Source organism: Helianthus annuus, chromosome 9 (assembly GCF_002127325.2).
Source record: "Helianthus annuus cultivar XRQ/B chromosome 9, HanXRQr2.0-SUNRISE, whole genome shotgun sequence".
Classification (NCBI taxonomy): domain Eukaryota; kingdom Viridiplantae; phylum Streptophyta; class Magnoliopsida; order Asterales; family Asteraceae; genus Helianthus; species Helianthus annuus.
The window spans coordinates 15,319,237-15,391,325 of record NC_035441.2 but is presented as its reverse complement, the minus strand read 5'-3'; the positions used below and the strand labels follow the sequence as shown (position 1 = coordinate 15,391,325).

Below are 72,089 nucleotides of genomic sequence, written 5' to 3'. Positions count from 1 at the left end.
GGGTTCCACATCATAGAAGATGGGGTAAGCAGTATGCTCGGTCATCTTCTGGCACTCCATAATCTTTACGAGCTCGTCTAAGCACCATGATGAAGATGCATAGTTCCTGGAGAAAACAATGATGTAAAATCTCGAGTCTTCAATGGACTCGATGAGCTGATCTCCGATTCTTTCCCCTTTCTTGATTTTTTCATCATCCTTATAAGTTATAATGCCTTTATTGACAAGAGCATGATAGAGATGATCAACAAAGTTCTTGCGGGTGTCTTCACCCCTAAAACTCAAAAAGACGTCATACTTGAAGCTCCTTTGTATGGATGAAGCTGAAGTAGATGCCATTATGCAAGTGTTTGATGGATCAAACAAAGTGAAATATTTAATGATTGAGGGAAATTTATATGAACTTGTTAGAGATTAATAATCAATACTAAGAAGACAACAATTTGGTATCAATATATTTTATGATGGGTTGGGACAAAGTATTCTTGTTTGCATTATAGAAAAGATAAAGACTATAAAGATAAAAAAAAAGCATACATGACCCTCCATAAAACTGATTGATTACGCGTGATGACCATTTACATGTTTATTGTTTTTCTTTTTGACTTAATGGGTGCCAACAGTTAAAAGGTGTGTATTTATATGTATAAAAAAGTAAAAAGTGGAAATATTATATTCAACAACTAGACAACTAGACCGTATGTAGTGGGAGGGGAAGACATTGAGCATTTTACGTCATTTAGTGGTCCAATCAGCAAGTGAGCATTGTGGGGCATTATATTAAAAATGGTGTAACAGGGCTTGAAATCTTGCAATGATTAGATATTCTAATAGAATTAAATAAAAAATAAAAAACCGTCAAAAAATGCTATTGGCTAAAGACACAAGTGAAGGCGTTTAAAAAAGGACGCCCCACCTTTTTTTTTTTCAAAAAAAAAAACCGTCCCAGGGGCGGTTCCAAGGCGTGTTTGAGTGTTTTTTTAGCATGTTTAACACTATTACAAGTTTCCGGATTATCTTTAATCATGATTTTCAGTGGAGTCAAAAAAGAGAACAGTGCTAAAACCTGGAGGAGGTCTAAGATCTATGGTTTTGAGGTTAGCACATTTAACAGGCAAGTGGAGTTCTACAGATTCATTACATCCATCAAGATTTTACTTCACATAAGTAGTTTCAAAACATTGTATGATTAATACATCATCATACTCAGTAAATCCCACCAATAGCAAAGTTAAGGTAGGGTCTGAGGGTAGATATAGACAGCCTTACCTCTACCTCGTAGAAATAGAGAAGCTGCTTCACGTGAGACCCCTGGCTTGATTGTAGTTTTGTATCAAGCCTTGGACCTAAGAAACATAACACTCAAACAATCGAGACAAATACTGATTGGTGCATGTACCCCCGTGTCTTTCAGCGATCAACGTCACCACATGATGCATGATTAACCGTCCGCCGCTTTTAACGTTATTTTCACGAAATTAGTAAAATAACGTTAAAGTTAGTACCATTTCACTTTTGCCCCCCGAGCGCTCACACATATATACATTATATGTGCACACCGCAACTGGGCATTATGATTAATACTTGGATATCTACTAGTTACATCTTTTATCATTTTAAGTAAAAAAAAAAACATTTTGATTGGAGTAAAATGCACGGATAGTCCCTGTGGTTTGGTAAAATTTCACCCCTAGTCCCCAACTTTTGGAAATTACACCCGTGCTCCCTGTGGTTTGACAGTTTGTTACTCGGATAGTCCCTGGAGTGGATGGGGGTTAGTTTTCTCCGTTAAGTCCATGTGAAATTACAAAATTACCCTTAATGATATAATACAAAAAAATAGAAATTATACTTCATCTTCAACCTCTATCCACCACCATCACCCTCCACCCACCACTGACAACCTCCTCAAACCTGCACCATCACCGCCATCACTGCCATCTCTCTCTCTCTAACCCACCACCACCACCCCCTCCACCTTTAACCCACCAGCACCACCATCCCCTCCAAGTGAGTAATTACCTCTCTCTCTCTCTCTCTCTCTACCACTCTACCGCCACCCCCTACCACCAACCTCCACCATTTTCAACACCGCCACCACAACCTACCGTCACTTGCCGCCGCAACCACAACCTCGTCAACAAAATTCCTTAAAAGTGTGAAAAGGAACCACTTTTTCCTTTAAGATGAAATGATTCTTGCTTCTTTTTAATAATCCACACAAAAAAAAAAAAAAAACCTACAGATTTTCAACCGAATCAGTGGGTTGGGTTGAATTGCATATAATTTTTTTTTTCTAATAGCTCACGAATTAACTTGGTTGGGTTGACATATAGGCCTTTCTTTTTGCAACAATATGCAATTAAAAATGAGAAAATAGCTTCATTTAACAACAATATTAATTTCTTGGTTTTTAAACAAACCCACCTCAAATTCAGCAGGAATCGCAACAACAAGCACATTTAGCTACAAGAAGGAGTCTAGATCTCAGCCCCATGAAAAGCCCTAATCTTGCAAGCTTTTCTAAACATGAAGGTTTATTAACTGGACAAACAAATATCCAACGCCCTCTCCGCTGCCACACCACCGTCCAAATCCACCAATGCCTCCATCACTTTCCCCACCGCCTCTTCCTCCATCGCTACCCCCCGGTTACACTCCCCTAAACAAAGCTCTACGTTGGTGGAAGAGTTTGTGGATTCAGATATGTGGGGTCGTTCGTGGTGGTGTGGGGTAGGTAGTGGCTGATGGTGTTGTGGGGGTGGATGGTGGCAGGTGGTGGTGCTGGTGACGGCAGGTGGTGATGGGGGTTTGCAAGAGAGAGAGAGAGAGAGAGAGAGAGAGAGAGAAAGAGAGAGAGAAAGAGAGAGAAAGAGAGAGTCATGGTGGAAAAAAATCTGGTCTTTGTTTATATATATGTGTGTGTATGTGCATTATTTTTTATATTTTAATAAAAGCAAGGGTAATTTTGTAATTTCACATGGACTTAACGGAGAAAACTAACCCCCATCCACTCCAGGGACTATCCGAGTAACAAACTGTTAAACCACAAGGAGCACGGGTGTAATTTCCAAAAGTTAAGGACTAAGGGTGAAATTTTACCAAACTACAGGGACTATCCGTGGATTTTACTCTTTTGATTGTTTGCAACTTTTTGTTTTTCTATTTTTAATTTGTATACAAATGCTATATTTGCAAAACAACATACAACATCCCAATTACAAACTTCCCAATTCACATAAATAGAAGAAAGAGGAAACAAATCATCATCCAAAGATAAACAAAAACTGGAATTCTAAAACAGTTTCATCCATGAAAGGGTCTTTTTCACTTTCTACCAACCGCACAAACAGGACTATAAATTCTATAATTTAGAAAGTAAAAACCAGAAAACTACTAAAAAATACTGTAAAATTTCGCTATGTGAACACTTCTCAAAATGTCACCGAAGACGACCATAGGTTTTATTAAACATGCAATCTACAGCATAGACATATATATATATCATAAACTGTAAAGAAAAAACTTAGCGAACAGGCTGCTGGTTATAGTGGCTCTTCTCCTTCTTTTTAGCTGCAGCAAGTCGTGCATTTCTTGCCGCGGCCTCACTAGCAGCAGCCTTGGCGGCGACGTCCATTTCCTTGCTGGATTTCTTCTTTTTCATGGAAGCCACCTTTTTCATTTTCTCTTTGACATCGATTGCAGATAAATTTTCAGCCTTCTCGGATTCAGTAGATTCAGAATTCACGGGGTCGGGTTCATTTGTGAGGTCTTGTTGTTCTTTGGTTTCCTTTGAAGATTTATCTTTCTTCTTTTTCTTTTTTGCACTTTTGCTCTCGCCGCCTTGCACGTTTTTTTCTTTTTTCTCGTGCTCCCCGTTTTGGTTCTCAACTTTCTCTAGAACACTACCTGCAGAAGAAGATATATAGAAACCAAAAGGAAATTAAAAAAATTCATTTTTTTATTCTGATTCAGGGGACCAATGAAGTGATTTATGTGCTGATGATTGCATAATGCATTTGTACCAATTTCTGCCAAAATCCGACTGACAATGGCATTGTACTTCAAATGTTCAAAACTTAAAAGTTACATTTGTTGAAGTGCCACCATGTCAAAATAGGTTAAGAACTTTAAATGGCCGTTATGACCAAAAAAAAACTAGTAAAAGCATATACACACTTATGTGATTTCCACATTCATTATCCTACTTTATATGCCACTCATGTATGTATCTAATTCCATCTACGCCGATTCAGGCCAAAAACACGTTAAATGACAAATGCCCTAACTTATTTTTTTCTTGAAAACACGTATATACGTTTGATGTAGCATCAACATGTGACAGATTATAAGGGTCTTTTAAGTTTGAATACAATTTTTTTTGGTCATAATTGGTATAAACGAAAACATCCACATTCCACACGCATTAACATGTTTTTAAATGAAAATATCGGAAGACGGAAAAGGTGGGCAAAAAACCGGTTAACAAAACATAACCGGTTAATAACCGGCCCTAACTTTTTTTTTCTTGAAAACACGTATATACGTTTGATGTAGCGTCAACATGTGATAGATTATAACGGTCTTTTAAGAATGAATAAAAATTTTTTGGTCATAATTGGTATAAACGAAAACATCCACATTCCACAGGCATTAACATGTTTTTAAAGGAAAATATCAGAAGATGGAAAAGGTGGGCAAAAAACCGGTTAACAAAACATAACCGGTTAATAACCGGCGGTTAGGAGTTAAAAAACCAACGGTTTGTAACCGGTCACAGATCTCTAGGATAGTAACCGGTAATTATTATCCGATGTACCGGTTAATTAGGAAAAAGCCAAAAAATAAAAATTACCGGTTATTAACCAAACCGGTTAAAGTAAATAACCGAACCAATTAAGAAAATAAACAGATTTGTGCACCTCCTGATGACGGAACGCCACTAAAACTTTTAGATGAAAATAGTTCGTCTTTTCAAACGATTTAAAAGCCTTTTCTCCATCATGCATAGTTGTTAATGGCTATACCTATATGCTACATAGCTAATAGCGATAAATAGCGGGTGGCTATTTTATAAATAGCGATACACTAGAAAAAGAATTTTCATAAATTTTATATGTATATTATATCAAAATACCCTGGTATATATGCTATTTTACATGTGTAAAATAACAAAAACCTAAAATCCACCTATTTTATAGCTATATTTAATTGTTATTTATATTTAAAAAATAAATAAATAAATAAAGTGTCGCTATTTATCGCTACAACCCAAATAGCGACACTGGACCTATACGCTACATAGCGCGCTATAGCGGATCGCTACGATCGCTATTGACAACTATGCCATCATGCATATTCATAGTTGGAATGTGTAATAAAGGAAAGCAATAATTTACTTAACTGGGCTCCACACGCATTATACGAGCTTTTTTGTAAAAAATGACACTAGCTTACCACGGGTGTCTTCTTGGGTATTATTGCCGTTTAGACCCAATTCAGCAAGAACAGCTTCAAGTTCTGCAAGCTCCTTTTTCTTCAGTTCCTTCTTCGAAAGTTGTCTGTCGGCTTCTTTGGGCGGCAAAACTTCAGAGGGCTTTTCAACAGCTGGCTCCTTTTCTGCTGGTGGTTCTGGTTCATGGTCATTTTCATCATCATTGTCATCATCGACTTCATCAAGGTCATCTTCTTCACTTTCACTTTCCTAAAAAACATTTAATTTAAAAAAAGATTAATAAATGACATTTACAAGAAACACAGCTACACAATAAGAAGTAAACTATCAACACACGCATGGTTGTAAACTCCCGCCTAGGCTCCGATTAGTCGGCGATTAATCACTAATCGAAGATTCACCGGGTAATGGCCACGGTGGTCGTATTCCGGCCAAATTTTGGCCAGATTCCGGCCAAATTTCGACCATACCTTATAAAATCCCACCAATGGGGTTAAAACATGTCTACTAAAAAAAATTACATATAAAAATGTGTGTGTGTATAAAACAAAAATTACATCTAAAACTCTCAATTCGATTAATCCCTATTAATCCTGATTAATCACTAGTCGGTACCTCACCGACCGACTAGCGCCTACCGATTCTTACAACACTGAACACCCGTATCCATTTTTTTTCCACCAACCCCTTAAACTCTCTTGTCCATACATAACTAAGATACTATCTATATTACAAACACTAAAATAGAACAAAATGATCCAATATTTTTATGAACACTTTTTTTAATTCATAAAGCACCAACACATTAATTGTCACAAAAACTAGTAATAAAATATTGATCGAAAGTCTACTTAAAAGCTGGTTTTTCATATTAAATTATAATATGTTCACCCACATGCAATCTTACAGAAAAAAAAATAGTATCAAAGATGCAGTACATAAATCACATATTTCGAAAAAAATGACAATAACACCAGATGTAATAAACTTCTATACTGGTAAGGATCATAACAAAATAAATGCCATCACAACTAACATCCATTAAAACTAAAATCATGCAACATGATAAGCCTACCTAATCCATAAAGAACCACTAAATGCACAAAAGAAATTGAAAATTGTTTATTCTACTGGTTTTATGCAAGATGCTAAATCAGAAAATAAACGCATAAACATTTTTAACTTTGAAATCAATGAGATGCCATGAAGTGTCGAAAGAAATAATGGACAATTCTTATGAAAAAACTTTTTAGCTTTTAAAAATGATGTACTTACCAAGTACCACACATAATGATATGAGTTTATACATCGAATATCAACTTTTAAAGAAATAATGGTACCCCATTGCCACAAAATCACGGAATTACTCCAGATTTGAAGGGTGAAGCGGTTAGCCCCTCATACTATCGCGCGATGATCGGATCTCTTATGTACCTCACAACATCAAGGCCAGATATAATGTACCCAACGTGCCTGCTTGCTAGATATCAAGTTAACCCGAAGGCCTCACATCTTGCAGCTGTAAAAAGGATCTTTCGTTATTTGAAGGGTTGCCCTGACACCGGTCTATGGTACCCTAGGGATAATAACTTTGACTTGATAGCTTTCAGTGATTCTGATTTTGGCGGATGCAAAATCGACGGCAAATCCACAACGGCTGGATGTCAGTTTTTGGGAAATCGCTTAGTCACATGGCAGTGCAAGAAACAAACGTGTGTCGCTACATCAACATGTGAAGCTGAATACATTGCTGCCTCAAGTTGTTGCTCCCAAGTTCTTTGGATCCAGCAACAATTACGCGACTACGGTTTTGAATTCCTAACTACTCCAATTTACGTTGATAATTCTGCTGCTTTACAGATCACTAGAAATCCTGTGCAGCATTCAAAGACCAAACACATCGAAATCAAATATCACTTCATACGTGATTGCTTTGATAAAAGGCTAATCGATGTTGTTAAAGTCCACACCGATGACCAACGTGCCGACCTTTTTACCAAAACATTTGACAAATCAAGATTTGACTTCTTATTATTGGTAAACGACATTAAGGTCAAGCCAGATGTAACAACTGTCACTAAAACCCGTAATTAGGATAATAATTATCCAATAAGAAAACCCTAATTGAGACACCCGAGTGATTTGGCATAAACCCTGAAATTTCCGGAACAATCGGAATCAGGATCAGGGCCCCTAAAACTCGAGGGGGGCAAACCCTAGTTGATAATTATCTAAATATAATCGTTGCTAAATGCTGATTGCCTGGAATTTTGAATCACCAAGGCTAGACCCGAACTCAGCTAGGCTAGGGAAGTAGGCTGCACCCTTTACGGACCGTAAGGGTAGGTCCTTACGGACCGTAAGCTTACCAGGTTCCCTTACGGACCGTAAGGGCTAAGTCATACGGTCCGTAAGCGTGTCGAAATTTTGGCTATAAATAGCCGACCTTGGCACTTAAACTTGGATGTTAAAACGTCGTAAGAATTCTGTGTGTAGGACGAGTTAGAAGCAATACAGTTCACAACACACACACGATCACGAGGTGCTGCCGCAATCAGGGTAATAACTCGATCGCTATTACGATTCAACGTCCGATCGATTATAACTATCCAACGATAGTCCGGGTGCTGCTCAAATTGAGCTTGTAATTTGATTATTCGTCGTGATTTCGACTTGAATATTAGAGTGCTGTTTGAATTCGGACTATGCTCTGTTATTCGTTGTGAATCCGATTGAATTATCGAGTATTGCACTGATTAATCGTTGTGAGGGTTTAATCTCGTGAATTGACGTAACTGCTGTATTAGTTACTAACCTGCTTGTGTGTGCATTGTGTTAAATTAGGTTAATCAAGGCTAATCAGTAAAGCTTATATCTTGCTCGTTAAAACTGCAATGTGAGTCATTCTCTTTTTATCAACTGTTTTACAAAACTCCAAATTATTTTCAAAGTTATAATTACAGGGATTAAGTCTTTGTAATCACCATATTACAGCCGGTATGTGGGGTTTTGTATACATTACTTGTTTCCCGTCACACTTGGACAAACGGGCGGCCAAGGGGTGATCTGACCACAGTCACAGACACCATTGGACAAATGGGCTAGCCAATGGTTGGTCGAGTGACAAATACTGTGGGTAGTTGGTTTGATATCAGAAACATTGTAATCGCTATTAATACTGTAATTTGTAACTAACGGGTCGTTTTAGAAAACTGAATGATTCACTCAGTATTTCCCCGCTGACAAAACCTTTTTCAAACATGTTTCAGGTGATCTGTGTGATCCAGGAAAAGTGCAGTAAAGCACTACAAGCTCAGAGAAGTGGCTCATTGTGAATAAATAAATAAAACATGTTTTAGAAAATAATGATTTCTGTGTGAAATCAACTTATTGTAAATTATGGGATTTTATCCCTAAACCTTTGTGTAATATATTAAACGAGCAAATTTTCCGGTGAAAAGATCCTGTAATAAAAGACTTCCGCTGCCGCATAAATCAAATACCGCAGGATTTCTGTCCCGCGGCTCCTGGAACGGGTCAAACCGGGCCGGGGGCCGTGACACCAGAGTAAAACCAACATCGGAAAATCATTTTTGTAAATACCTTTGTGTTTTAAATTTGTCTTAGTTTATTGATTTTAGGGGGAGTAAATCCAAAATTTGAAAAATCCAAAAACATCGAAAAATTTCAAAAACACAAAAACAATAGAAAAGAAAAAATGAGTTTCCTGGCAAGCAAAAGAGAAAATGATAGTACATCAGTGGTCTGTCAAAACCTCTTTAAACCTTAAATGAAAAATGATAAGCAGCTCTATATAAGATGTATCGGTAGGCTCACAATCATTTTAAAGTGTGCAGGGTGATATAAATCTTAAATCGACTGAAGACCCGGTGGGAACCATTCATTGGCATATGGTCTTAGTACCGAAATTTCGTTTGAGAGATTGCCGAGGTTCTGAGATATTCGGTCTTTATGCTGCTTATCATCTGAGTATCATGGTTGTTTCTTTTACCGAAAAATAACGGGGACGCAAGTCTAGATCTTCCATGATACCATACATACGTGTACATACTACATACGACCTCAATAAGTGATCAACAATCACATGTCCAAACAAATAAGTGATAAAATATCACATTTATCCGGGAGTCAAGTTCGTCTCTCTGCTGTACGAAAGTACTGACCTGTTCACGGACTTGCTCATGTGCCCTCATGCATCTGAAAATCAAGTTCCTCATCAATAAGTGATTCTATCACATAGGGCTTGTTTTCAATCAAAATAAGTGAGTTTCTCACATCATATACGGTCAAACAGATGATAATCGGTATACTCACCGGTAAGATGAACCCTCGTGCATACCTTGATACGGGAATGTGTCGTGATATGGATGAACACCGGTCGGTAAGTATAAATCATACCTTAACGTATCCCCTTGCCATGATTACATCTGATAAGTTGAGCTTAAGTGGACAACAATACCGATAATTGTTATAGGATGCTTATCTTAATGTTAATTAATTGAACAACAGGAGTGTTTTGGCATGACCATACACTGATATGATTCTCTTACCCTCGAAACTCACAAAAAGAATGTCTGTATATATTTATTTACTGCTTTCAGTCTTTACATTTCAAATATTCAAAAATACCAAAAAGATTTTAGGTGTGTTTTAATATAAACTTTCTAAAAGCCAAAAAGATTTTATTTCTATTTTATTTTCGATCGTACGATGTTGGAGCTCGAGTCTTGGTTACCTGAAACCTGAACGAAAACCGAATTGACTAAATCTTCATAAACGGTCGAAATTTGCAAGTTTTGAAAGTGGGAGATTAAGATTGACAAATTTGTTAAACTTTCAAGCTGTCGGACGGTAGTTGTTTGAACATGGTCATACGTGTGTCATTTATTTATGCTAACTATATTCCAAGCAGTTGTTCTCATTACGCGTTTAGATTTCTTGCATGTGCAGATTCTAAAGGCAAGGAGAACATGGTCGATGACAAGCTTCGGAATGAAGACACGACGTGAAGGCACTCAAGTGATGAAGATGATCGAGTTGCCGCTGACCATCATCAACACCACAAGGATCTCAAGCATTAATAGTCTAGTCAGTCACGAGCATAACTCAAGGGGGAGCTTATGTTAAGGGGGAGTTTGTCAACACACTCTCTACATGAAACAGGGAGTTGGTTGATACACTCTCTGCTTTCAAGACGTGAAGACTTTGAAGATCCTCTGACATGGAAGACATGGAAGATGAACCTCACGAGTAGCGTCCAATGGGGAGTTTGTTGATACATATTATGTGGACGCGACTTGGCTCGGTTCGGTTCGACCCGGTTAGCTTCGGCTCAAGCCCGACGCCACGACATTCCTCCGTCGTGCGCCCCAGAGTTCAACACGCAAAGCACGGTGAGCCGAGAACCGTTCCCGTCAACACATCAGCATGACATCACCATGATGATGTCATGGTGATGTCACACTTGCATGACGACAACAAATCTTCTATCTGCATGTTTAATGTAAACATGTTGGGCCTTCTTCATTTGGGCCGATCCCAAGACCAATCGCACAAGGCCCAGCCCAATCGCACAACATATATATACCGAAATCACTTGGTGATTTCGGTGGACACAAGGAAAACAAGAAAACAGACAAGTGTTTTCGGTGGTAGACAAGAACCGCACAAGGAAGATATACCCGAGAGATTCAAGAGAGAGTTTGCAAAGATTGTTTTGTAAACATTGAGCTTGTAACCGACTTTTCAAGTATTAATACATTGCTGTTAATCGTTGAGTCTCGGTCTTGTATCTCGTGTTCTTGTCGTGTTCGATCTCGGTTTGCATCTCCGGTTGGATTCCGCACAACCGGATGTATTCGTACACAAGGAGTAGGCGACTAGATCCTCCCCTAGCCGGACCTACAAAAAAGATTGCCATTCCATAAAAGGGAGGAAAAAGACAAAAAAAAACTGGATATAAACTGAAAAATCGGACCAGATTTTGATTTTGTATGAAAATACTGCTAAAATGGTCCTTATGGTTTGGTTACTTTAGCTACTTTAGTCCAAAACTTAAACCTTTTGAATCTAGGTCCATTTGGTTTCAATTTTGTTGTCATTCTCGTCTAAAAGCAAATCAGGTCATATTTTTCAGATAATATCTAGCTTTTTTTATATTTTTCCCTCTTTTAATGAAGGGTAAACTGGTCAGATTTTTTAATTTATTATAATAAAACGTTAAAAGACCATTTTGCCCTTCCATAAAAGGGAGGAAAAAGACAAAGAAAGCTGGATTTTAACTGAAAAATATGATCTGATTTTATTGGATAAAAATGTCAACAAAATTGAAACCACATGGTATGAGTTTTGCACTAAAGTGTCAAAAGTGACCCTCAGAGACCATTTTGGCGGTTACTCTGATATATATTTATTGTAAAAATATAGTTACGTAAATGAATTTAGAGGATTTTCAAATAAACTGGTTTTTAAAACAAAAATACAAATTTTAAAGAGACGAGAACTTTTAATCTGCATTTTTAGAGGAGGGTATAAATAGTTAAAAAGGGGAAGAATATTAACATTCATGGAAGAAATTATTTTGCTCGTTAGTTTACCCGCCACCATTTACCACCTCTGCTAAATTGGTATATACAATAAATCTATCATAAAGAAGGGCTTGACACACTCAATTATATGTTGTTTTGATCTCATAAAGTAATATTTGGATGTAGGGCAGTACAAAAAGCTCCCGGCTTGGAGCTCACTTGGATTTAGCTCGGAAAAAACTTGCTCGATATGGCTCGGTGCCGGCCCGGCTCGGTTAGAAAGTGAGCCTAGCTCGGCTCGGCTTGTAACGAGCCGAATTGGCTCGGTTGGTCGCTCGGCTCGGCTTATTTTACTTGTAATATATTCTAATATTATAAACATTATAATATATTACACAAAAACTGATTACTATTTACATGTATTTAGGAGTGTAATTTGATATCTATGACATATTTGAAGGTTAACTATCATGCTAATAATATTGTATTCCATTAAAATTTAAGCCTTATTTGTATTGTTAATTCAATAATATTTTAGACTACTGAATTTTAAGAGTTATGTATTAATTTTTCTTTATAAAATCGAGCCAAACCAAGCCGGGCCGAGCCAGCTCGGTTTAAAACCAAGCCAAGTCCGTGCTTAGATTTTCAGCCCGGTTTAAAATCCAAGCCGAGCCAGCTCGGCTTATAATCGAGCCGAACCCGACCTTGCACTGACTCGGCTCGGCTCATGAACAACCCTATTCGGATGTAACAGCTTCAACCAATAATTAACATGCTATGGGACTTACAAGTGTGTAGTGCTGATTTTATGCTCCAACCGAACCACGATCAAAAGGTGCAGGTTATGAGATGCGGGTTGTTCAACCGATTGGTTCAGTCAGTCAGTTAAGTATAGGTAATCATTTTTTGTTCGGTAATCGATAACAACATGTTAAACAAAAAGAGAATGTCCCTGTTGCATTCTATAAATCAGAAACATAAATATTCAAAGACACTTTCAATACTTCTTCTTGAATCCCAACTTACCTACAGAATGTCCCTGTTATTCATAACTGTACATACCAGCCTACGAATCTTGAGATTATATTAGTAAAACCACACGACTCAAGCTGCCCCCTAGACCCTGTAATACACAGACCTTTCAATCGAAAAATGTTGTACGGAAGCTGTCTTATACCCGCACCTTCTATGTTTAACGTATTCAAGCGTTTCATATCTCCAAATTCCTTTGGCAATTTTTCAACTTGTATACAAAATCGAAGATATAAATCTCTTAAACTTTCCATCTTACAGATACTGTCTGGGATATATTGTAAGGATCTACAATCACTTAAGTCGAGTGATTTCAAACGTTTCAACATACAAATGCTATCCGGAAGATGCTTAATCTCTTTCATCCACAAACGTAGCTTCTCTAGACTTTGTAACTGGTAAAGATCATTGGGCACCTCCGGAATACTGCCTATAAGGGTGAGCTCTCTTAAATGTTGTAAACCACAAATGCTTGTTGAAAACGACTCAAGGTTTGTGCAAGCACATAGACCAAAATTTATAAGCTTCTCAATATTTCCACTCGATGAGGGTAGAGGTTCCCAATATATACAATTAAACTGAAACTTAGGCAAATTACTTTCTGGATGCAGTGGGCATATATCTAGGGACTCCGCAATTAGGTACAGTCGAAATTTAAAACTTATTTTGTGTTGTTAAACTTGATTTTGGCTTATAATGTATTAAGTTGAAGCAATTTGGATTTTTTTTTTTTGCACTATTGAATAATATTTTAAACTACTGAATTTTAAGAGATATGTGTCAATTTTACTTTTTAAAATCAAACCAAACCAAGCCGAGCCAGAGCTTAGATTTGCAGCTTGGTTTCAAATCAAAGCCGAGCCCAAGCTTGCACTGACTAGACTAGGCTCGGCTCATGAACAACCCTATTCGGATGTAACCTTCAACCAATAATTAACATGCCATGGGACTTACAAGCAGGGTGCGGTATGTAGTGTCCGGTATATAGTTTTCGTATAGAATTTTTTAGGTATATACGTTTTCGACCCCCCGGTTTTATAACTTTTTTAAGTATATACGTTTTCGACACCCCCGTCGGAAAATTTCAAGCTTCGCCACTGCTTACAAGTGTGCAGTGCTGATTTTATCCTCCAACTAAACCACAAATAAAAAGTGTACACTATGGCATTGTCCAACCGATCGGTTCAGTCATTCAGTTAACTACACGTAATCATTTTTTGTTCGGTTTACAACATACAAGAAAAAAGAGAATGTCCCTGTTACATTCTACTAGTAAAACTGGACTTTGAATACTTCTTATTCACAACTGCACATAGTAGTAAAACACAGACCTTTCAATGTAGATTATATTAGTAAAACCACAGGACTCAAGCTGCCCCCTAAGACCAGTAATACACAGACCTTTCAATTGAAAAATGTTGTACGGAAGATGTCTTATACCCGAACCTACTATGTTTAACGTATTCAAGCGTTTCATATCTCCAAATTCCTCGGGCAATTTTTCAACTTGTATACAAAATCGGAGATCTAAATCTCTTAATCTTTCCATCTTCCAGATACTGTTTGGGATATCTTGTAAAGATCTACAACCACTTAAGTCGAGTGATTTCAAACGTTTCAACCTACAAATGCTATCCGGAAGATGCTTAATCTCTTTCATCGACAAATGTAGCTTCTCTAGACTTTGTAACTGGTACAGATCATTGGGCACCTCCGGAATACTGCCTTTAAGAGTGAGCTCTGTTAAATCTTGTAAACCACAAATGCTTGTTGAAAACGACTCAAGGTTTGTGCAAGCACATAGACCAAAAGATATAAGCTTCTCAATATTTCCACTCGATGAGGGTAGAGGTTCCCAATATGTACATTTAAACTGAAACTTAGGCAAATTACTTTCTGGATGCAGTGGGCATCCATCTAGGGACTCCGCAATTAGGTTCAGTCTAAATACATCATAATGTACAAAAAAATGTTTAAACCTTGAGCCACCTTTGAAGTTAAAGTAGACAAGATCTTTTAGACAACCCACGTGAGCGTGAATTTCTTGAAGGTAATAACATCCTTCAAGATCTAACTTCTTGAGATGTGGAGTCATCTCAAGATTGAGGTTACTCACCTTAGAACCACCAAGGCTGAGGAATTGGAGCTCTGGACATTCAACGGGCATGTGGAGTTCTACAAAGTCATAACATCCTTTGAGATATAACCTTTCAAGATTTGGAGTAATCCCGAGGTTAAGGTTACGCACCTTAGAACCACTAAGATTGAGGGATTTGATGTTTAGACATTCAACATGCGAGTGGAGTTCTACAAATTCATTACATTGTTCAAGATTTAACTCCTCAAGATGTGGAGTCATCCCAAGGTTAAGAATACTCACCTTAGAACCTTTGAGGTTGAGAAATTTGAGCTTTGGACATTCAACGGGCATGTGGAGCTTTACAAATTCATTACATCCGCTAAGATTTAACTCCTCAAGATGTGGAGTCATCCCAAGGTTAAGTTTACTCACATTGGAACCACTGAGATCTATGGATTTGAGATTCAAAAATTCAACGGGCAAGTTGAGTTCTACAAATTCTTTACATCCATTGATATATAATACCTCAAGGTGTGGAGTCATCCTAAGGTTAAGGTTACTCACCTTAGAACTACCAAGACTTATGAATTTGAGCTTTGGACATTCAACGGGGATGTGTAGTTTGAAAAATTCAAAACACCCTGCCAGATTTAACTTTTCGAGATTTGGAGTCATACTAAGGTCAAAGGTTTCTAACTTTGAAAGTCTGAGGTCAATGAATCTTATCTTATTTAGAACCTATCATCAGAAAAGAAAAAAATATTAGTGTAATGACAAAATAAAATATAATATTATAATGTATGATTCAAAACAACAGATCAACCATTATTCTACCTTTTTTTCTCCTCCTTCCCAAAGTTCTGATATATTGCCCTCAACCATTTCAAGGTTAACGAGCTTATTTGCTTGAAACATTTGAGGTAAAGACCGAAAAGGGTATTCAGGCCAATCTAGAGATTGTAAAGCATCCGGTAAGTATTGGCTAACTTCATCAACAGCCCATTCTACATCTCCATTATTCCAATATAGAGATTGCACGGAAAGAAATCTAAGTTCATTCATTTTCCTAAGACCTCTCATAATAGTTGTTGGATGGAGACTTGTGTATTTTAGTTTAATACTTCTTGTTACGTCGGTACCCTGTAAAAAAAGCATATATGAAAGTTTGGTCAAAACAAATAAAAATGTTGTAGTTTTCCACCATTCATATAAACTTGAACTTACCAATTCATTAACCAATATATCTTCTATTTCCTCTTTAATCCATAGTCGGTTATGCTTGCTAGGCTCAAGAGGGTGCAAACCACGGACAATATTCCAGCCCATTTCTTCTATATGGTCATGGAAACGCAAACCGTCATAATCAGAAATAGTTATCAAAGATTTCTGCTCAAGAACTCTTAAACCAATATGAGCATTAAACCCACAACTTTCAAGTATTCTTATTGAGTCATCTTTCATTTCACCTTTCAGTATGCATACAACATCTAAGAATATTTCTTTCTCATCATTCTCCAGGCCATTATAGCTTAGTTCCAATCTTTTCAAAGTTTTCTCCAAGGGAATGGCTTTTAGTCTTTCGATGGTGTCCACCCATTCATGCTCAGTTCTACCACAAAGATGTGAACCCAAAACTTTGATTGTTAAGGGAAGACCGGCAGCATAATGTACAACTTTTCTTAATAGCTCTTCATACCCTTGATCTGGAATCTCCCTCCCAAATGCATACCTACTAAAGAGGCAAATTGCTTCCTCATCCGATAACAGAGTGACATCATGAATAACATTCACTCGTTGTGCTACTAACACTTGCTCATCTCTTGTGGTGATGATGATTTTACTTCCCGGCTTAAACCAGGTAGGCTCACCTGCTAATGCTTCAAGCTGGTCTATATCATCCACATCATCTAGAATGTCACACCCCCAAAATCCACCTGCGGATAACACCCGCTTTGAGGGCGTGACTGACCAGGATCCAGCCACCAATTATACTGAGCATTGAATTAATAGTAGAAATATTTAATATCCAAAGTAGTTAGCAACATCGTAGTTTAGGTTCGATAATTAGTTTAACAAAACAGCGGAAGCATAAACCAAAGTAGTTTTAAAGATAGTTCTTAGTTCAAAATAATTAACCCAACACACGGGTTTGACGAACATTACACATCCCCAAGCAGCAGCTCCTGAGTCACTGGTTACCTGCAAAGCATGCAGTAAGGGGTCAACAATAATGCTGAGTGAGTTCACTAGTCGTCCAGTTTTAGTTTACCAAAAACTTAAGTTGTTTAGATAAAGCATTTATAATCACGTTGTGGGGAGCTACCCCATCTGTAAGCTCACTAAACTGTAGATACCGAAACTGTTGACGGAATATAAATATTCGTGCCCCGAGTCAATGTCTATCGTCATTGACCATGTTGCAAGGTCTACTAGTTCACGCCCGATTCCCCCGGTCACGGTGTGAGGTTGTCAAACCTAATAGCGCTATCAACTAATAACCCGTTCGCCCCCGGCGATTAATCGGTACTGTAAGCAGGGACTTAAAGTGATAGAGTTTCGTTTAGCATGGCTAGTTGTGATTTATAAATAATATCCAAACGTATCTCCCCCGGAGATAGTAATTACCCATTCTGTTTCCCCCGGAGTAATGGGTCAAAAGTGTTTTTCCCAAAGTTGGTAGTTTGTTCGTGTCCCTCCGCGGGACGCATGCTTTTAGTGTGTGAACTCACCTTGGGTTGCTCGGCAGATTGGGTTACTTGTCAAACACGTTGGTCACCACGTCCTAACATGGTTACCGGTATAGGTCAGGTTTGGTGTACAAGCAAACACGTAAAATCTACACATAACTATCACGTTGCATGCATAAAAATATAGACAGTGGGTTATTGGGCCGGCCCTAGCATTTAAACAGTCAAACAGTAACACGCAGATCAGTCAACAGGTAGCCCATATCAAGCATACTATGGCCCAATAACCAAAGTGGACAGCCCAGTCGCAACCAGATGGTCTCGAGTCGCAACCAGGAGGTCTCGGCTTGTCACGCTGTGGTTGCGAGTCGCAACCATGTGGTCTCGAGTTATCACGCTGTGGTTGCGAGTCGCAACCGTCGTAGTCTCGAGTCGCAATCGTGTGGTTTCGAGTTGTCATGCTATGGTTGCGAGTCGCAACGGTGCGGTTGCGAGTCGTAATGCTGTCCCTTTCATGTACACGTGATGATGCAGATACATCAGTCCAAATAGTACTATGTAATCAGACCCAAATCAAGAAATGGCCAATAAGGTTTCACTAACAAGTTTTCCTAAACTGTCATTAATAAAAATTGGATCAAACATTGCCCTTTTTGAATCTTCAAGTCATATTCAACTAGTTCATCACAAGTTCATCATTCTAGGGTTTTTATATCCAACATAACCATACATTTTTATGAACCAAAACTTACATATTTCATCAAGATCATCATGCAAGAACAAGAAAACATGCATTTTGTAGCCGAAATCTTATATTTAACAATATCATTTTGCAAGAAACAAAGAAGCATGGTTTGGTTGGCCATAAATTCTCTTAAACTACCATTTTCTAGCCATTTTCAACATGTTACAAGTATTTTACACATAATGGTTTACACATATAGTGAAACTCACAAATCAACCTAAAAATCATGCATAACAATTCTAACTAAACATTCCCTAGTTCATAAACATTTCATAAATCTTTTACACATATAGTTAACACTAACCGGTTGTGAAGAAGGAGCCGAAAACAAAGAGAAAGGAACCGAGAAGATGGAGTGTCCGAGTGATGATCTTGACCGAGTTTCTTGTCCGAGATCCTTGAGCTTGAACCGAGAGTCGGGGAGAGAAAGGATTGTTGTTTTGGGGTTTTCTAGTTGAGAGAGAATAGAAGTGTTTGTGTGTGTAAAATGAAGGAAGTGGGGGGAAAGGTTGGGATTATATACAAGGTTCCAAAATAAGCTTAGGGGGTTTCGGCCCAAACCGGTTACGGCCCAAGAGGCCCACTCGAAACCGAGTGGCCCACTCGCAACCGAGTGGTTGCGAGTCACGGTCTCGACTCACTAGTTTATACACGTATACTTATATATATATATACATACACAACACACATATCATGTAAAAAGTCACGTTTTCATTTAATATCATATATATACACAAAAATATTATAAGGTGTTTGTTCGGAAAAACCTAGAGTGTCACATTATCCCCAAGTTTTAAGAACTTTCGTCCCGAAAGTTAAGGCAGCCACTGCCAAGCTAGCGTGTTTCAACGGGGTGTCACATCATCCCCCCGTTAGTTTGGAATTTCGTCCCGAAATTCAGTTGTAGCTTCAGTGCTGGGGTTTTCGTTTGGGAACAACTGGGGATACTTAGACTTTATCTGGTCCTCCCGCTCCCAGGTAAACTCTGGGCCACGTCGTGAGTTCCAACGAACTCGCACGAGAGGTATCTGGCTACGTTTGAGGGTTTTGATCTCTCGATCCGTGATCTCAATCGGTTCCTCAGTAAAGTGTAGCTGTTCATCAATAGTGAGTTCCTTGAAAGGAATTATGAGTGTTTCATCTGACAGGCACTTCTTCAGATTAGACACGTGAAAGACATTGTGCACTGCACTCAGCTCTGCAGGCAGGTTCAATCTATAAGCCACCTTACCGATTTTCTCGGTAATTTCGAATGGTCCAACATATCATGGATTCAGCTTGCCTCGCTTACCGAAACGAACCACACCCTTCCAGGGTGAGACTTTAAGTAGAACCCGGTCCCCGACCTGGAATTCTAACGGTTTCCTACGCTTGTCAGCGTAGCTTTTCTGACGGTCACGAGCTGCCGCCATGCGTTGCCTGATCTGTGAAATCTTTTCTGTTGTATCTACCACTAGTTCTGGGCCTGTGAGTTGACTATCACCTATTTCCGCCCAACAAAGAGGTGATCGGCATTTACGACCGTACAATGCCTCAAAAGGTGCCGCCTGAATACTAGTGTGGTAGCTGTTGTTGTAGGAGAATTCTACCAGCGGTAAATGCTTCTCCCAGTTCTTGCCAAAATCGATCACACATGCTCTAAGCATGTCTTCCAGGGTTCGGATGGTGTGTTCAGACTGCCCATCCGTTTGTGGGTGGTAAGCGGTGCTCATGTCCAAACGTGAGTCAAAGGATTTGTGCATAGCTTGCCACAACTCGAAAGTAAAACGAGCGTCTGGGTCGGAAATAATGGAAGTTGGCACCCCGTGCCTCGAGACTACTTCCTTTAAATAGATTTCTGCCAAGGTAGAAAACTTGTCTGTTTCCTTAATGGCCAGAAAGTGTGCAGACTTAGTCAATCGATCTACTATCACCCAAATAGTGTCATTCCCGCGTTGGGATCTTGGTAGCCCCGTAACAAAATCCATGGAAATTTGCTCCCATTTCCATTTCGGGATTTCGGGTTGCTGGAGTAGGCCTGCTGGTTTCTGATACTCGATCTTGACTCTTGCGCAGGTCAAACATTTGCTAACGTATGCTGCTATGTGGGCTTTCATGCCAGGCCACCAGTACGTGGTCCTTAAGTCGTGGTACATCTTATCTGAACCAGGATGTACTGAATAACGGGACTTATGGGCCTCGTCCATCACAAGCTCTCGCAGATCTCCGTAAAGTGGAACCCAAATGCGCCCTGCCACATAGTAGGCGCCGTCTTCTTTTTGCTCGAGTCGTTGTCTCGATCCTCACAGGGACTCAGCCTTGATGTTTTCCGATTTCAGAGCTTCGGTCTGAGCATTTCGAATCTGGGTAGGGAGATTAGACTGGATGGTAAGTTGCAATGCTCGCACGCGCTTGGGCGTAGTGTCTTTTCGGCTGAGGGCGTCTGCCACGACATTGGCCTTGCCCGGATGGTACTTGATGGCGCATTCATAATCATTCAGAAGTTCGACCCATCGACGTTGTCGCATGTTTAATTCCTTTTGCTTGAAGATATGCTCGAGACTCCTGTGATCGGTGTAAATGGTGCACTTGGTACCGTACAGGTAATGTCTCCATATCTTAAGCGCAAAGATCACTGCTCCTAGTTCCAAGTCGTGCGTAGTGTAGTTCCTTTCGTGAGTCTTAAGTTGTCGAGAGGCGTAAGCAATAACTTTGTCGCGTTGCATTAACACACAACCGAGCCCATGGATGGATGCATCGCAGTAAACCACAAAGTCGTCAGTGCCTTCAGGCAACGAGAGAATAGGAGCACTACAGAGATTATCCTTTAGTGTCTGAAACACGGTTTCCTGAGCTTCACCCCATTTATAAACCATACCCTTCTGAGTAAGAGCCGTGAGAGGCTGAGCGATCTTGGAGAATCCCATGATAAATCTTCGATAGTATCCCGCCAGTCCCAAGAATTGGCGGACTTCGGTCGGAGTCTTAGGGGTAGGCCAATTCTTCATTGAGTCGATCTTTGCAGGGTCGACGTGAATTCCATCCTTGTTAACCACGTGCCCAAGGAAATGGACTTCTCGAAGCCAGAAGTCGCATTTCGAGAACTTGGCATACAGTTGCTCATTGCGAAGGAGTTCGAGGATAAGGCGTAGGTGCTGTTCATGCTCTTCTTGACTTTTCGAGTAGATCAGGATGTCGTCTATAAACACGATCACAAACTTGTCGAGGTAGGGTTTGCATACTCGGTTCATGAGATCCATGAATACTGCGGGCGCGTTGGTCATTCCAAAGGGCATAACAAGGAATTCATAATGACCATAACGAGTTCTGAATGCAGTTTTGGAGATGTCTTCATTACGGACCCTTAGCTGATGGTAGCCTGATCGCAGGTCAATTTTAGAATAGTAGCTCGATCCTTGCAACTGATCGAATAGGTCGTCGATTCGCGGGAGAGGGTAACGATTCTTGATGGTAACCTTGTTCAGCTCACGATAGTCAATGCACATTCGGAATGTGCCATCCTTCTTCTTGACAAAGAGTACCGGGGCTCCCCAGGGTGATGAACTAGGGCGTATAAACCCTTTATCCAATAGTTCCTGTAGCTGAGTAGAGAGTTCCTTCAATTCTGCGGGGGCTAGCCGATAAGGTGCACGAGCTATAGGCGCTGCTCCGGGAGCTAGCTCGATTTGGAATTCGACCTGACGGTGGGAGGGAGTCCAGGTAGTTCCTCAGGAAATACCTCGGGATAGACACGTACTACCGGAAAATCTTCAATCCTCTTTTCCTTTTCGTGGGTGTCGGTGACGAGTGCTAAGATAGCGGTGTGCCCTTTTCGTAAACACTTCTGGGCTTTCAAGAATGAGATAACGCTGGAGATTTCTCCACCTTTGACACCTTGTACAATGAGGGGTTTGCCAGAACGGCGGGGAATACGAACTGCTTTCTCTTGACAGAGGATCTCAGCGCGATGCTTGGATAACCAATCCATACCAATAACGACGTCGAAGCTTCCAAGAGTAACAGGGAAAAGATCGATACTAAATGTGTGACCAGACAACTCTAGTTTGCAGCCCTTGATAACATGTGAGGCCTCGATGTTTCTACCATTAGCTAACTCGACGATATGATGTGAACTTAGTAACGAAAGCGGACGCTTAAGCTTCTTACTAATACGTAGGGACACATAACTAGCATCGGCTCCAGAATCAAATAATATAGAAACATAACGATCATCGAGTAGGAACTTACCCGCCACGACATTGGGGTCATTCCTTGCTTCTCCAGCTCCAATCACAAAAGCCCTTCCTCTAGCACCATTCCCAGCATTGTTGTTCTGATCGTTGTTTCCAGCTCCCTGATTGTTGTTGCGGTTCTGGTTCAGTTCAGGGCAATTCTTCTTAAAGTGCCCCTCAGCTCCACACTGGAAAGAACCCTTGGCATTCCCGTGATGTTGTTGCTGCTGGTTCTGCCCCACGGGACGTGGACTCCTACAATCCTTGGCCTCATGCCCCATTTTGTTACATCGCTGACACTGACCTTTCCCACACGGCCCGCTGTGATGTCGATTGCACTTGTTGCACTTGGGGTGGTTACCGCGATAGCCACCCTGTTGTTGAGTGCCCTTGTTGTTTTCAGTTTTCCTTTGCTGTGCGGGGGCCTGAGTGGGGTTAGCATCCTTGCTTTGATTTCCTTCCCACTTACGCTTGTTGTCACTAGAAGTTCCGACAGTAGCACTGATCCTTTTGGGCAACCTGCCCTCTTCTACGGCCTAATCAGTAAGTTTGTGAGCAAGTCGAACGATCGGCTGAATGGTAGTGTGGTTGGCTGAAGTTACATGGCTTCGAATTTCTGGAGCCAAACCCTTGATGTACAGTTCGATTCTTCGATACATAGGTCGAGACATGTTTGGGCAAAGAGCAGCATAGTCATTGGACAGTTTGGTGTAGGTCTCAATCTCTGACCCAACCATCTTAAGCGCATAGTACTCGTTCTCAAGTTTGTGGATGTCATCCCGGTGACAGTACTCCTCCTTAATCATGTCCTTGAAATCCTCCCATGACGTAGCATTAGCAGTTTCCAATCCAAACATCTGAATTTGCGCCTTCCACCAAGAAAGCGCGTTTCCTTCAAGCGTAGCAGTAGCAAATTTCACCCAATTCGCAGGGGGACACTCACAGACAGCAAAGACAGCTTCAACTTTCTCAATCCAATGCAGAAGACCTATGGCACCCTCAGTGCCGTTGAAAGGGAGAGGCTTGCAATTCATGAAAGTTTTGAAAGTACACACGGGTGGTTGCGCAGGTGCATGCTGACCTGTTCGTGAGAAGCGAAGCGTATAGACTTAGAGGCGAAAAGACGATGTGACGGTAGGATCTAAACATCCTAAAACAACGAGCTTACCTATAGGGTGAGCTGCGAAAGCTGCAGCCACTGTGTTGAGCAGGTTAGTGAACTGAGCCTGAGTCATGTTGATGTTTCCTCTTCCACGTCCACTCATTGTCTTCATAACCAGAAAACACAGTATGAGTGTGATGTCGTAATGTAGCGAGAATGAGATAGAAGAGAGAGGTGTATCTATCTAATTAGGCACACTAGTACGTATAGTAAAACAGGAAACATAAGGTAAGCAAACAAGTAAACACTGGTCCGAGCTATGAGGTCAAAAGTGTTGAGCCTTGCACTTGGAGTGTAGTGTCGTCGCGAGTCACAGGTTATAGTCTGGTTTTTCTCAAAAAGATTTTTCCCCTTTTTAAAACCAAGTTCACTATAACCAATGGCTCTGATACCAATCTTTCACACCCCCAAAATCCACCTGCGGATAACACCCGCTTTGAGGGCGTGACTGACCAGGATCCAGCCACCAATTATACTGAGCATTGAATTAATAGTAGAAATATTTAATATCCAAAGTAGTTAGCAACATCGTAGTTTAGGTTCGATAATTAGTTTAACAAAACAGCGGAAGCATAAACCAAAGTAGTTTTAAAGATAGTTCTTAGTTCAAAATAATTAACCCAACACACGGGTTTGACGAACATTACACATCCCCAAGCAGCAGCTCCTGAGTCACTGGTTACCTGCAAAGCATGCAGTAAGGGGTCAACAATAATGCTGAGTGAGTTCACTAGTCGTCCAGTTTTAGTTTACCAAAAACTTAAGTTGTTTAGATAAAGCATTTATAATCACGTTGTGGGGAGCTACCCCATCTGTAAGCTCACTAAACTGTAGATACCGAAACTGTTGACGGAATATAAATATTCGTGCCCCGAGTCAATGTCTATCGTCATTGACCATGTTGCAAGGTCTACTAGTTCACGCCCGATTCCCCCGGTCACGGTGTGAGGTTGTCAAACCTAATAGCGCTATCAACTAATAACCCGTTCGCCCCCGGCGATTAATCGGTACTGTAAGCAGGGACTTAAAGTGATAGAGTTTCGTTTAGCATGGCTAGTTGTGATTTATAAATAATATCCAAACGTATCTCCCCCGGAGATAGTAATTACCCATTCTGTTTCCCCCGGAGTAATGGGTCAAAAGTGTTTTTCCCAAAGTTGGTAGTTTGTTCGTGTCCCTCCGCGGGACGCATGCTTTTAGTGTGTGAACTCACCTTGGGTTGCTCGGCAGATTGGGTTACTTGTCAAACACGTTGGTCACCACGTCCTAACATGGTTACCGGTATAGGTCAGGTTTGGTGTACAAGCAAACACGTAAAATCTACACATAACTATCACGTTGCATGCATAAAAATATAGACAGTGGGTTATTGGGCCGGCCCTAGCATTTAAACAGTCAAACAGTAACACGCAGATCAGTCAACAGGTAGCCCATATCAAGCATACTATGGCCCAATAACCAAAGTGGACAGCCCAGTCGCAACCAGATGGTCTCGAGTCGCAACCAGGAGGTCTCGGCTTGTCACGCTGTGGTTGCGAGTCGCAACCATGTGGTCTCGAGTTATCACGCTGTGGTTGCGAGTCGCAACCGTCGTAGTCTCGAGTCGCAATCGTGTGGTTTCGAGTTGTCATGCTATGGTTGCGAGTCGCAACGGTGCGGTTGCGAGTCGTAATGCTGTCCCTTTCATGTACACGTGATGATGCAGATACATCAGTCCAAATAGTACTATGTAATCAGACCCAAATCAAGAAATGGCCAATAAGGTTTCACTAACAAGTTTTCCTAAACTGTCATTAATAAAAATTGGATCAAACATTGCCCTTTTTGAATCTTCAAGTCATATTCAACTAGTTCATCACAAGTTCATCATTCTAGGGTTTTTATATCCAACATAACCATACATTTTTATGAACCAAAACTTACATATTTCATCAAGATCATCATGCAAGAACAAGAAAACATGCATTTTGTAGCCGAAATCTTATATTTAACAATATCATTTTGCAAGAAACAAAGAAGCATGGTTTGGTTGGCCATAAATTCTCTTAAACTACCATTTTCTAGCCATTTTCAACATGTTACAAGTATTTTACACATAATGGTTTACACATATAGTGAAACTCACAAATCAACCTAAAAATCATGCATAACAATTCTAACTAAACATTCCCTAGTTCATAAACATTTCATAAATCTTTTACACATATAGTTAACACTAACCGGTTGTGAAGAAGGAGCCGAAAACAAAGAGAAAGGAACCGAGAAGATGAAGTGTCCGGGTGATGATCTTGACCGAGTTTCTTGTCCGAGATCCTTGAGCTTGAACCGAGAGTCGGGGAGAGAAAGGATTGTTGTTTTGGGGTTTTCTAGTTGAGAGAGAATAGAAGTGTTTGTGTGTGTAAAATGAAGGAAGTGGGGGGAAAGGTTGGGATTATATACAAGGTTCCAAAATAAGCTTAGGGGGTTTCGGCCCAAACCGGTTACGGCCCAAGAGGCCCACTCGAAACCGAGTGGCCCACTCGCAACCGAGTGGTTGCGAGTCACGGTCTCGACTCACTAGTTTATACACGTATACTTATATATATATATACATACACAACACACATATCATGTAAAAAGTCACGTTTTCATTTAATATCATATATATACACAAAAATATTATAAGGTGTTTGTTCGGAAAAACCTAGAGTGTCACATAGAACTACAAGAACCTTTCTATTAGCCATCATCCTTTTCATCATACGTTTCCCGTCAGAAACACCAGCTACAACAATGGTTTGATCATTTAACACGGATGAAAGGATCTGTTTTTGCAAATCCTTCAACCCAGACAAAGAGCCTTTTGAAACTTCTCTGACATCTTCAACAAAGCTCTTACCTTCAAACCAGATGGATATATGATCAAAAATAGTTCTCGCCAAAGTCGTCTTCCCACCACCTCCAATCCCCTTGATCCCTATCATCCGAACATCATCTAAATCAAGTTCCAAAGATGAAATTACGTCCCTTACCCGAGTCTCCATGCCTACTAACTTCCTATCGATGCTCAAGTTAATGAGATGTAGCTTTAGTGAAACGTCTTCAACGATTTGTTGGATAAATTTTGCTTCATGCCTGTGTGTTAAAGAAGTTTCCATTAAATTACTTACAATCCCACATGAAACATGAGATGATATGGATCACCCTATTAAACATATATTAGAAAAAAAATGTAAAGATCAAATACAAATAAGTGAGTCTTAACATGAGAAGTAAACGATTTTTTAGTTGCAAAATGTAAAAAAAAAAAAAAAAAAAAAAAAAAAAAAAAAAAACTTTTTTGAGATTGTGAGACTAAAACACGTGCTTGACATATCATGGAAAAAAAATCCAAAAATATAAAATAATTCCCTCCTTTACTTCTCATGTTAAGACCCATTTGTACCGGAACCTTACTCTATAAGAAAAAGAAATAAGAAACCGAAGAATACCCGTTGAAAGTGTTCTTCAACTCCATCCCAGCGAGGTAGGCTGCTTCTTTTAGAGCATTTTTCCATCTTCCAACATCATGTTCCTTTTCCTATTTGCCAAAGTGCAAAACTTTCTTAGTATTAACAAATCATTTCAGTGAACAAATAAAAATGAAGTGATAAGGATGTTACCAGAGTTGCATCTTCCAACGTCCTCTTCCTCTTCCTTGTCAACTGTTCAAAGGCTTCCCCAACTAGCCCACTTTGTTTTCGGACTTCGGTGGGTTCCACATCATAGAAGATGGGGTAAGCAGTATGCTCGGCTGTCTTCTGGCACTTGATAATCTCCACGAGCTCGTCTAAGCACCAGGATGAAGATGCATAGTTCTTGGAGAACACAATTATGTAAAATCTCGAGTCCTGTATGGATTTGATTAGCTGCTCCTTGATCCTTTCACCTTTGTCGATTGTTTCATCATCTTTGTAAGTAATAATGCCTTTATTCACAAGAGCAACATAGAGATGATCAACGAAGGTTTTGCGGGTGTCTTCACCCCGGAAACTCAAAAACACATCGTACCTGAACCTCTTTTGAACTGATGAAGTAGAAGCCATTGAATGGAATGTATGATTTAAGGATCGAACGGAATGAAATGAAATATTGATTAATTGGGGGAAAGTTTAGCGAGCCGAATGAAGAACCATCAGGAGGAGTTAGATATTTGAGTTAATTACTGTTTTCGTCCCTGTGGTTTGTCAAAAATCACTATTTCAGTCCATTAGTTTAAAAATTGCGATTTCAGTCCCTGTGGTTTCACTTTCGTAACCATTTTAGTCCACCTCGTAACCATTTCAGTCCCTGTACTTAACAAAATAATGGATTGAAATGGTTACAAAAGTGAAACCACAGGGACTGAAATGGTTACAAAAGTGAAAGCTCAGGGACTGAAATCGCAATTTTTAAACTAATGGATTGAAATAGTGATTTTTGACAAACCACAGGAACGAAAACAGTAATTAACTCTAGATATTTTGTTTGGAAAGCAAAGAAAGTACATGCAATTACGTGGGCAACCTACAGCCTCTTATTTAGTCAAGAAAAAAGATAAGATTCTCATAATCTGAAATTTCAACGAAAATAATAGGAAGTTTCCACAAAAACGTTCCATTTTACAACTTCTTATAATCCCTAAAATAAATCTGTACATTGTTAAAATTTTCTAACTCGTGAAGCATAATAAATTACAAAAAAAAATACATAAAAAATAAATGTTTATAATATATGTTCCACTTAGCTAAGACTACGGAACAAACTCTTACGGTTTCAGAGAAAGCGACAAACTAAACGCCTAGGGTTGATTAGATTTATTGGACCGGCTAACAAATATCAGGGCGACCGAAGAAACCAAAAACCAGACTTATCACTGACTAAACCAAGAAAAGACGCTTTGATTTTTAGTTTTGGGAATAACCCGATACTTGGTTCATTTCAGTCGCAGCACACTTCAAAAAATAAATTTAACGAAACAGAATTAACTGCAACTTTTTATATTTGATGCTTAATCTAAGGCTCTGTATTGCTTTAACATTCTTTATTATGTTGCTTTGTGGAGTACATGTCCTACATGGATTTTAACATTTTGTTGTTGATTTATCCACTTAATCTTTGTTGTTTGTTGAGTTATAGCTCGTTTGAACACAACAAAAAACAATTAAAAACACACACAAGTTTTTTTTTTAATATTTAAAAAAAATCACTATATTACATTCCTAACAATGTGAACACAGCCAAAAATACCTAAAAGACACACAATTTTTTTAATATTTTAAAAAAATCGCTATATTACATTCCTAAAAAAAATTCCGAGTAACAATTATCGATGCACATGTGCATATGTATCATTTCTTTGACAAATTTCGTAATACATTACCAGTATTAGACAATTACACTATCATTCGTAATATAACACCTTTTACATTACCAATATTAGAAATGCACATGTGCATCTATATGTATGAATGTCAAAAACTCAGGAATTAACAAGAAATATGCAATATTATTGGCAATAATCTGTCAATCGTTACAAGAGAATCAGTTGGACCAAAAGATTGACTGAACCGAACACAAGGTTCTTATAAACGAGATGATCCTAATACCAAGAAACTGTAGATCTCTTCAAATACGTAAGAGATCAAAAGAAAGATAAAGAAGCTGATGTAGGGTTGTAAAGAATGATTGAGAGACTGTATGCTGTTCCACGCATATGCTGAAAGCTTATAAAGCCCAGGCTGCAAATGCCCTTTATCACTCCAGCCCAATGCCAGCTAATATCCAGCCCAAACTGCAGCAACGGACAACTTTAAAGGCAGCCCAAATCTCGCATAAATGGAAACAAGTAACAAGAATAAGAAACAATAATAATGGATATAAATAAAGTATTAAAACTGAAAATCGTCAATATCTTTAACACCCCCCCCCCCCCGTTTTAATACCAAAAGTATTAGATAAACCTAAAGACTTACACATTTTGTTATGATCGGCTGGAAGTAATCCTTTCGTGAAAATATCAGCCAATTTATCACCAGAGCTAACACCAACAGTTTTAATTAACCCAGAAGCTATCTTTTCTCTAAGAAAGAAAAGATCAATCTCAAAGTGTTTGGTTTTGTCATGGAATACAGGATTTGCCGCGATAGATAAAACAGCATTGCTATCGCATTTTAACATAACAGGTAAATCAATTTTCACTTGTAATTCTTGCAACACATTGATCAACCACATAATCTCACAAAGTGTAGCACACATAGATCTGTATTCTGCTTCAGCAGAAGATCTAGATACCACACTTTGTTTTTTTACTTTTCCAAGAAATTAAAGAATTTCCAGAAAGATGCCAAAACCAGTGACAGATTTTCTACTATCGACACACTTTGCCCAATCTGAATCTGCAAAGGCAGATAATTCGAATTTTTCACTCCTTTTAAACATAAGACCAGCACCAGGAGCATTCTTCAAATACCTTAGTAACTTAAAAGCAATTTGAGAATGAGCGGCAGTGGGCTTATGCATATGTTGAGAAAGATAATGAACAGTGTATGCTATATCAGGTCTTGTATGAGATAGATAAATTAACTTTCCAACAAGTTTCTGATATTTGCATATATCGACAAATTTGAAGCTTCCTTTTTGCACAAGTTTGAAACAGAATAGTTTGGCTCAATAGGACAACTCACAGGCTTACAGCCACTCATGCCAAATTCATTTAGAAGATCCATACAGTACTTCCTTTGAGACAGAACAATACCTTCATCAGTTCTTATAACTTCTATTCCCAAAAAAAACTTTAACTGGCCCAAGTCTTTGATTAAAAATTCTGATTTTAAAAATGTTTTGACATTATTAATTTCTTTTTCATTGTTCTTGTCATAATTATATCATCTACATAAACAAGGAGAACAATAAACACACCATCATTATTTTTTATAAACATAGAATAGTCACATTTAGATTGAACAAAACCAATATTTAGCAAAATGATGTGTGTAAAATGCAACATATAAATCACATCAATTAAGGCATAAAACTAACCCTTTTTAAGTACTAATGTTGGAAAAAGAGTGTTTTTGTCTTCCTTTTGTATTTTCAGGATGAAATGAGCTCAAAATCACAAAAGAAGCAAAAAGACAACTAATTCTAGCTTAAATACAAGAAAAGGAACAAAAGTAGACTGCCCGGACCCTCAACGGCACCTCCCAAGGCAAAGAAGAGAAAACAGAGACTGAACACGCCCCGTGTCCAGCGAACACGGGGGCGTGCCCAGGAAGCAGCAGAAAAGACAAACCAGTAGAAGCTTCCATTGCCCACCACGGTTCCGGGTCCAGCGGGCACGGGGGCGTGGTGAAAGTACAGCAGGCGCATTAATTGTAATTGCGAATTACAATTAATGAAGAGAGAGAATGTCAGACGTGCACGGGGGCGTGTCCAGCGGACACGGGGCCGTGCCCAGCCTTCTGTTCAGCCTATAAATAGGGGAGCTTGGTTTCATTCTCTCTCATCCCTTGGCACACCACCTCTCTCACACTTCATCCACCACCCACCACCACCATAATACCATCATCCACCACCATCATCCATTGTCCATCGTAGAGTGTGTGAGTCGTCTCAGGATCCAAGATTGATCGTAAGAGTTCTTGACAATCAAGGCCATGTTTGCCTAAGTCTCTTACATCACTTGGTGAAGACAAGTGTTTAGTATAATACTTTTTATTTTTAATCTTTTGCACTTTTTATTTGGTTTTGTATTAATGACTTTAATAACTAGTTACTTATGTTGAAGGTGATCTTTCCTTATCGTTTGTCCGTGGTGTCTTGGCGTTATTTTACTGTCTATATAAAATAAAAGATTTTCACCATTCATATCTCCACGGTCTATATGGAGGTATGTTGGCTACCTGGTCGGGGGTTAAGGGAACGGTTTGGTAAGGGTCTTGCCCTTGTTCAGCGTTTAGAGGTCCTGCTTGGGACCTGGGTCAAATTTAGTAGGATCTCCTTCAATGCCCATAGGTATTGGATGGCGGGGATCCAAACTCTTTGACCCCCTCATAAGTTAACTACTATTAATACTATAACCCGGCTATTTAGGACTGTATCCCTGCTGACTCAGACTACTTAGCCGAGGGTAACGTCACCGCCAAAAGCGGGGCCTACCACAATTTGCATTAATAACTTAATTCATTATCTTTCAATAATCCGACCCTTTAGGATTGTATCCTTGCTGACTCAAACTACTGGGTTGAGGGTAACGTCGCCTTCAAAAGAGGGGCCTACTACAATAACTAAGATAATCTCTTAAACAAGTGCAAATGTGCGAAAATAATCAAAGGTTATACTAACACACGTGTCGGATCCAAGTGATTCATCTTGTCTATCTGTTTTTACTTTATTTTATTTTTCAGCATTTAGTTAGTTTTTATTTTTCTTAGTTTAAAACATTTTTCTCACTTTTTGATTTGATTAGACGTTGAGGATAAACCGGTATTAAAAGCTCTTGTGTCCTTGGACGACCTCGGTATCTTACCAACACTATACTACGTCCACGATGGGTGCACTTGCCCATATGTGTGTTTAGTGTTAGTGAATATCGTGTTTTATAAATTTAAAACTTGGCTAAAAGTGTAAAAAGGGGCTTAAATACTCATCAAAAATATAACACACTTCACGCACATCAAGTTTTTGGCGCTGCTGCCGGGGACACAAGGATTTTAAGAAAGTTAGGAATCAACGGCCTAATCATATTTTTATTTTTCTTTAATTTTTTAGGATTTTTTCTTAGATTTTCAGCTTCTGCAGAGCTCAACACGGGGCCGTGCCTGCTGAACACGCCCCCGTGCTCAATCATTGGAACTGGCAATCCTGTTTTAAGTCAGACAGTAAGCTGAACACGGGGCCGTGTCCACTCAACACGCCCCCGTGCCCAAGATTCAGTTACTGAAAACAGAACCGTTAGATCCCGGCGGTTGGTAATTTATGACACAAACATGAGTGATAGTAATTCTTTTTACTTTCAGCACTCTTATGGTTTGTGGTGTCGATTATGTGGCGGCGAACATGAGGAATTAAAATGTTATTTTCTCAACTATAGGCCCCACTATATAGACCCACCGATTCCTTGTAACCTTAAGAGGGGGGAAAGTAAAAATAAGCACTATCTCTCCCTCGAATGCGCCCAGCCAGATATTCTATGAGAAATGCTCCTTGACGAGTTATTTCAACTAGAAGAGCTAATTCTCAATTGGTCAAAAGAACTGAGGAAGGATTTTATAGATCCATCCCAAGAAGATGACCATGAGGAAATGTTGGAACCGCATTCCGACAACCTCGTTGCTCCCGAAAATACCTTCATACCTAGAAAAGATGTGGACGATAGTCGTCCCTGTGCCGATTGTGCCGTGAAGGACTCCCCATCGACTTCGTTCGGTGCATACATAGACCTGAGCGATTCGGCATACACCTTCTTTAACGAGAGCCCGGAAAAGGGTTGGACTTGTCCACCTAGAATGAAAATAGGAATTACCCTCACCGATAACCTCTTGCGTTCTCGCCTTAGTATAGGACAATTAAGGTATCTTAGGCACTTTGGGGTTGTTCCAACAAGTCAAGAGCCACCCGATATAAATTAACTCCTTAGTAAGAAACAAAACTCCATGAAACAGCCTGCCGACACGGGGCCGTGCCCGGTCAACACGCCCCCGTGTTCACTCAGAAGATTCTCTGCTGATTCTGTCAGAATACAGACAAAATGTGTCAGGATTTTCTCTGCACACGGGGCCGTGTCCAGCGGACACGGGGCCGTGTCCACTGTGCTGTCGTTTTCTTTAAATGCAGCCTGAATCCTGCTCATTTTTGACCACTTCACCAAGCAGAGATTCCTGGGATCTTCACATATACCATCCTAGGTAAGTGCTAAAAGAAGGTTCCTAAGGACCATCTTGTCTTTTCCACTTTTGTTCATTTCTCCTTCTTCAAAAAATTTTTCAAACATCACCTCCATGGAAGCTTGGAAACCCATGATTCCAATCTTCTATGTAAGGTTTGTAGGATTTTTGACTACGGATTCTTGTCTAAAGTTAGTTCTATAACTTTGTTTTAAATTATCTGAGCTTAAAACACAATAAAAGTGTATTAAAATAATTTAAAAACCTAGAATCGTTGGACAAAAATCCGACAGACAGCTGAACACGGGGCCGTGCTCACTGGGCACGGGGCCGTGTTCGAGGTACTGTTCTGCAAAAGTTTAGTTATCTTCGGCTCCTTTCGCAGAAAATGGCCAGCAGAAATAGCGGGACATCTTCGAGAAATAACCGAAATGGAAGGAGGTCGTCCACGGCGGAGGATTCCCTAGTAAACTACGTTTACGCTTTGAGGGAAGCCATAGACGAGATGACGGGAGTGGAAGAAGCATTGGTGGACCGTATTAATCATCTGACGGTAGGTTTGGAGGGCTGCCTGCGAGAAGTAAACCTCCTGCACCAGAGGCTAAACCTTCTCGCCTCCCCGCCTTTGGTTCTGGTGATAACCCAAAGGGCGGGGAATGTAGTACCCGAGGTCATCATTCCAGCCGAATGGCACGCCATGCACCAAGTGCCTCAACCAAGGGTGGTGCAAGGAGTCCCGGTGAGTGTTCCTCCTCAAGACACCGAAGAGAATGAAGCTACCTTCTACCTCCCAAGGGAGATAGAAGAATGGCTTTGAATGACAACTGAGGAGCCATCGGCTAGAAAATGTTACTACATCGGGAAGCTATTCCCGAAATTTTCCTAAATAAGTAGAACCCTTATGATAACCTCATGTATCCCCTAGTTATTTAGCTAACTTTATGTAATGTCTCTCTATGTTCGCAATGATATGATGGTTTTTAAGATTGATGGTTGTTTTGAGAATAAAACACACTCACGGTGGTAATGGATGAAAAAGGGAATGAGAAAAATGGAACCATGCACGAAGAACAGAGCAACCCGACACAATTCTCCATCACAGAAGGCTCAACACGGGCCGTGCCCAACCAACACGGCCCCGTGCTGAGCGACCTGCAGGAAAACACCCAGTTCAGGTAACTGGACACGGGCCGTGTTCAGCGGACACGCCCCCGTGTCCAGGCTTCTGTTTCAATTCTCTAATTTTTGTTACTGGCACTTGACCACGGGGCCGTGCTCGGTCACCACGGGGCCGTGTCCAGGATGCCAGTAACATAAATCTTTGCTTTTTAAACCACTTTTGCACATTCTAATCAACCAAAAACCTTATTTTTGGACACATTGAGGACAATGTGTAATTTAAGTGTGGGGGGATGCTAAAACCTTGAATTTTGCAAATCCTAAACACAAGCCTTACACAAAACTCTATTGGAACCGCAAAACACCCCAAATTTTTTCAAAAACTTTTTCATTTTTTTTTCATTTACTTGTCTTAGTTTAAGTTGGGAATAACAAGTTCTAAAAAGGTTATATTTTTACAAGTTTACAACCGATAGCGTCGTGATAACAAAGAACCAACATAAGAAAATTATGAAACGGCATAGCAAGTCTAGTTAAAAATTCGATTATATATACTTGATCACATTAAAAACCCATTCCCACAAAAGTGAGTTTTGAGCCTTTATTGAGCATAAAAGTATACATATTTAGATTAAATGCTCATTTTTCGTTTCTTGTGTGAATAGCCGCTTGGTTCTTACAAATCTAGAACTTGCCACGACGATACATTCCCGGTCCTTACCAACTTAAACCCAAGTAAGTAAATGATGGAGGCATTAGGACTAACCATTTTTCTTTCAAAACCATTATTTTTCATTTTTTTTCACCTACCCAAAATCCCGATAGATAGCCCCTTTGAGCCTAAACCTTTTCATTTCATTACCCCAAAAAACCCTTTTTACCCACCAAAAACCTTTTTTATTTTTCACCCTTTATTTTAGTAACAAGCTCGGTTTTTCGTAAACTCGCCTTTTTATGTGATGAAAAAAAAAACAACAACAACATTGATGAAGTCAAAAACAAACAAAAGCTATATAAAAGCTTGTTTGGAGAAATACTTCAAAATAAAAAGTCGCTAAAGACAAGGTATTTTACGAAAACCGACGCTTTTTACGATTTTTCGCCCTTTTTACTAACCACTAACCCAACCACCCACCTTTAACCCAAGCCTAACCCTTCACCCAAAAGTCCTCTTGATATTTACAAAGGTAAAAAGTTAAAAAGGAGGAGGATTGATTGCTTGGCAAGCCTATGGAAGGCGTAAGTTCCATGCCGCTCTCGAGTGATTCACTAAAATATACACCTTCGGCCGAGTGTTGAGTGATCTCCCGTGAGGTATGTGAACTTGTATATAAATGGAATTTTAATAAGGCATGCTATGCCCAAATAAGTAATTTATCTTATAAAACGTTCAAAATAAATCATAACGAATAGGATTGTAAATAAATAAAAATAAAACTTACAAAGACCTTGGATTCCCGACACTCTAGGACAAGCTAAAAACTTCTCTTCTACCTATTCCATTTGGGAGTGTAAGCCACATTTAAAGAGTTTTGCTTGAGGACAAGCAAAAGTTCAAGTGTGGGGGTATTTGATGTGTGTAAAATGCAACATATAAATCACATTAATTAAGGCATAAAACTAACCCTTTTTAAGTACTAATGTTGGAAAAAGAGTGTTTTTGTCTTCCTTTTGTATTTTCAGGATGAAATGAGCTCAAAATCACAAAAGAAGCAAAAAGACAACTAATTCTAGCTTAAATACAAGAAAAGGAACAAAAGTAGACTGCCCGGACCCTCAACGGCACCTCCCAAGGCAAAGAAGAGAAAACCGAGACTGAACACGCCCCGTGTCCAGCGAACACGGGGGCGTGCCCAGGAAGCAGCAGAAAAGACAAACCAGTAGAAGCTTCCATTGCCCACCACGGGGCCGTGTCCAGCGGGCACGGGGGCGTGGTGAAAGTACAGCAGGCGCATTAATTGTAATTGCGAATTACAATTAATGAAGAGAGAGAATGTCAGACGGGCACGGGGGCGTGTCCAGCGGACACGGGGCCGTGCCCAGCCTTCTGTTCAGCCTATAAATAGGGGAGCTTGGTTTCATTCTCTCTCATCCCTTGGCACACCACCTCTCTCACACTTCATCCACCACCCACCACCACCATAATACCATCATCCACCACCATCATCCATTGTCCATCGTAGAGTGTGTGAGTCGTCTCGGGATCCAAGATTGATCGTAAGAGTTCTTGACAATCAAGGCCATGTTTGCCTAAGTCTCTTACATTACTTGGTGAAGACAAGTGTTTAGTATAATACTTTTTATTTTTAATCTTTTGCACTTTTTATTTGGTTTTGTATTAATGACTTTAATAACTTGTTACTTATGTTGAAGGTGATCTTTCCTTATCGTTTGTCCGTGGTGTCTTGGCGTTATTTTACTGTCTATATAAAATAAAAGATTTTCACCATTCATATCTCCACGGTCTATATGGAGGTATGTTGGCTACCTGGTCGGGGGTTAAGGGAACGGTTTGGTAAGGGTCTTGCCCTTGTTCAGCGTTTAGAGGTCCTGCTTGGGACCTGGGTCAAATTTAGTAGGATCTCCTTCAATGCCCATAGGTATTGGATGGCGGGGATCCAAACTCTTTGACCCCCTCATAAGTTAACTACTATTAATACAATAACCCGGCTATTTAGGACTGTATCCCTGCTGACTCAGACTACTTAGCCGAGGGTAACGTCACCGCCAAAAGCGGGGCCTACCACAATTTGCATTAATAACTTAATTCATTATCTTTCAATAATCCGACCCTTTAGGATTGTATCCTTGCTGACTCAAACTACTGGGTTGAGGGTAACGTCGCCTTCAAAAGAGGGTCCTACTACAATAACTAAGATAATCTCTTAAACAAGTGCAAAAGTTCGAAAATAATCAAAGGTTATACTAACACACGTGTCGAATCCAAGTGATTCATCTTGTCTATCTGTTTTTACTTTATTTTATTTTTCAGCATTTAGTTAGTTTTTATTTTTCTTAGTTTAAAACATTTTTCTCACTTTTTGATTTGATTAGACGTTGAGGATAAACCGGTATTAAAAGCTCTTGTGTCCTTGGACGACCTCGGTATCTGACCAACACTATACTACGTCCACGATGGGTGCACTTGCCCATATGTGTGTTTAGTGTTAGTGAATATCGTGTTTTATAAATTTAAAACTTGGCTAAAAGTGTAAAAAGGGGCTTAAATACTCATCAAAAATATAACACACTTCACGCACATCACAAAACATTAACAAGCCTCTCATTCCACATCCGAGGGGCTTGTTTCAAACCGTACAAAGACTTGTTAAGTTTGCAAACTTTATTAATGTTATCACCAGTTTTCAAACCATCAGGTAAATCCATAAATACTTCTTCTTTCAAATTTCCATATAAAAATGCATTATTGATATCTAATTGGAATAAAGGCCAGTTATACTGAACAGACAAACTAATAACACATCTTATAGTAATCATTTTCACAACTTTCACAACTGGCGAGAAGGTTTCATCAAAGTCTATTCCTTCTCTTTGATTGAAACCTTTGGCAACAAGTCTTTCCTTAAACCTTTCAATTTCACCCGTAGACCTATATTTTACTTTATATACCCATTTACAACCTATAAGTCTTCTTCCTTTCGGAAGATCAACAATGGTCCAAGTTTCATTCCTATGAAGGGCACTAACCTCTTCATTCATAGCATTTATCCAATTAATGTCCTTAACAGCTTCAGCATAAGAAGTAGGCTCAACAATTTTGTTCACATTAGAGGCAAAACAAACACTTTCTGATGGTAAATTTGCATAATTGACAACCCTATCATATCCATACTTAACTCTACCTTCAACGACAAAATCATCGAAGTGTTTAGGAACTGAAACGGATCTAGTAGACTTCCTAGTTGTAACATGAATACCCTCAGAAAGGTTTGATTCATCATTACTACTCGACTCGGCCCTCACAGAGCTGGTTTCAGAGCCATTCAACTGTTGATCACTAGCCATGCCACTAGAATTTGATGGCTGCTGAGTGTCAAAAGAAGATGATTCAACAGGACTACTGTGTTGCGGAGTCACAGTAGTTGAATCATTATGTACCTCCTCTTCATCATCGGGATTTGTTTCACTTGAAAAATCAAAGTTGTCAAAAAAAAATTTGAATGGTTTAATGACTTGTTATTGTCTAGATCATTTTGTAAAGCCAAGTTAGCCTTATAAGGAAAAACATCTTCATAAAAGCTAACATCTCTTGAAAAAATAAACTTTCTTTGATCTAGACTCCAAACTTTATAGCCCTTTTTGTAGTTAGAATAACCCATAAAAACACATTTTTCAGCCCTCTCTTCAAGTTGATCATTATTAGTTAAAACAGTAAAGAAGCAGAGACAACCAAAGATTTTCAAGTGACTAAGAGAAGGTTTGAAACCAAACAGTAATTCATAAGGAGACTTGCCATTTAACACAGAGGAGGGTGTCCTGTTAATTAAATATGAAGCAGTAAGGAATACCAGACTCAAACAGTAATGCTCTTGCAATGTTCAATAAATGCCTATGTTTCCTTTCAACAATTCCATTTTGTTGAGGGCTGTAAGTACATGATGTTTGGTGTATTATTCCATGAGTTTTAACAAAGTTTGACATTTGTGAATTAATAAACTCAATTCCGTTATTAGTTCTAAGGATTTTAATTTTAACCTCAAACTGTGTTTCAATCAAATTATAAAAATTTTGAACATTTTCAAGCACTTCAAACTTGGACTTCATTAAATAAATCCACACAGCCCTAGAATAATCATCAACAACAGTAAGGATGTATTTATACCCTTCTATACTAGACACCTTATATGGCCCCTAAGCATCTAGATGAATTAAATCACCAACCTTTTTCGATTTGTGTTCGCTTAAAGGGAAAGGGATTCTATGTTGCTTGGCTTTATGACAAATATCACAAGGATCAGTATTACTACTAGATTTGAGATTTAAAACACTTAAAACTTGATCAGAAGGATGTCCAAGTCTAGAGTGCCAGAGTTTTACTGTTTCAGCTTGATTAAAGCAAACAATAATAGAATTGAAAGAATTACCACAGAAATACAACCCATCAGTTTGTTTACCAGTCACCAGGGTTTTCTTTAAGCAAGAATCCTGAATATAACAAGTATTTTCATCAAAAACAACTTTAAGATTATTATCGTTAGCCAGCTTGTGCACAGAAATTAAATTGACACAATACTCAGGAACAACAAAGACATCTTTGAGAATAACTGAATTCGACAACTTATAACAACCTATTTTGGTGACTTTAGCATCAGTTCCATTTGGATGTTTAACAGAAATATTGTACTCAGACACATCAACCAAATTAAACATGTTGTCACTGGACATAATCATATGTTGATTTGCACCAGAATCAATATCCAACTCATATTGTTATTAGACCAGACTTTACTATTAAAACAGTACATTTTCTTATTCCAACCTAAGGAAGAGAAAGCATTATAACTAATACCTCCTACACTTGTCTTTGAAGTATCTTCCATCTTTTTCTCATTAAGCAATCCTAACAGTTTAGAAAATTGTTCAGAAGTAAGAGAGTTCAAAGAATTATCAGCAGGTGCAGAATTAGCAGACTTATCATTCACAGAATTGTTTGACACTCCAGATTTGGACCATTGATTATTGTTCTTAGGTCTATAATTTGGAGGGTATCCATGTAGCTCAAAACATTTATCAACCGTATGACCAACTTTGTTATAATGAGAACACTTTAGATTAGGATTTGGTCCTTTATTGAACTTCTTTTTATTTTCATTAAACTGATTTGCCTTAGAAACAAAACCAACATTGGGAGTTTTTGAAGCACTATTAGACTCCCTATGTGACTCTTCTCTTGAAATGATTGAAAAAGCCGTTTTCACAGTAGGCAAAGGATCTCTGGTTAACAAGTTGGTCCTAACAGGTTGATAAACCTCATCTAAACCCATTAGAAATTGCATAAGTTTTATTAAGTGACTGAATTCATTATACTTAGTGGCAGCATTGCAGGTACAGGAAGGTAACTGAAGCATGGCATCAAATTGTTTCCACACAGTGTTAATCCTATGATAATAATCAGAAACATTAGATCCATTTTGATTCACAGAATTTATCTTTTGATATAAACCAAAAACCACAGAACCATCAACTTTATCATACGTTTCTTTTAAATCATTCCATACTTCAGAAGCAAGTTGTGAATAAACTTGACCAACATATAATTCATCAGAAATAGAATTTAGAATCCAAGTCAACACAATAGAATTACATCTATCCCACTGTTTACCTAGAACATCATCAGTTTTTGACTTTAGACAAGTACCATAAACGATTCCTAATTTATTTTTAGCCATCAAAGCAAGTTTCATAGCATTTGACCAAACAATATAATTCTCAGTTCCCTTTAATTTGATATTAACAATAGTAAGACCACTAGAATCACTAGCATGCAGGTATAGAGGATCACTAGCATCTAACTTGCTTATCAAAGTAACAGAAGATTCAGTCTTATCACCCATATTGAACACACAAAAAGACAAAAAACAAGGCAGCAATCAAACAGTAGTCACAAACTCAAAGCAAGAGCCAAACACGAACAAAAAACAAGGGCGAAACCACACCAGTGTTCCAGATCGTTGGTGCGTCACTCAAAAGGTGCCAACGCAGGTCTTAGTGTAGAAGCCAACTACCTTACCACACACAGAGGAAAGAAAAAAAAAGGACAGATCTCACCGAGGGTTTTTCCCAAGTTAGGGTTCTCCTAAAAATAGAACTCATAGTTGTAACCTTCACTTAGGGTTACAAACTGTGAGGCAAAGAAGACAGAGAAACGCTCCAAATAAAGATCAGCACCTCCCTTGATCCGGATCTGTGCCTCAAACGACAGAAAACCTAGATCTGACTCAGATCTGGAAACCCCAAACCAAGAGCTCAACACAAACTGATTAACAAGGGTTGTTAATCGATCTTCAACAGCAGCGGAAAAGTACCAGGCACAATGATTCAACCTTTGAGCTCTGATGCTATGTCAGAAACTTAGGAATTAACAAGAAATATGCAATATTATTGGCAATAATCTGTCAATCGTTACAAGAGAATCAGTTGGACCAAAAGACTGACTGAACCGAACACAAGCTTCTTATAAACGAGATGATCCTAATACCAAGAAACTGTAGATCTCTTGAAATACGTAAGAGATCAAAAGAAAGATAAAGAAGCTGATGTAGGGTTGTAAAGAATGATTGAGAGACTGTATGCTGTTCCACGCATATGCTGAAGGCTTATCACTCCAGCCCAATGCCAACTAATATCCAGCCCAACCTGCAGCAATGGACAACTTTAAAGGCAGCCCAAATCTCGCATAAATGGAAACAAGTAACAAGAATAAGAAACAATAATAATGGAAATAAATAAAGTATTAAAACTGAAAAATCGTTAATATCTTTAACAATGAACATGATATAACGTGTTTTTGGTACACTACTTTGAATACACTTTACTTTTCATCTATCATACCATCCATAATACACTACCATTACCTCTTACTATCCATAATACATTACCATTACCAATATCTATAATATTTTCACTTTATTCACATGTACATCAACACCCTTCATACCATACCAAACAACATATTACACATAAAGTGACAAATATAACCAAACCATCAACCACTAGATATAATTATCAAAAACATGTTTATGGGCCTATTTCATCATTCAAAATCACAAACTTTTTATACCAAAATATGTTATATCATCTTCATACATGTAGATGCACATGTGCATTTCTAATATTGGTAATGTAAAAAGTAGTGTCTTATGGATAGTAGTGTAAATGAAAGTGTAATTGTATAGTATTGGTAATTTGTCAAATAAATGATACATATGCACATGTGCATCGATGATTGTTACTTGAAATTTTTTTATGGACGAAATATAGCGATTTAAAAAAAAAATAGAGTGAATTGCAAGAATTGTCCTTTATCTTTATACCACTTTGCAAGAATTGTCCTTTATGTTTAAAATTGAGGAGTTTTGTGCTTTATGTTTAAAAATCAAGAACGTTTTACCCTTTGGGCCTAACCCAGTTAGTTTTTTCAGTTAAATTTGATCATGTGCCAGGCACATGTGGGTATAATTGTCTTTTTACCCTGTTAATTAAGAAAACAACTTAAGAAAAACTAAAATATTATATGTACACACTCATATATGAACACTCTATTTGTCACTCTCTTTCATCTCTCTTACCACCACCACAAGCTTCTTCCACCACCACCACCGCCGCCTCCTTCCATCACCACCACCACTACCTCATCTACACTATAGCGCCTCCACAACCATCAACGTCGCCTCTCTCTCTTGCATCGCCACCCTCACACAAGCACCGCCATCACACCACCCCCACACCACAACTGTCAAGATCCGGCAAGAGCCGTTTTTCCAGCGACCATGGTGAGCTACAACAGCGGTCATAAAGAAACCCATGGCAGTCCGGCACCACCGTATTCTCCCATATTCTCAAATTCAAATCAAGATACTAATTCATCAAACTCTCTTTGCAAACATGAATCAAAGTAGCAGTAACACCCTCTCCATCTCCCTTTCTTTACCGACCAACAACCCACACAACAAATCTGATGTACAACAGGTAGAAGATGCGATGGTGGTTTAGGGTGTAAGGTAGGGTCGTTAGGTTTGAGTCGTGGACGTCGCGTGGAGGGAGCGGTCGCTGCGCCACCGCCGTTGGCGGCGGCGGAAGTGGGTAGAGTTGAAGGGCCTCTCTTATGAGCTCCTTCTTTGATAGTTGTGTGCAAACCCCAGATGAAAAAGGTCAAATGTTTGATGGTGTTTTGGGATACCCCCATTTAAAAAAATCGGCTATTGGTGATTGGGTAATGGTGAGATTGAATCTAGATTTGGAGATTATATGAACTTAATTAGGAGCACGAACTGTTTGTGACTTTGTGTGTGTATAAATTGGGAGTAGATCTAGGGATTTAAGATAGGAAAAGAATTGATCTAAAATAACTAAATTACAGATCTGGTGGTGGCCGCCGTCTTTTTTCTCATCCATAGATCTGGGCCGAAGGGTGGTGGTTACAAGTGGTGTGGTGGGCGATGGAGAACATATGTGGAGAGAGCGGGTAGATAGTGGTGGTTGTTTGTGATGGTTGGTGGTGCGGTGGGTGGTGGTTGGGAGTGGTGTGGTGGCGGTTGTTTGTGGTGAACATGCTGAGAGAGGGCGAACAGTTGTTATAAATGTTGTATACATATACATATACATATATTATATATAATATATATATATATATATATTATATTAATATCTTAAATTTATTATTGTTTTATTTTTAATTAATATATTTATATATATAGGTAAAAAGACTAAATTACCCTTGTGTGATCTGATTTAACAAAAAAATCTAACTGGGTTAGCCCTAAAGGATAGAACGTGCTTGATTTTTAAACATAAAGTATAAAACTCGTCAATTTTAAACATAAAGGACAATTCTTGCAAAGTGGTATAAAGATAAAGGACGATTCTTGCAATTCACTCAAAAAAAAATATATTAAAAAAATTGTTTGTTTTTTAGGAATTTTTGTTTGTGTTCACATTGGTTCTCTCAATAAGAGTGGTTCTCAAATGAACCCTACCCTACCCTATATATATATATATATAGGACAAAGATCCGTTAGGAACCACCCTTTATTGCGAGAACCACGAGAATCAATGTGAACACAACAAAAAATGCCTAAAAATAGCTAAAAAACACACAAATTTTTTTTAATATTTTTTTATAAAAAAATCGCTACTTTTAGTAGCAAAAAAAATTTTTTGGTGGGGGGGTTAGGTTTTTTTTAGGGTTTTAGTTTTTAGCATTTAGCTTGGGGGGTAGGTTTTTTTAGCTATTTTATGTTGTGTTTACATTGGTTCTCGCGGTTCTTGCAATAAAGGTGGTCTTCGCATGAATCTTACCCTATATATATAGGGGAAGGTTCAAATGAAAACCGCTAGTTAACGCGAAAACTAACTAAAAAAGCCAAAAAATACATACCAAACCTTTAATTTTTTTTTGCATATCAATTTTCGCCACTTTTAGTATATAAAAAAATTTCAAAAAAAAAAAAATTGTATTACACATGTGTATGTACACATACACAAGTGTAGTATTACAAATGTGTAATACAATTTTTTTTAAATTTAAAATAAAAAAACCTGCGATTTTTTATAAAAAAAAAATTGGTGTGTTTTTTAGGTTTTTTTATTTAGTTTTCGAGTTTTAACAATAAAAGTCGTTTTCATTTGAACCATCCCCTATATATATATATATATATATATATATATATATATATATATATATATATATATATATATATGATAAAGTTCATGCGAGAACCACCTTTATTGCGAGAACCGCGAGAACCAATGTGAACACAACCTAAAATTGCTAAAAAAATCTAAAAAAAACCTAACCCCACCCCCCCCAAGCTAAATGCTAAAAAATAAAACCCCCAAAAAACCTAAAAAAACTTAACCGCCCCCCCCCCCACCCCACCCCCCCCCTAAAACCTAAACCCCCCCTCCTCACCCCCAAAAAACCTAAACACCCCCCCCCCACCCTAAGGTAAAATGCTAAAAACTAAACACCCAAAAAACCTAAAAAATCTAAAAAAATCAAAAACAAAAATCTAAAGTTTTTTTTTTTAAAAAATTTGGCTACTAAAAGTAGCGATTTTTTTATAAAAAATATTAAAAAAATGAGTGTTTTTTAGCTGTTTTTAGGCATTTTTGGTTGTGTTCACATTAGGGTGGTTCCTAACGGATCTTTTTCTTATATATATATATATATATATATATATATATATATATATATATAGGATAAGGATCATTACAGAACACTAATTATTGCGAGAACAACAAGAACAACTCCAAATAACTAAATTTTAGGATTTAAGGTTCATATTTCTTAAATTTTATGATTCTTACACTCATATGTGTATTAAATATATATAAAAAAATCATATATTTTCCCCTACACAGAGTCTACATACATGTAGCTAATTTAGCCTACACATAACCTACATGTGTGTAGGTTATTTAAAAACTGGAGATTTTTCATATTTTGTTTTAAATTCTAGTGTGAGAAACAATTAATCTTACATTTATAACATTTTCAATTACTTTTTAGGTTTTTAGGATTGAAAAAATGAGTGATTCATTTTGTTCTGCGTGTTCTCACAATATTTAGTGTTCTGCATAGAACCTTCCCCTATACATACATACATACATACATATATATATATATATATATATATATATATATATATATATATATATATATATTTGTGTGTGTGTGTGTATATGTGTGTATAAAGAAGAAAGAGGAGGCCTGGCAGCAGCGTCGTTGGGGTGACGGAGAAGACAGGGACACCCTGTGGGGGGCGGTGTGCAGGGCCATCGCCGACCTAGCCGGTCCGGGGACGCCCCCCACACCGATTAGCCTTAGTGATAATCATGCCACTGTCAACACTTTTCCCTCAAGTTTGGAACATTAGAAGAGTAAACTTCCAAAATGGTCCCTGAGTTTTGGTCACTTTTGCCACTTTATTCCAAAACTCAAACCTTTTAAATCTGGGTCCCAGTGGTTTCAATTTTGTTGCTATTTTCATCCAAAATCAAAATTTGTTTAGATTTTTCGATTAATATCCAACTTTTTGGTCTTTTCCTCCAATTTAATGAAGGACAAAATGGTCTTTTAACGTTTTATCATAACAAATTAAAAAAATATGACCATTTTGCCCTTAATTTAAAGGGAGGAAAAAAGACAAAACTACTAGATGTTAACTTAAAAATCTTTCCAGGTTTTACTTTTGGATGAAAATGGCAACGAAATTGAAACCATAGGAGACTCATATTCAAAAGGTTTGAATTTTGGACTAAAGTGACAAAAGTGACCAAACTTCAGGGACTATTTTGGCAGTTTACTCTATTTAGAATTCTCAATGATGAAATCATAATACATAAGTAAATTGAGTATGAGTAAACTGCCAAAATAGTCCCTAAGGTTTGGTCACTTTTACCACTTTAGTGCAAAACTCAAACCTTTTGAATCTGGGGAGTAAACTGCCATTTTGGTCCCTGAGTTTTGGTCCTTTAGCCATTTTAGTCCAAAACTCAAATCATTTGAATCTGGATCCCTGTGGTTTCAGTTTTATTACCATTTTCATCCAAAAGTAAAATCAGCTCACATTTATCAAATAAAATCTTGGTTTTTTATCCTTTTCCTTAGGGGTAAAATAGTCATTATAAGTTTTATTATAACAAATTATTAATTAAATTAATAAAACAAATTATTATTACCAATCCCTTCCAACTTTTGTGGGACCCACCCACTACCCACCACTAACTTCAACCTATCTTTAACCCCACCCCCAATCTCACCCCACCATCAAATACCCATCCTCATCTTCACTGCATACATATATCTTATCTAACAAAAAACAGTTTTGAAATGAGGAACTTCAGAAGTTGCCGTGGAACTCATGGTCGCAGGCGGTGTAGAGGAGGTTATGGGTGGAACAGGCGACGGAGACGATGTCGGAGTTGCAGTTGTCATAGATCTGTGTCACACCCTAACTTTTGCGGAAGCGTATTTATGTGTGACTTGCTTAATATCATTGCATTCAACCATAACAAACAACTATATGATAAAACTAAAGATGATCATCCATTACTTAAGTTTAATATATCACAAACAACATTGTCTTGAAATCCCAACACAGACTTTGAATCCATATTACAAACCATGCAAATAGTTTTAGAGTTACATAAGGACTCGACAAAGACTTTAAAGAAAACCAGGCTTTGAAAGATGTGTCTTATCTAGGATAAGACACATTATCCAAACCCTTAGACTACGGATGATATCTTTTACTCTCAACATCACTTGAAACCTCCAAATGCCCGCCAGATCCACATTTAATTCCCTGAAATACATGTAGTTTGAAAACATCAACAAAAGGTGAGCGAGTTCACGTGTTTGTATGTGTGCACGAATAAACCTTTGAATTCATTGTAAGTATGTATGTTTGTAAACCCTGGTATGAAAACAAACAAGGAAACAAAGAACAGATCGATTAATGGTTTACAACGCCATTAATATGTGTGACGTGATGCGGGAAGGCTCAAATCTAGCAGATTTTGCACCGGGCTTCCGGCTGTAAGACATAGTCACCTCATGGGCCAAACCCTGGTCCACATAGGCGGGGCTCGCTACACCCAAATAGATCTATCACTCATGTCCCTCGGTCCTACAACGAGGATTAATGGTCTTAAGAGTTATACCCACCACTCACATGATCTAGCAGTACCTTTCCTTAGCTAACCATACCACATATAAATGTTTGCAAACAGTTTGTAACATGTACTTCACCCCCGCAATTATAAAACTGAAAATAGTTAGAAGAAAAGGGGGACATGAACTCACAATCTTGCGTTCTTCGTAACCAACGGTAACTCAAAGCTTCTTCTTGTGTACACGACTAGCTACAGCGTACTAAGAACTATTAGACGAGCGGGTCGTGCCTTAACTTAGTATTAATTAGTGTCTTTGAGTTACGTTTCTTTGTGTCTTCAATGTTATTCCAAGTTATATAATTATTTGTTAAAATAATAAATATTTTAACTTAAATTGTATTTATTAAATTTTGGAATAATAGTTAAAATATTATATTTTAACTTCACACCTTTATGTATTTATATGTGAATATCCTTCCCAAGGATGGGTGTATTTGTATTCGTATTCTTATACATGTATATTTTTGCCAAGTATTGGTGTCGTATTCCGGAGTATTTTTATACGTACGAGAATACGTATTTTTATTGTGTTTATTAAGTATCCTTATACTTAATTTTTGTATAAATTTTCCTGTAATAATATTTCTGGTAAAAATAATATATTTCCAAAACATATACTTTAACTTAGAAAAATTACTTATAATTTTTCTTGGAAAAAATATTCACAAATCTCATACAAGTCTCAGAATAATATATTTCCAAGTCTAACTTAGAAAATATGTATAAATCCATTTTCCTTCCAAAAATAATATATTTCAAGTTTATTTAAGAAAATGCATTGTTTCCAAAAAAATAATGTATTTCATGTTTGTTTGAGAAAATATATCAAAAATAATTCTTCTTTTAATAACTCAAAAAAAATATATTTTTACTTGCCAAAAATAATATATTTTCTTCTTGTCAAAAATATAATATAATCTTGTAATAGTTGTAAAAATCATATTTTTGTTTTTTTGGTGTCCAAAATATTATTTACCAAAAATATACTTATGAATAATATTTCCGGAATATTTTGCACGTTATATTCCTTTGTTCGGTTCCTCTCATACTTTGGGTATAATTTGTATATTCATATTCTTGGGATTTTGGTAATATTTTGGATTGTAATATCTTGGTATTTTGATGAGTTATATTATTTCAACTCCTAAAATAATATAACTAATACACAAAATATACAAATAATCACACACATGGTGACATCTAAATATATATTTTTCCTAAATACATATTTAGCCACTTTTATTTATAAAAACCAACCTCCAATATTTATAATTTTTGCAACAAAATTTATGGCAAACCTTATGTGAAAATCCATGGTTTGAATTATGCTTGTAAATATTTGTTTAGAAATAATTTTCTAAGTGTTTAATTTTTAGAAAAAATTTGCCATAGCTTCCCCTAAAAATGGAGGTTTCCATGCCTTCAAGGCATATCATTTTCTTTTGTAAATCAACACAATCAATCAACAATCAATCTATACTTACCAATTTTGCCGAAATCAAGCATAACTACTACTTCATGAACTTGAAAATTTACAAAAATTTGTAGTAACTTACTAGTGTCTTTAGTAAGCTTAGTTACCCTTTAAAGTGTGGTTGTTTCTTTAAAAACATCAGTTTTAAAGAAGTTAATTCTTTACAACTTATAATCACATTTTCTAAAAATGTTTCTTCTTGGATTTTTTCTTGTTAAATACATGATCCTACACTTATTTAACCTCTAAAACATGGTTGATTTCTTTGAGAACCAAGATTAAGTAAACTTTGTATTTTTAACTTGATTTCTCGAAAAATCATCCTTGAAATCTTAGATCTACAAGACTTTACACCTACTTTAATCATCACTTAACAAGAAAACAACTTATTCTTTCAAGTTCATGACTTATGTGGGATGATCCATTGATCTCTAGCATTTTCATCCTCTTATCTTGCAAGATTATGTTTTTTATCATCATCTAGCAAGATCATATGATGATCTACATCATTAACATAAACAATCAATCATCAAGTATCACAACAACACTAAACATGATTTCTTTAAGATTTTAAGCTTATGTTCATGTTTCATGTTCTTGATTCTTAGTGTTCTTTACGATTAACAACATGTATCACCTTTTAACCACTTAAACAAGATGTAAAATGAAGAGTATGATGCTCTTACCACTAGCTCAAGGCTAGGGATGATCAATACAAGAAATGAAGTGGATAAAAGCAAATGGAGAAGGTCCTTCAACTCCCGAAATCTCCAAGCTTCTTTGTGCACCTTCTAACACCTTTGTATGTGTATGGATTGAATGGATGAAGATTAAATGATGGTGGTGTGTGGTCATGGGGTTACGGCCGAGAGCAAGGGGAAGGGGAAGAGAAGAAAGTGTGTTGTGAGTTTTTGATGAAATGAGAGTTATGAGCTCTAAGGTTATTCTTATAATCCATCTCATGAGTTTAACTCTTGGTTTATATGTTGAAAATGAAGGAACAAGATCCAATATTATAACAAAATAAAATCTCAAGGTGGGGCCTCATGTTGGCCGATTACTAGGTTAGGGGGGGTATAGGCTAGGTTTAAACTAGAAAATTAGTTCATAGTAAAATTTCAAGTATTCTAGTTAAGGATTTAGTTACTAGTTGTTATGTGATGTGTGATGTGTTATGATGTTCAGGAACCATAACTAGCTTGGTAATGTTAAAACAATGCTTCTAGTGAAAATTTGGTGTTTCGGGTAGTGTCTGGTTGTTCGGTTGGTTACCGGTTCGTTAAGGTGCTAAACTATGCAGTTTAGTGTGTTTTATGTCACCTTTTGTGACAGTTTCGATTCCCGACACTTAGGAAATCATTCAGGACCATTTAACCATATTTCTGCATGATATTAGATTGTTTAAATGCTGATTTCTGCAGAATTCTGCAGCTTATGTGGGTTTTAGGCACTTTCCAGCACTTAAACTATCTCTAGGAAAGCAGTTTTGTGATCCTTACTTTCCTACACACTATACTAGTATAATACTTGGTTTCTGGCCCATTTTGTGTCTCAACACATTGTCTGTCTAGGTACTAAACTCTGTCAACATTTTCCTGATTTGTCTGATAACTGTGCTAACTGTGTTTTGAGCATCATTTGAGTCAATAAAGTTCTCATGCAATAATGATACGACATTAAGCAATATGTGATGCACATGTATGTATTATAGCAATAATCAGAAGGCAATGCACGTCATTAATTGTAATCCAGCACAGTCATTAAGCATGAATCATGGTTTAATAGTTGTACGGATACCTGGAATTTTGACAATTGTTACATTCTCCCCCTGTTAAGAAAATTTCGTCCCGAAATTTTAAGCTTTACTACTAGCTGTAGGGGAGTTGGGGAACAAATGCGGGTATTTAGCTTTCATGCGGTCTTCACGCTCCCAAGTGAACTCTGGGCCTTGACGCGCATTCCATCTAACCTTGACAAGCTTAACACTACTCCTTCGAGTCTGGTTAACCTTCCAATCTGTAACCTCAACGGGTTCTTCGGTAAAGTGGAGTGTGTCTTCAATGTGAACTTCATCAGCAGGGATGACCAATGTCTCTTGAGTTGGACTTTTCTTTAGATTAGATACATGAAATGTATCATGAATACCATTAAGTTCTGTTGGTAACTCCAGCTTGTATGCTACAAACCAACCCTTTCTAAAATTCTGAACAGTCAGATAAATCGTGGGTTTAACTTTCCATGTTTCCCAAAGCGTGCCACACCCTTCCAAGGTGAGACTTTTAACAGAACCATATCACCCACTTCAAATTCCAAAGGTTTTCGTCTTTGGTCCGCATAGCTCTTTTGTCGATCACGAGCCGCCTTGATGCGCTCTTGGATCTGCATGATCTTATCAGTTGTCTCTTAGACCAGTTCGGGACTAACTAGCTGTCTATCACCTGCATCTGCCCAGCATAACGGCGATCGACACTTGCGTCCGTAGAGAGCCTCGAATGGTGCAGCTTGGGTGCTTGTATGGTAGTTGTTGTTGTAGGATAACTTAACCAAAGGTAGGTGAGTGTCCCAACTGCCACCCAAGTCCATTACGCAAGCACGTAGCATATCTTCAAGCGTCTGAATCGTTCTCTTACTTTGATCGTCCGTCTGTGGATGAAAAGATGTACTGAGATTCAACTGAGAACCAAACGCTTCTTGAAACGATTGCCAAATCCTTGACACAAATCTTCCATCTCTATCAGATATAATCGAGATAGGCATTCCATGACGTGCGACTATCTCTTTTAGGTACAGCTCAGCTAACTCACCTATGTTATCATTTTCTCTGGTCGGCAAAAAGTGCGCAGACTTTGTCAAACGATCCACGATTTCCCAAATCATATCATGACCTCTGGGCGTCTTGGGTAGCTTCGTTATGAAATCCATTAAGATCTGCTCCCATTTCCACATGGGTATCTCTGGTTGCTGTAGAAGACCTGAAGGCTTCTGATACTCGGCCTTCACTTTGGCGCAGGTCAAACACTTCCCAACATAAGTAGCCACATCGCCCTTAAGTCTTGGCCACCAGTAATAATCCTTCAAATCTTCGTACATCTTATCCGATCCTGGATGGATTGAGTACCTTGATTTATGAGCTTCATCGAAAATACCATCTCTAAGACCACCAAAAAGCGGAACCCAAATTCGTCCCAAAAAACACAAGGTTCCTTCCTTGTTGGGTATCAGCTTGTTCTCCATCCCATGGAGATATTCCGCCTTTAAGTTTTCTTTCTTAAGAGTTTCTCTTTGTGCAGCACGAATACGCAGCGAGAGATCTGTCTGAACAATCAACTCTAAAGCCCGAATCCTTATGGGCTTAATCCTCTCTTTTCGACTTAAGGCGTCTGCCACCACATTCGCCTTTCCTAGATGATATTTGTTTTCGCATTCATAATCATTTAACAACTCAACCCAACGTCGTTGTCTAATGTTAAGCTCTTTCTGATCCAATATGTGTTGAGGGCTCTCGTGATCCGTAAATATTGTACACCGAGTACCATACAGATAATGTCGCCATATCTTCAAAGCAAACACCACTGCGCCTAATTCCAAATCATGTGTGGTGTAATTTTTCTCATGAACTTTTAATTAGCGCGAAGCATAAACGATAACCTTTTGTCGCTGCATTAGCTCACAGCCCAATCCCTGAAGCGAGGCGTCACAGTATACCACGAAGTCGTCGATGCCTTCGGGTAGGGATAAAATAGGTGCATCGCAAAGCTTATTCTTGAGCAGCTGAAAAGCTTCTTCTTGTTTATCTCCCCATTCATACTTCTTATCCTTTTGAGTAAGGGAGGTCAGCGGTTGAGCGATCTTGGAGAAATCCTTAATGAATCTGCGATAGTTTTTTTTTTTTTTTTTTTTGAACGGTAAATTTGGATCACTGACGGACCACTGGAGTATCATCGTGCCACCAGCAGAACCACCCGATCATATCCATCTCCACTAGGCAATAATGCCTATACACCAATTCAGGAGGAAACCCAATAAATATGGGAAAAACCCCCTTTGTGAGAATCGAACCCATGACCTAATGAATCTGCGATAGTACCCTACTAAACCCAGGATCTCGGTTGGCGTCTTCGGAGTTTCCCAATTCTTAATCGCCTCGATCTTGGTGGGATCCACATGAATTCCATTCTCATTTACCACATAACCGAGGAACTGCACTTCACGTAACCAAAACTCGCACTTCGAGAACTTAGCATACAGTTTCTCCTTCTTTAGCAGCTCTAAGATGGCTCTAAGGTGTTGTTCATGTTCTTCCTTTGTCCGCGAATTGTAACATCCCATTTTTTTTAATGAGATTAAAATACATTTTAATGTAAATAATTAATCTCTAAAATAAGCTTATATTGGCAAGATAGTATTTTTATAACAAAAAAAATACTATGATGTAGTTTTATAAAACAAAAAAAAAGAGGAAAATAAAAATATAGAGGATTTACTTACAAGGGTGAAATGTACTAAAATTTCAATGTATCTATAGGGGTTTAACTTGATTAAACCAATAGTTTTGGTGATAATGGAAAATACCTATTTTAAATGGGGAATTAACACAAATAAAAAAAAGAGAGAAGAAAAAGAACGTGACCAGAGGTCACTCCTCTTTGGGACGCTAGAAGAAGGAAAGCAGGGGAAGGAGGCCAATTTCACCACGGAAGTAACGAAATTGGAAGTGATAAGATCTTGATTCTACCATCCTTGTTCGATTCCCAGGGATTTGGTAAGTGAATTCTTATGTTTATGTTAAGAAACTTGAGATTTAGGGTTCTTCATGGTTGTTGTTTAAACCCACGAAATTGGGGGTAATGGTGTGTGATTTTGGTGTTGAGCAACCATAGTCTTTATGTTAGAATGATCGATTGTAGCTTTTGAGTTATGGATTCATGTTGCATGTTATGATTCGGGGTTAAATTTATGATTTGGTGATTAGGGTAGGGATGTATGAAAACCATGTGGGAAGTTGCTAACCAAATCTGAGTAGAATTTGACGATCTTAAAAGCAATGGTTATTTTATTTAAAAATATGAAAAAATGGTACTATCGGGTCTCATAAAGATAGTAACATCTTTGATGATAAAATGGTGATTGGGGAGTTCGAATGGGCATGTTAATGGTGAATTTTAACGATGCCCACAAAGTGTTCGATAAAATGCCTAAACTATATAAATAGTGGAAATTTGGGGATTTTATAATGTCTACTTGATTTAAAATGATTTGCTAAAAATTAGTGGGTTTCTAGTAAACATAAAGCTTCGATGAATCGAATGGTGAATGTGATTAAATAAAGTAGATATGTAAATGTTATTTTTACTCAATCACCAAAACGAGTTGAATGGATATGTGGGTTTAACTTGGTTTGGTTTATAACCAAAGGACCATGGCTTGTTGTTTAATGGGTATGTTGGATTGGTAAATTTGACCCGTAGTTATGATTAAACATAAATGAGTGATAACGGGTCAATGAGTGGTAATAAAGCAATTACAAGTTTGGGGGTAAAAGAATGATTTAGAACGCATGATTAATGATGGGTGAATAAATACTTAGGTATTATGAGATGAATGTTCGGATGGCAACATGTCAAACGAATGATAAAGCAACAACACTCCTACGGGCGAAGGTGAGTACTCGAATGTGTTTGGAGTCGTGTTGATTTAAATAGTCTTATTGTTGACTTGAAGTTCTTTTTATAGTTAAGGTGGTTTAATACAAATTATTGAATATGGTTCAACTTAACAATAGCCTATTGTTTTGGCGATGTTTTAGGGGTTTAAACCCATCAAAGAAGAGTGTAAATTGTTAATGGGTCGAGATGCCCAAGTGCTGAAAATTCAGCTTATTTCCAGATTTTTGCTAGTCTTTAAAAATTCATAGAAAATCAACCGAATGTCCGTTCGGGGCGTATTTTATATCCACGGGAAGGTCTCGGAGTCACCGTTACTAAGAATTTTAGTTTGAAGTGAAATAGTCAATGTAAAGATGGGAAAATACTGAATTACTACAGCTGCATAAAGCTGAGTGAAAAACATAAATTTTATAGTATTGCATAATCTTAAGGAATTTATAAGGAACCAATCGGATGTGATTATTTTGTTATTTTTAACCTCAATGTAGTTATATATATTTACATGAGTTGAAGTGATTGATTCCTTGAATATGGGATACGTATGCTAAATTAAAAAGTCATGGTGTTGTAACCTGTATGTGCAAAAACATGTGTTCATTTAGTAGTGCTTATGAATGAATGAAACTTGTGTCACTAAAACTATATAACCTATTTGAGTATGTAATGAATACATGTATGAATTATTAATGATTGTTGAAAATCGTATATGTTATCTAATGAATTACAACATAGTTATGTGGCGGTTTACCATTTTATTTATATTGGCCGAAGCGGTTTGATAATGGGTTACTTTGAAGTGTCCTTGATTCTATATTAGCAGGGATATACATGAAATATGGATAAAAGGGGCACCCAGATTAGAATGGAGAAAGTTACAAAATGCGTGACTCAGGATGATGAAGTGGTGGCTCGACATTGTTTCGTTGGGTGTTATGAGCATTGAGTTACTCCTTTATGTTTGATACAAAATCAAATTAAGATTCCTCACTTAGCAAAAGCTAATTTTTGGTGTTTTCAATGTAGGTGATAAGTCATGAGAATCAACGGGGTGTCTTGAACCGGAATCATGAAATAAGAAAAGAGCTCACAAGTCGTTCACCAATAATCCGGTTCAATCAGTGTATTAGTTATTATTATGCTTACCGTAGTTTCCCGGACGATACTAATGATATGGTAATGTTATATGACAGATTGGGGTGGTAGAAAGGCGAAAGTAATCAAGTCTTGGAAGCGGGTCAATGATAGGAGGATTTAGTGATATTTTGTTCACTAAGTATATGGGTTTCTTTATTGGGCCAATTAGATTTAAGTATTTGTATTTTGGAGTTTAAGTCCAACATCTATTTTAGCGAAATGCTAGTATGTCAATGTGGTAATGGATTATGCTTGTTTTATAAAAACTTTGGTTGTTAAGCAGGTTTTGTTTTCGTAAAGACTTGTCGTTTTGCGAATGGGTCATGGCAAAATTTTTCTAAAATACTTGTTTGCAAATGTTTTATTAATCCAGTTATGTGGATTCATATATTGTGGGAATATTATCTTTTATTACTTAATGTCAGAAAAAAAATATGGGCCTATTTTCCGCAAAGTATTTTAATATTATTTTTAACAAGTTGGGTGTAACAAGTTTGGTATCAGAGCCCTGGTTTGAGAGAAATCAAGTATGAGGAGGTAAATACTTGAACTCAAACCCGTGTGCTCTTGTGAAAGGAACCCGTACTATCCAAGACTTGATCAAGATCTAAAGGTAGAAGCGAATGTAAGTAAGTATCTAAGTATGCATACAAAGAAAACTAACAGTGTGTTATGTGTAAGGTAAGCATGATTGTTTGAAGAGGATGATCCGCGAATGTGGTCTAGGACCGACACCAAGGCATGTAATAAGACAAATTTGAACCCAGGTACGTAAATTCAATATGTAGGTATATGTAATGGTAAAACTTATTAAGGGAAGGAAAATTCTAAATGAAGGACAATGATGGTATAGTAATGAAGTTTTGAAAATGTTACACGTGTCGAAACTTAATTTTTCGTACATAAGGCGATGATTACATGAAGGCACGAAACTAGCATGTGGATTGCGTACCTGGCCAGTACGCAAGAAACATATGACGTTCGTGAGGTCGTGATAACTATTGCAGGTATGTTCGGAAGGATTGGGTACCAGGTGGACGTGTGAATGTAAGGAGTAGTAAGACTCTCAAGAAATTGAGAGTATTAAATACGAAAGAAAAGTATGAAAAATATGTTTGAATTCGCAAGACGGATTCAAAACATAGAAGCAATGAAAAGTATGAATGATATGCTTGAATCCGCGAAACAGATTCAAAACATAGAAGGGATGAAGGATACGAATGATATGTTTGAGTCAAACCAATTTGAATATAACCGCCAACCTGCAAACCGTGTATCAACTCGGTCAACACTTCCTTCCTCTTTCTTCGTGATTTCCGGCAATCAATCATTTGATTGATTGCCATTTCATCCTAAATCATCTCTATTTTCCCGAATCCCATCCGGTTTCCAAACGTGACTCGACTTCTCCGCACCCTATATATACCCGACCATCCGCACACTCACACACCCACCTCCTTCTCTCTGCATTCGCCGGAAACCACCTCTCTCCCTTCAACACCCGCCGGAAGCCGCTGCTGATTATCGGAGAGACGCCGGAGAAGACCGCTGACCTGCCGGAGAAGCCGCCGTCAGTCCGGTAACCCCCGTTTCCCTCCTCCGATTCATTTCGACCAATCGTAGTATTATTATTAATACATATATCATATATTCAGTACCATTATCTTTAATATATATAAATATTCAGTAAATATTATTATTATTATTATTATTATTATTATTATTATTATTATTATTATTATATATTCAGATATATTATATGAATAATAATTCAGTATTATTAAAATAAATACCTTTATTATTAATACTACTATTAATAAAGTAAATTCAATTATCAATTATTAAATAAATTCAATATATTTAATTCAATAATTGTATATAATTAGTTAAAATTTAGTAAATAGATTATATGGATTTAAATGATATAAATTCTATACATGCTTAATTACATAAAAATTTAGTAATTATTGTTATAAATATACAAACTATAGCTATTACATTTATATATTTATATTATTTAAATAAAATTCAGCATCTATTTTTATAAATTTAATTGTTATAAAATCGGTATATATAATTCAGAATTTATATTTAATTAGTTGTAATCCGATATTTAAATAAAATTCAATAATTATTATAAATTAATTGTTATCAGTATTTATTATATTTAGTATAAATTCAATTATCTATATAGGCTATTATCATTATTAATATAAAAGCCATTTATTATTATAAATTCAAGTATTATATTATAAAATCAATTATATTATTATTATTTACCATTGTTATTACTATTGTTATTATTATTATTATATTTATTATTACCAACATCATTAAATATTAATATCAAGATTATCATTTTATTAGTAGTATTAATATGATTATTATTATTATTACATTTTTATTTCTATTATTCATATTGTTACTACCATATTTACAACAAATAATATTAAAATACTATTATTTATCAAAATTAATTTTCTAAACATTATTAATTCCTATTAAATTCCCATCATCATTTTAAGCATCATTTTAAGCATTGTTCTTAACGTATACTTAAAACCAAATAGGGTAATCTCTTGCGCTTGTTGCAAATCTCTTGGTCAAACTCTTGCTCTTAATCTCTCTACCAAGAAAACGCAACGCAATCAATGTGAGTATACATGACCCATTTTCTATTTTCCACTTTTGGGTGCAATATGTATTCTATATCAAACATCACATTCACGTTAAACATTTTATGCACACTCTATCCTTACTCTATGTGATACATTTTAATCATGTTAGACATGTTATGCTATTGTAAACACTCATGACTATGTGTTCATTAACTTTGCAAGCCTCCCCTAACAATGGTAGCGCTATAGGTTGAGAAACGCCCCTCTCGTTCTATGAACGAGTATTGTTAGGTCAAACTATGTTAAAACCACCCTGTAGACTTTGGGTTGGACACTTTAATTGCGTTAAACTTTGGTTTGGACACGTAGAGTAACATCGTTTCGAGTATACTGTTTACATGATATTGTATTTCACATTGGGATATGAGCAATATTTTAAACACCTACTATGCTATGTATAAAAACTTGTATACTCGCCAACATGCTTTTGTTGATTTATTTTAATACATATTGCAGGTTGAATGATCAAGAAAACAAGAATCAAGCTAGGATGGACATTAGAAACCCATTTTAGCAATAAACTATTGTTTGAATTTATGTTTGAATATTCGAAACTTTGTATTGTCCTTTAGAATTTAATAAAATGATTTAATTCATATTGTCACATTTAGTGTTATGTTGTTTTGAGCAATTTGTTCGTCTCATCCCGATGTTTCCGCCATCGGTTGGGGTGTGACACAACAAGTCTACCAATCTACAAAAGTCATACAATCAAAAGGTGGTCTCAAAAAGGCTTCACAAGCTCAGCTCAATAGTGGTGCTCTCATCAAAAGTAATGCAACCTACATAATACCAAAAACCAACTATGCTGATGGTGGTGGTGGAGGAGGTGGTGGAGGAAAGAAAAGCAAATTGCGAGCTCTTCCTCAAGCTCATAGACATGACACAGCAGATAACTGATCTGCTGCTCGACAGTGAGAAATCGAGCATCAAACTCTGGAAATAGAGTAAGAGGAGCAGGTGGATGAGAAAATGGAGACGGTGATGAACGAGGGGGAACAAAAATAGGCTGACAAGGACATGGTAAGGGACGCGGGGTCATCTCAAGCCCCAAAATCCTGTGACTCATAACCTCAAACTGGAGCTGAAGTGAAAGAAGTAACTCATCCCGTGTATAACCAACAAAATGAGAGGGATGGTAGGGATCCGAAATCGGCATGGTGTACGGTGTAGCTGACATGGCCGTATCATCATCATAATCAGTGGCTGATCAATAGGAACAAAATCTGGCTCAAGACCAGGCTCGAGGTCGTGTGGAGGAGATGGTGTAGCTGACATGGCCGTATCATCATCATAATCAGTGGCATAGCGCCGTAATCCAACTGCCTGCAAGGCGGAAGACGTCACAGACTCAAAGGAATCTGAGACAGAGTGTAAACTAGTGTCAGAGGAAATCTCAATAACGGGAATCTCAAGAAGCGGAATAGCAACAACGTCCTCATCTAGCTCTCCATCACCATGGGCGTCATCAGGAGGACCATCAACAAACAGATCAAAGTCATCATCAAACAGATCATCAAATGGCCAATCCTCAGGAGGGATGACCACTAAAGGAACATGAGCGAGGATCGGTGCCACAATATGCTCACCATCGGGATGCCCGATGATAAGATGATCATGGACTAGAATGGAAACAACAAAAGGATCCTCGTCTGGAACACCATCAGCAAGCGGTAAATCATCTCCAAAGTCAGGCAACGCAAACGGCTGAAAGTCGTCATTGTCTAATAGCATGTCTGGGTCGCTCTCAGTATCGGATGTAAAGATCTCTGGCTCCGGTGCGATCTCGTCATCGGAGACAATAGCCATAAGGTCATCAGTATCGGATAATCCACTCTCGGATGAAGACATAGTGTCTGTAACAGAACAATCATAACATATGCACATATATTAACCACTTTCATTTAATATGCAATCAAAGACAATGTATCATGAAATCATATGTTCTCATTATTCCTCACAATCCTTTCTATCCTTCCTTAGTCTATCCAGACTAAACCACAAATGTTTGTTTCATAGAACTGGGCGTTTCGTGTATGCAATGAAAAACATGTTGTAAAAATATTTTCGTGAGAGCCCTAATGATTGTAGTCTAGACTCGAGAAGGAATCCTAGTTCGCTACAATCGAAGCTCTGATACCAAACTGTCACACCCTGACTTTTGCGGAAGCATGATTATGTGTGACTTGCTTAATATCAATGCATTCAACCATAACAAACAACTATATGATAAAACTAAAGATGATCATCCATTACTTAAGTTTAAAATATCACAAACATCATTGTCTTGAAATCCTAACATAGACTTTGAATCCATATTACAAACCATGCAAAGAGTTTTAGAGTTCCATAAGGACTCGACAAAAGACTTTAAACAAAACCAGGCTTTGAAAGATGTGTCTTATCTAGGATAAGACACATTATCCAAACCCTTGGACTACGGATAACATATTTTACTCTCAACATCACTTGAAACCTCCAAACGCCCGCCAGATCCACATTTAATTCCCTGAAATACATGTAGTTTAAAAACATTAACAAAAGTTGAGCGAGTTCACGTGTTTGTATGTGTGCACGAATAAACCTTTGAAATCACTGTAAGTATGTATGTTTGTAAACCCTGGTATGAAAGCAAACAAGGAAACAAAGAACAGGTCGATTAATAGTTTGCAAGGCCATTAATATGTGTGACGTGATGTAGGAAGGCTCAAACCTAGCAGATTTTGCACCGGACTTCCGGCTGTAAGACATAGTCACCTCATAGGCCAAACCTTGGTCCACATGGGTGGGGCTCGCTACACCCAAATAGATATATCACTCATTTCCCTCGGTCCTACAACGAGGATTAATGGTCTTAAGCGTTATACCCACCACTCACATGATCTAGCAGTACCTTTCCTTAGCTAACCATACCACATATAAACGTTTGTAACAGTTTGTAACATGTACTTCACTCCCGAAGTTATAAAACTGAAAATAGTTAGAAGAAAAGGGGGACATGAACTCACAGTCTTGCGTTCTTCATAACCAACGGTAACTCAAAGCTTCTTCTGGTGTACACGACTACCTACAAGGTACTAAGGACTATTAGACGAGTGGGTCGTGCCTTGACTTAGTATTAATTAGTGTCTTTGAATTACGTTTCTTTGTGTCTTCAATGTTATTCCAAGTTATATAATTATTTGTTAAAATAATAAATATTTTAACTTAAATTATATTTATTAAATTTTTGAATAATAGTTAAAATATTATATTTTAACTTCACACCTTTATGTATTTATATGTGAATATCCTTTCCAAGGATGGGTGTATTTGTATTCGTATTCTTATACTTGTATATTTTTGCCAAGTATTGGTGTAGTATTCCGGAGTATTTTTATACATACGAGAATACGAATTTTTATTGTGTTTATCCAGTATCCTTATACTTAATTTTTGTATAAATTTTCCTGGAATAATATTTCTATTAAAAATACATCAATATATTTCCAAAACATATACTTTAACTTAGAAAAATTACTTATAATTTTTCTTGGCAAAAATATTCACAAATCTCATACATGTCTGAAAATAATATATTTCCAAGTCTAACTTACAAAATATGTATAAATCCATTTTCCTTCTAAAAATAATATATTTCAAGTTTATTTAAGAAAATGCATTTTCTCCGAAAAATAATGTATTTTATGTTTGTTTAAGAAAATATATATTTTCTTCCAAAAATAATACTTCTTTTAATAACTCCAAAAAAAATATATTTTTACTTGCCAAAAATAATATATTTTCTTCTTATAAAAAATATGATATAATCTTGTAATAATTGTAAAAATCATATTTTTGTTTTCTTGGTGTCCAAAATATTATTTACCAAAAATATACTTATAAATAATATTTCCGGAATATTTTGTAAGCTATATTCCTTTGTTCGGTTCCTCTCATACTTTGGGTATAATTTGTATATTCATATTCTTGGGATTGGTAATATTTTGGATTGTAATATCTTGGTATTTTAATGAGTTATATTATTTCAAGTCCTAAAATAATATAACTAAGGAAAATTGGTATTTAATAAACCAACCTTTAACCAGTTGGTAAATAATAATCCAACCTACAGAATTGGTATATAATAATCCTACCTATCAACATGTTGGTACTCAATGAACTTCCGTTAATTATCTTTAACTGAAGTTAGTTTTTAAGTTTTATTTATTACACAAACAGTCCCTGTAGTTATAATTTACTGGTTTTTTTATTTATTACACAAACAGACCCTGTAGTTATAAAAAAAAAACTTAAAAACTTAAAAAGTTTTATGTATTACAGGGACTGTTTGTGTAATAAATAAAACTTAAAACTAGTAACTTATAACTACAGGGACTGTTTGTGTAATAAATAAAACTTAAAAACTAACTTCAGTTAAAAAAAATTAACAGAAGTTCATTGAGTACCAACATGTTGATAGGTAAGATTATTATATACCAATTCCGTAGGTTGGATTATTATTTACCAACTGGTTAAAGGTTGGTTTATTAAATACCAATTTTCCTATAACTAATACACATTAATATACAAATAATCACACACATGGTGACATTTAAATATATATTTTTCCTAAATACATATTTAGTCAGTTTTATTTATAAAAACCAACCTCCAATATTTATGATTTTTATAACAAAATTTATGGCAAACTTTATGTGAAAATTCATAGTTTGAATTATACTTGTAAATATTTGTTTAGAAATATTTTTCTAAGTGTTTAATTTTTAGAAAAAATTTGCCATAGTTTCCCCTAAAAATGGAGGTTTCCATGCCTTCAAGGCATATCATTTTCTTTTGCCTAAACAGTGCCATAACGTGAGGGTAGAGGAGTGGCGAGTAACCTTAGAGGGCAAGGGCCTAAGGATTAGTCGATCTAAGACTGAGTATCTACACTGTGATTTCAGTGGTATAGCCGATGACCATGACACCCAAATCACCATTGAGGATCAACTGGTCCCGCAGGTAACTAGATTTAAGTATCTGGGGTCGTTTGTACAAAGAGATGGTGACATAGATAGTGATGTAACCCATCGCATACAGGCTGGCTGGTGTAGATGGAGGGCAGCCAGTGGGGTATTGTGCGATAGGAGTTTCCCAACTAAATTAAAGGGGAAATTTTATAGGGTAACAGTCATGCCCGCTATGCTATATGGAATAGACTGTTGGGCTATCAAGAAGACACAAGCGTGCAAGATAGAGGTAGCAGAGATGAGGATGCTGAGGTGGATGTGTGGACACACGAGGTTAGATCGGATAAGAAATGAGGTTGTTAGGGAAAGATTAGGAGTGGCTAGTATATCGGAGAAGATTAAGGAGGGGAGATTGAGATGGTTTGGGCATGTAAAGCGGAGGGAAACGACGGCACCAGTTAGAGTAGTGGAAACTCTTACTGTCGAGGGGAGGAGAGGAAGAGGCAGACCCAAACTGACATGGGATGAGCAGATTAGGCATGATTTAGTAGAGTTGCATCTTTCTGAGGACATGGTCCAAGACAGGACTTCGTGGAGGCGTAGGATTAGGGTTAAGGATTTCTAGGAGATATTGCAGTAAGGTCTTAGGTGTATTTTAAGGAGGTAGGTTTTTCTTACTCTTTAAGGGACTTTTCCAGTGATTGCCTTCTTGTGTAAATGCCTAAATTATGTTGTATGCATGCTATTATACATGATTTATATTATATTGTGTCACTCGGATCAATTTCTTGGTATGGGGGACTTCTTATTTCTATATTCTTTGACTTGGTGTGTTGGTTTGTTGTTCGTTTTCGAGCTGAGGGTCTCTCTAGAAGCAGCCTCTCTATCCCTGTGGATAGAGGCAAGGTCTGTCTACATCCCACCCTCCCAAGACCCTATAAGTAGCTTTGCTATTTGTGGGATTTACTGGGTATGGTTGTTGTTGTTGTTGTTGTAAATCAACATATACAATCAACAATCAATCTTTATTTACCAATTTTGCCAAAATCAAGCATAACTGCTACTTCATGAACTTGAAAATTTACAAAAATTTGTAGTAACTTACTCGTGTGTTTAGTAAGCTTAGTTACCCTTTAAAGTGTGGTTGTTTCTTTAAAAACATCATTTTTAAAGAAGTTAGTTCTTTACAACTTATAATCACATTTTCTAAAAATGTTTCTTCTTGGATTTTTCTTGTTAATTACATGATCCTACACTTGTTTAACCTCTAAAAACATGGTTGATTTCTTTGAGAACCAAGATTAGGTAAACTTTGTATTTTTAACTTGATATCTTGAAAAATCATCCTTGAAATCTTAGATCTACAAGACTTTACACCTACTTTAATCATCACATAATAAGGAAACAATTTATTCTTTCAAGTTCATGACTTATGTGAGGATGATCCATTGATCTCTAATATTTTCATCCTCTCATCTTGCTAGATTATGTTTTTAATCATCATCTAGCAAGATCATATGATGATCTACATCATTAACATAAACAATCAATCATCTTGCTAGAAGGTCCTTCAACTCTCGAAAGCTCCAACTTTCTTTGTGCACCTTCTAACACCTTTGTATGTGTATGAATTGGATGGATGAAGATTGAATGATGGTGGTGTGTGGTGATGGGGTTACGACCGAGAGCAAGGGGAAGGGGAAGGAAGAAAGTTTTTTGTGAGTTTTTGATGAAATGAGAGTTATGAGCTCTAAGGTTATTCTTATAATCCATCTCATGAGTTTAACTCTTGGTTTATATGTTGAAAATGAAGAAACAAGATCCAATATTATAACAAAATAAAATCTCAAGGTGGGGCCTCATGTTGGCCGATTACTAGGTGGGGGGGGGTATAGGCTAGGTTTAAACTAGAATGTTAGTTCATAGTAAAAATTCAAGTATTCTAGTTAGGGATTTAGTTACTAGTTGTTATGTGATGTGTTATCATGTTCGGGAACCATATCTAGCTTGGTAATGTTAAAACAATACTTCTAGTGAAAATTTGGCGTTTCGGGTAGTGTCCGGTTGTTCAGTTGGTTACCGGTTCGTTAAGGTGCTAAACCATGCAGTTTAGTGTGCTTTATATCACCTTTTGTGACAGTTTCGATTCCCGACACTTAGGAAAGCATTCGGGACCATTTAACCATATTTCTGCATGATATTTGATTGTTTAAATGCTCATTTATGTTGATTTCTGCAGAATTCTGCAGTTTATGTGGGTTTTAGGCACTTTCCGACACTTAAACTATCTCTAGGAAAGTAGTTTTGTGATCCTTAATTTCCTACACACTATACTAGTGTAATACTTGGTTTCTGGCCCATTCTGTGTCTCAACACATTGTCTGTCTATGTACTGAACTCCGTCAGCATTTTCCTGATTTGTCTGATAACTGTGCTAACTGTGTTTCGTGCATCATTTGAGTCAATAAAGTTCTCATGCAATAATGATATGACATTAAGCAATATGTGATGGACATGTATGTATTATAGCAATAATCAGAAGGCAATGCAAGTCATTAATTGTAATCCAGCACAGTCATTAAGCATTAATCATGGTTTAATAGTTGTACGGATACCTGGAATTTGGACAATTGTCACAATCTGAGATCGGAAATGTTTGAGAGAGAGAGAGAGAGAGAGAGAGAGAGAGAGTATTGGCGGAGTGTACAACGGAGTCGCAGAACAAACAGAACTGTATGCAATCTGAAATTTATATGTATTTCATTGCTAATGTAGAGCTTGAAAGAGCTATTAAATTTCAATAAGTTTATGTCTAATCTAATGCATGTCTATATGTATACAACATACGTACTGTGAGTCTATGATAATGATGTGAAATCTTGTTAATTATGAGGTGTCCTTTTAATTAAAAATTTCTTTTCAAGCCTTATAACTAGAACCAGAAAGCAAAATATTAATTATGACCAAAATGGATAATGAAGATGTTGATGGTAGTGAAGGTGGTTCAGTGGTGCAGGTTGTTATGGTTATGGTGGTTGTGTTGAGAGGGGTGAATTAGACCCAATGGTGTCGGAGATTGTTGCAGGTTGCCGATGGTTCAATTGTTGCATGTTGCAGGTATTTCAGTGGTTATGAAAGATGGTGGTTGTTGGTCGTTAAAGGTCAAGGAGGTTGGTCGTTGATATTGTTAGATGAGAATGGGTGTTTGATGGTTGGGTGAGATTGGGGGTAAACAACATGACGCATAAGGGTTTGCAAACATCGATTAGGTTTTTTTGTACTTTTTGAAGATAAAGGACATAGTTTGCAATCTGGTGTCAACATAAAGAACATTTTTTGTAATTTACTCTTTAAAAAGAAAATGTTCTTCGTTATTTAAAAACGGTTTTTTACGTTTGAAACTGAAGCGAGTCATTGTATTTTGAGTTAATTGCCCGGATGGTCCCTGTGGTTTCACGTTTAGTCCCCAGCTTTTGAAAATAGCAGGTATGTTCCCTATGGTTTGTTATTTTGTTACTCGGATAGTCCCCTGAGTAGATGTCAGTTATTGTGGAAATAGCAGGTATGCTTCCTATGGTTTGTCATTTTGTTACTCGGATAGTCCCCTGAGTAATGTCAGGGGACTATCCGAGTAAAAAATGACAAACCATAGGGAGCATACCTGCTATTTCCAAAAGGTGGGGACTAAACGTGAAATCACAGGGACCATCCGAGCAATTAACTCTTTTATTTTTAAAGTGAGTTTTTTTTTTTTATAATAGCTTGAAGTGAGTATCCGAATTCACTGTTTGTAAACAATAATACACATCCATTGAGAATAGCCCAATGGTGTTGATGAGTTAGATAAGGTGTAGAATAGTAGGAGGTCATGGGTTCAATCCCCATGATGTGCAAGTTTAGCCATTAAAAAAAAAACAATAATACACCAAAACTTTGAATGAAGCTTTGAAGTTGCTCAATTCAATATAGTTTTTGGAGTCGATAATTATATTTAAAAATCACCACTCATAATTTGTAGTCTTAGAAAATAGTTTTGATTAGTCACTAATATACACTCACACTAATTAAATTTGAAATTATATCTATTATTTTTTTATTTTGGAAAATTGGATTTTAATAAACCAACCTTTGTCCCGTTGGTAAATAATAATCTTACCTACGTAATTGGTATACAATAATCTTACCTATCAACATGTTGGTACTCAATGAACTTCCGTTAATGAACTTCCGTTAATTTTTTTTAACTGAAGTTAATTTTTAAGTTTTATTTATTACACAAAAGTCCCTGTAGTTGTAATTAACTAGTTTTAAAATAGTTAAAACTGGTAAATTACAACTACATGGACTGTTTGTGTAATAAATAAAACTTAAAAACTAACTTCAGTTAAGGAAAATTAACGGAAGTTCATTAAGTACCAACACATAGGTAGGATTATTGTATACCAATTACGTAGGTAAGATTATTATTTACCAATGGGACAAAGGTTGGTTTATTAAAAACAATTTTCCTTTTATTTTTTATATTTTTTGAACGGCCAACAGAATTAATCCTTCCTGAGCACTCTCGGGTCACCCACTAGACCGAACGAAGTACTCCGAGAGTAACTCGAGTCCACCACTAATTCTAGGGAAAACCCCGTAACCCACCCTTTCGTAGGCACGATAGTGAAATTGGCAGTAAAACCCGTTATGTCTCAAGGATCAAACTAGGTTTCCCTGGATCTTCTATCAATTATTAAATGACAAGTGATCAAATCATTTTACTGTCTATGTGCTACGAAACTTTTTTTCTTTTACATTTTTTTATTTTTAATAAAAAAAGTTGTTCATTATATTACAAAATTATTTTAATAGATTGGGGGTAAACAACATGACGCATAAGGGTTTGCAAACATCGATTAGGTTTTTTTGTACTTTTTGAAGATAAAGGACATAGTTTGCAATCTGGTGTCAACATAAAGAACATTTTTTGTAATTTACTCTTTAAAAAGAAAATGTTCTTCGTTATTTAAAAACGGTTTTTTACGTTTGAAACTGAAGCGAGTCATTGTATTTTGAGTTAATTGCCCGGATGGTCCCTGTGGTTTCACGTTTAGTCCCCAGCTTTTGAAAATAGCAGGTATGTTCCCTATGGTTTGTTATTTTGTTACTCGGATAGTCCCCTGAGTAGATGTCAGTTATTGTGGAAATAGCAGGTATGCTTCCTATGGTTTGTCATTTTGTTACTCGGATAGTCCCCTGAGTAAATGTCAGGGGACTATCCGAGTAAAAAATGACAAACCATAGGGAGCATACCTGCTATTTCCAAAAGGTGGGGACTAAACGTGAAATCACAGGGACCATCCGAGCAATTAACTTTTTTATTTTTAAAGTGAGTTTTTTTTTTATAATAGCTTGAAGTGAGTATCCGAATTCACTGTTTGTAAACAATAATACACATCCATTGAGAATAGCCCAATGGTGTTGATGAGTTAGATAAGGTGTAGAATAGTAGGAGGTCATGGGTTCAATCCCCATGATGTGCAAGTTTAGCCATTAAAAAAAAAAACAATAATACACCAAAACTTTGAATGAAGCTTTGAAGTTGCTCAATTCAATATAGTTTTTGGAGTCGATAATTATATTTAAAAATCACCACTCATAATTTGTAGTCTTAGAAAATAGTTTTGATTAGTCACTAATATACACTCACACTAATTAAATTTGAAATTATATCTATTATTTTTTTATTTTGGAAAATTGGATTTTAATAAACCAACCTTTGTCCCGTTGGTAAATAATAATCTTACCTACGTAATTGGTATACAATAATCTTACCTATCAACATGTTGGTACTCAATGAACTTCCGTTAATGAACTTCCGTTAATTTTTTTTAACTGAAGTTAATTTTTAAGTTTTATTTATTACACAAAAGTCCATGTAGTTGTAATTTACCAGTTTTAAAGTTAAAACTAGTAAATTACAACTACATGGACTGTTTGTGTAATAAATAAAACTTAAAAACTAACTTCAGTTAAGGAAAATTAACGGAAGTTCATTAAGTACCAACACATAGGTAGGATTATTGTATACCAATTACGTAGGTAAGATTATTATTTACCAATGGGACAAAGGTTGGTTTATTAAAAACAATTTTCCTTTTATTTTTTATATTTTTTGAATGGCCAACAGAATTAATCCTTCCTGAGCACTCTCGGGTCACCCACTAGACCGAACGAAGTACTCCGAGAGTAACTCGAGTCCACCACTAATTCTAGGGAAAACCCCGTAACCCACCCTTTCGTAGGCACGATAGTGAAATTGGCAGTAAAACCCGTTATGTCTCAAGGATCAAACTAGGTTTCCCTGGATCTTCTATCAATTATTAAATGACAAGTGATCAAATCATTTTACTGTCTATGTGCTACGAAACTTTTTTTCTTTTACATTTTTTTATTTTTAATAAAAAAAGTTGTTCATTATATTACAAAATTATTTTAATATAATAATTATAATACTAATAAATTAAAAAGATAAGACTACCAAGGTACGAATTAAAGATAAAACATAAAATCCATAGTTTTTAAAAAATAAGAGTTCTAAAACTTGTTTTATTGTTTTAAAAAATCTTCATTATTAATTTGTAAAAATGTTTATAGAAACATAATAAAATACTAGTTAGAGAAAGTGTTTTAAAAACAACTAGTCTAAGAACCCGCGAGTTTCGCGGGTGTCTTAACGCCAACTAAACACATAAAACATTCTAAACATACCATATAAACCATAAGTATATACTTATAACTGTTCGAAAATGGTACCACACAAAATACATGGTAGAAGCATAATAATCGCGAATTTTGCCCAAACATTGTATGATGATAAAAAAACCTTAGGCATGATTACTACTGGCATAATTGTTTGCCACATATATTATCGACAAAACATACATTCTCTAAACGTTGGGGTTAGCAATGAGCAACCTGTTGAGATTCCTATCATAACCAAGCACGAACTGACCTCCATCCTCCAAACCAGCTTGCAGCACAAAGTTTTTCCATCCTCTTTACGCATACCTAATCATGTCATGTGCAGTTTCTTCCCGCATCTCCAAAGTCATTGAAAAGCCGTCTTCAGTTTGAATTGTCATTTCATCAAGGACAGATAAATCCACATTTGTGGCAAAGGCCTTCGGGAACTGCTGCATTACAAATCCATAAAAGAAGCCAGTTAAATAATTAATAAGAATAAAAACTTTAAAAGATTCCGTAATATTAAATTAAGGAAATTAGATAATGAGAAACTTACAAAACGAAAAGTGAGATGCCTTGTAAGTTCATACTCATCAGGCTGACCAACAACCGGTGGAACATCTAAAACCTGTTGTTCCAAGACAGGTTCGGCGTCTACAACTAGGACATCAGGCGAAACATTTACCACATCATCTTGAAAAACATCTTCATTTGCTTAGATTTTCTTGAAGTGACTATCATTATGATACATAAGCTGAATTACAATATAATCAAATATAAACATAATAATAAAATATGTAAAAGATAAATAAAAACTAACCATCTGAAGTGTTTTTCTTGCTTGATTGATCTTCCAAAGAATTAGATTCATGTTTTGAGCGTTTATACATTGCTAAAGACGTGATGGGAATAAGTAATTAACCGGTTTATAAAACTGGCTCACAATACCTTCGTAGTGAAAGGGATGTATTGATTTAACTACAAATGAGATGAAGAGATTTATATGTTATATATTTTGTTTGTAAGGATACTTTTGTAATTTAAACATTAATTATAGATATTAAGATATTAATGATTAATTTCTTAATATCGAAAAGTCAAACATTTAAAT

General features: G+C 37.1%; 2 protein-coding genes and 2 long non-coding RNA genes across 5 annotated transcripts in view; 1 reads left to right on the top strand and 3 right to left on the bottom strand.

The window, feature by feature from the left end:
* The window catches only part of LOC110877191 (TMV resistance protein N-like), a 9,033-nt gene extending 7,628 nt beyond the window's left edge, over nt 1–1,405 (bottom strand). Inside the window, exon 1 of the mRNA XM_035977344.1 lies at nt 1–1,405. This exon is cut by the window's left edge and continues 88 nt beyond it. Coding sequence (XP_035833237.1) covers nt 1–14 — 14 coding nt within the window. The 5' untranslated portion in view covers nt 15–1,405.
* A 1,813-nt stretch (nt 1,406–3,218) lies between these two features.
* On the bottom strand, nt 3,219–5,777 carry LOC118481978. Its single transcript, XR_004866541.1, has 2 exons — nt 5,458–5,777; nt 3,219–3,909 (listed from the first exon to the last, which is right to left on the bottom strand). It is a non-coding gene; the product is annotated as an uncharacterized LOC118481978 (long non-coding RNA).
* An 8,447-nt stretch (nt 5,778–14,224) lies between these two features.
* Nucleotides 14,225–28,082, bottom strand: LOC110875284 (disease resistance protein RUN1-like). Its single transcript, XM_035977342.1, has 6 exons — nt 27,565–28,082; nt 27,394–27,482; nt 26,619–27,037; nt 16,343–17,025; nt 15,953–16,258; nt 14,225–15,856 (listed from the first exon to the last, which is right to left on the bottom strand). The coding sequence occupies exons 1-6, from the start codon at nt 27,985–27,987 to the stop codon at nt 14,339–14,341; spliced, it is 3,438 nt and encodes a 1,145-aa protein (XP_035833235.1). The 5' UTR covers nt 27,988–28,082; the 3' UTR covers nt 14,225–14,338.
* Nucleotides 28,083–54,426: 26,344 nt separating this feature from the next.
* Nucleotides 54,427–59,907, top strand: LOC110877192. 2 transcript variants are annotated; one of them, XR_004866539.1, is made up of 5 exons: nt 54,427–54,581; nt 55,407–57,386; nt 57,809–58,198; nt 59,190–59,272; nt 59,754–59,891. It is a non-coding gene; the product is annotated as an uncharacterized LOC110877192 (long non-coding RNA). The 2 variants fall into 2 exon arrangements; XR_002556814.2 differs by lacking the exons at nt 57,809–58,198; nt 59,190–59,272 and having other exon boundaries at nt 59,754–59,907.
* Nucleotides 59,908–72,089: the final 12,182 nt, after the last annotated feature.

Bases quoted from the DNA above. Each gene is read 5' to 3' on its own strand.
- LOC110875284 (XM_035977342.1), bottom strand. From the start codon at position 27,987: ATGGCTTCTACTTCATCAGTTCAAAAGAGGTTCAGGTACGATGTGTTT. The intron at 27,483-27,564 runs GTAACATCCTTA...TTTGGCAAATAG, and splicing joins CGTTGGAAGATGCAACTCTG to GAAAAGGAACATGATGTTGG. The intron at 16,259-16,342 runs GTAAGTTCAAGT...CTTTTTTTACAG, and splicing joins ATATATTGGTTAATGAATTG to GGTACCGACGTAACAAGAAG.